Below are 72,089 nucleotides of genomic sequence, written 5' to 3' on the forward strand. Positions count from 1 at the left end.
TATGGTAACATGGCTTGCTCTTTGTAGACCTTTTTTCTTGGCGCGAGTAGGTCCAGGCTATTGCCTAGGCTTTTTGTCCCAAACATTGGTGTTTCCTTGAAGGTAGCCTTGAGCAGTTATTGACTCGTTTGATACTACCCAGCCTATGATCATTGGTTGTTGAGGCTGAACTTATGAATGGTGTATCGAAATTGGATCTTTGACTTTGATGTGCTCTTTGGATACTAACACTTGATTGGTTCTTTTTGGATTCTTTTGGAGACTTTTTGGTGATGGAAACTCTGGTTGATAAACTTTTTGCTTAGGTTTCCACTGCATTGTTGATGGTTTGGATTTTGATGTAGAGGCCGTGTAGGATGTTTGATGGAGGCTCGTTGAATGTAAAGTTGACTTGCAAAGTTGATATGCTTCAGTGTTTGCTTTGTCTTTACCTTTTTCCACGATGGTTGGTTGCTCCTTTTTTCCATGGATTTGAGATGCTTCTGGGAGTATTGCAGTTGTTGTTGTTGTTGAAGCTTTTGTTTATTGTTGAAGGAAGATGTTCATCCAGCTTTTTGTTAAGACTAGACTCTCTTTGATATGATGGGAGTCCATTATGTAGAAGTGTCCTTGAACTACCCAGTACTCAACTTGAATACGACTTCTACCACACCAAAGCGAGGAAGCAGCAGTTTGGAACTTGTGTGCATTGTTTCTTCTACCTCCTTGATTGGTGGCTTTCCCGTCATTATCCAACTGCTATAGGACATTAGATTCCTTGTTGCATAAGGATCTATCATAGTTGAACATGAGATTTTGAGTCATGTTTCTCCACATACACTAAATTTGATCATTGTAGGAGACAATTGATCTTTTTCCGTATTTGTGCTCTTCTCTTGATCTTGAGTTTGTCGAACACTCGACGTGGAACTTGGGAACACTACTTCTTTCTCTGCTTTCGATTGTGCTTTTTCTAAAGTAGACTTCTTTGAACAACTTTTGTTGATTCTTCAAGTATATCGATGAGGACATAGTCTTGTGGTTTCTTTTCTTCCTTTGTTTGTGCTTTTACACCATGCTTTATGACATCATTTGTCTCACCTATTCTCACAAGTTTTATTAGCTTCCTTCAATACCTTTACATAAAATAGGGAGTTATATCAAAGCCATTCACATCACAAAACTTTGTAGACGTTATTCCGTTTACACACACACCTAGAGTAGCCAATATCCAATCCCATTCCAAAAGATTCAATCAAATGTTCTAAAAATGGCTCTCGAACGTAGTCCTTATCCTCTACTGATCTCTCTAGGATGCAAACTTCTTTCATCAAGCTCCCACTTTTAGATACTCCACAAATCCAATATGCACTTTGTCGTGCGATCATGCAGGTATTTTGTTTATGGACCGTAGTTGAGTCAAAGTCTTCCACAAGGGTTCAATTAACATCTCTATAGCTATGATCCTTGATGCTGACCCTCGTGGTAACACCCTTATGCCCCAAGTAGAGGTGGTCATTGCCCCAATCTTGCACCATTTTGAGTTGACACATGAATGGTTGCCCCCAGAATGATATCAAAGTTGTTACTCTTTTGGAAATCCACTACTGCAAAGGTATGCTCTCACTCAATTTTGCATGAGGATACTATGATTTGTTCCAGCTTACGCAAAGGTCTCTCTATAAATACATCTGCAAGTTGCAATTTCATTCTTGTATTTCTGAGAGCTGGTCTCCCCCATTTTTCCCATATTTCTTTGGTGGCAATGGCCACTCCACCCCCACTATCAAGCATAATAATCATTTTCACTCCTTGATATTCTGGTGGCAAGGTGGTGTTTCCTTCTTCACCTTCACAATAATCACCTAACTTCTTCACATGTATTGGTTTTGCCTTAGGTTTCTCTTGTGTTTTTTTTACTCCTGTGTTCATCTAGGGGAATATCTTGAAGATGAGATTTCAATCCCCTCTTTTCTAAGTCTTTGTCCACTTCTCCCCATATATGTGGTCTAGTTTTCAACAACTCTCAAAGAGAAATTGTGCATTGTATAGGAGAAGACGTCTTTTCATGCAAGCTTTTAGTGTCTATCATCTTTGGTGTTGGCTTCCATTGGGATGGTACCACTCTAGCCTCAGATGTTGCTTTGTGTTCTCCTATGAAAGATGGTAGTGTTTGTAGTGAGCGTGGTTTGCTCTCTTCATATGCTGATTCAATAAATGAGCACCCACCTGGCTGAACACTAGCCAATAACCAGATTTTTAAGGTATTTGTGCTCTATTATTTTTCCAAGCTAGTGTAGCTACACTATGTGGGACATGGAAACTAATTCCTTGGAATTTAGCCTTCAACTTGAGGATTGTGACACATGGACAATCGAGTCTGATCGCTGTCATTATATGATACACAAAGATTTCAATTCATTTTCTTGTTTCTCACTCTTTGTCTCTCTCTCTCTCTCTCTCTCTCTCTCTCTCTCTCTCTCTCTCTCTCTCTCTCTCTCTCTCTCTCTCTCTCCAAACTCATGTTTCATTCTCTTTTGTTTACTCTCTGTGTGTGTGTGGTTGTTTTCCTTCGTGGTCACACATAGATGTAACCTTTTGGTGCAATAGGTTATTTTGGCCTTGGAAGACGATCATATGACATTTTAATACCATTCTCTCTCTCTCTCTCTCTCTCTCTCTCTCTCTCTCTCTCTCTCTCTCTCTCTCTCCACCCACATCCAATTGCATGCACCGTGTTCGATGAAAGATTATCCTTGAAAATAGTTGGATTTATTTGAGGAATACAAAATGTTTTGTATGTGAAGATTGCACTATCAAGCAACAAAATATGTGTCGCAAGGCACATGAGGAGACAATTAAGAAAAACATGAGATCTCTCATGAAGAATACGTGTCCAAGGAGGAGACAAGTGTCTTGAGCAAATATGAATGCGTTGCCTATGAGGTTGAGCCACAATTGAAAGTATGCTTTTGGAATTGCAATGGATACCCATGGAATGTGAGGTTTGGCATAGATGAACTAACAAGCAATGTTGATGTTGTAATTCTTATTGAAACTTGGGAGCATTATACACAAAGGATTAACGGGTTGGAGGATTACAATGTACATTCATTGATGTGGTCAAAGAATCTCAAGCAACCAAGATGGCAAGGACGGGTAGCATGTAAGATTAAGAAGGATTGGAAGATTTTGTATCAATTGTGAAAGATGACAAGCACAAACGTTATGTATGGCTGAAAATTATGACGTCAAAAAGAGAACCCATTTTTGTAGTTGGTTGTTACATTCCTCATCACGATTCCCCCTTTAAAGCTTGCATGGATAGAGATGAGCCACTTTTTTATTTAGAGGAGAAAATTTATCATTTTAAAGGCAAAGGCGATGTTATTGTCTTTGGGGAAATGATTGCTTGCACAAAAACATTGCAACATGATACTCAACAATTTGACATGCGTAGAAAAGACACAATGGGGATAGTGTGATCGACTATATGCTACTCTCTAAAGCCATCATGTATTGACCTACATGTGGAGAAATAACTAAGCATGACAATCTCAGCCAAAGGAAAGAGAAGTTATCTCTTTGCATGGATTTCAAACGGGTACCAATGTATATTGAAATGGTTAAGAAAAACTTATGGATGACAAAGCTTCAATATGATGCACCATTGGAAACTAAATGGGAAACATTCAAGAAATTTATTTGTTTTTGTGCCAAAGAATGCTTTATCATAAAGCATGTCCGTGGTATCAACAAAGATAGACCACGCAAAAGGTGGTTTGATAAAGAATGTCAAGATGCTCAAAAGTCTTTGATAAAGCTAGATGCAGTATGGGCAAAGACAACTATTAAACTCATTGGCATACATATAAGGCACTGATTCAATAGAAGAGAAGAACATGGGAAGTCAAACATCAATTTTTTCAAGTCTAAGAAAAGGCACGCACATGTCAAAGATTTTGGAGAAACTTGAAGGACAAGCGGATTAAAAGTTTTGGTAACTTGATTCTTATGGATATGTAAACACATTGTAGGCAACTATATGAGCAACCAAATGCTGAAAAGATGCCATTTTATGTTCATTACCATGTATGCCCTCTCTTTTTACTATTGAGGATGTGTGTGGCGGGCTCAATAAGTTGGTCACTCGCAAATTGTGAGATCTTCAAGGTATCAAGCCGAAAACGATTAAATGGATGAGAGATTTTACACATGATTGGATGTGTGATATGTTCAGACTTGCACTTCGAACATGGTATGCCTTGTGATTGGAGCACTAATTGGGTGAAGCCTTTGCATTACGGAGGGGATGTAAAGAATGTAAATAACTACCGGGCTATAATGATTGGGTCTCTTGTGGAAAAGTGGAGATAAATTTGAGTGATTGGGCTGAAGAGAATGTCAAGTGTGCAAAGGAACAAGCAAGTCTTCTCAATGCCATAGTACTATTGATCATCTTGTCACTCTTCGTTCTTATGGAAGAAAGTCGATTGAAAGACAAACGATTGTATTGTCACTTTGTGGACTTCAAGAAAGCATTTGATATGATTCCATGTAACAATTTGTGGAGAAGGATGGAAGAACTCTAAGTGCCAAGTAAGTTAATGTTTGTTGTTTCTCGAATCTATGAAAAGGTGATGTGTCAATTGTGCATGGGAAGAGGAATTTCAAAACTTTTTGCAAGAACTATTGGGGTTAAACAAGGATGTCCATTGTCACCAACTCTCTTTGGTCTAAGCATGGATCAATTGGAACAAATGTTACTTGAATTTATGCAAGAAGAAGGCATTGCAGAAGTCACTATTTGTAATGCGGTAATCATGTTTTTGTTGTATAAAGATGATGTAGGGCTTCTAGCACACACTTTAGAGGATGCACAAAATCTTATGGTTGTCCTTAAGATGATGTAGGGCTTCTAGCACACAATTTAGAGAATGCACAAAAGCTTATGGTTGTCCTTGAGAACTTTTGCTTGCATAGTGGACTGATCGTGAACTAATCCAAAATAAAGGTTATGCTTGTGAAAACCATCCAAAAGCAGAAGCCATGCATTGTGTACAACAACGAGATACTTGAAGTTGTTGAGAGCTTTAGTACCTTGGCCTTGATGTTCCAAGCAATCACAAGTGGCACGGATGTGCTATGTGTCGTTTGGAAGCCAGAAAGAGAGCGTACTATGCATTTAAAAACATGTGTAATGGAGGAAACATCAAATGTTGGGTTCGGTGACACCAGTTCTTCTTTATGGAGTTGAATTGTAGGGCCGAACCATCTCAAAGTCTGCTTGGAAAGAGTTTAGAATGTCCAAAAGCGTTTTCTTACAAACTTTCTCCAAGTTAAGATACAAACACCATATATGCTCCTACTTCTTGGGTCATGATCTCTTCCTATTGAGGTTATGGACATGAAAAGGGTTGTGGAGTACATGATAAAGATGCATCAAAACCCCTCACATCGACTTCCTAAAATTGCATGGGAAGCAAGCAGAAAAGTTCAAAAGACACATAAAAGCAAGATCTTAAGTACGGGATGGATCCAATACATGAAGAAGTGGTTTGGGAGATGGGATGCATTACACTTGCTACAAAGTGAATGAAGCTTTTCTACAACCCCAATGTATTATGGCTTGCGAGGAATCTGTGGATCACGCTTCATACATTACACCACCCATATTGCCCCCAACTACAAAACCATGTTCTTCGTTGAAAGAGGAAAATGTACTCACCCTTATATGCTTGAGCATATCCCCTTGTCAGCGATATGCACTATCGTAGCCATTTGACTTAGCTCCCACTCCCTTCGATGCAAGTCAAGGCGTTGGGGCAATGGAGAAGAATCAAATCGATTGTGCACATTATGCTCATTGCAGGTTCGAGAGTCTGAGTACCACACACTAGCAGAGTGCTCAACTTTTTGTCACATCCAAACTTGTTTCCCTCACAATTTTAGCCATGACTTAGACCTACACACTTTCCTCTCCCAACCACAGTGTGGGCTCTCCATCGCGACTCTCATCACCACAATTTGGAGCATCGAGAATCACTCATCGTTCACACAAATACTACATCACATTTAACTTTGGTCCCATAGGTCATATTTGACCTCCGAGGACAATAGTAAAATCTCTCTCTCTCTCTCTCTCTCTCTCTCTCTCTCTCTCTCTCTCTCTCTCTCTCTCTCTCTCTCTCTCTCTCTCTCTCTCTCTCTCTTCAATAGATATATAAATTCAATATATGTATATTAATCATATATTCAAATATACGAATTAAATTAAATCACCAATTAATTATATTTTATTTATATAATTATTCAAATATATGAAGTAAACTATGCAATGATATAATGAATTACTTGTGCCGCCACTACACTACTTGCAACATGCAAGCTCACTCACACACACACACACACACACATAACACTGTGTGTGTGTGTGTGTGTGTGTGTGAGAGAGAGAGAGAGAGAGAGAGAGAGAGAGAGCGTGAGGGTGCACGCGCGCGCACGCACACATTGTGCTACTTTAGTACTTTTTGCTTTTATTTTTAATGGGGGGACCACACTTAAACCTAACCCTTGGATTGGGACCTGTTGGGATTGGTGCTTTTTGATAATTACACACACACACACACACACACGCTCTCTTGATATTTTTTTCTCTTATGAAAAGAGAGCTTCAGAATATTTTTAAGCCTCCACTATGAGATTTTTTTTAAAAAAAACCCTTTGATTTAGAAAAAAGCCTGATAAGGCTGTGGCTAGAAAGGACTACACACTCCACCTCACTTGAGGGAGTGCCCGAGCTCACGTACCTCCTAGGTGTTGTTTACCACCTCCTACGGGTAATACTACCGGGCTTAGCCCGTCACAACACGAGTACTTTTTACCTTGGGTGAAACCCTGCCGTGAATACTCTGGCTACCTCCTCATGGCACCGCGCAAGCGGCTTCATTTTCTCTGTTGGAGATCCCCCTAAACACCTAGATATCTGTGCAATTTGGAACTATGGCAACCTCCCTCCCTTGCTCTATTTAAAGGTGAGGGTGCACCTCTACCCCTCACTTATTTTAGGTTGTGCTCTGCGTGATTGCTTGAAACTTGCTACTGCGTTTCTGTTACAAAGTATGGAGCTCTCTAATCAAGTTACTCAGGTCGGTCACTGTTATTTCTTGCTTCACTTATTGCATACTTATGTCTCTTTCCACATGGGTTAACACACTTTGAGAGATGGATGTTTTGTTGATATTATTGGTGGTCTCCTCTTGCAATTTTTATAAACCAGGCATGGGGCTTTTTTAGCGTTGTTTGATTACCAAATATTGCATTGAAATTATTGCTTAGGGTTTTTTCCCACCATATGGCCGGTGGTCATTGCATATGGTTGGTTAAGGGTGCCGTTTTTTGCCCCGATAACCTGTACAATTTGGGTTATTTCCTTGTTTTGCTTACTAATCTCTGTTTTGCAGGATGGTGGGGTTTGGTGCCCTGATTAATTAGCTATTACTCTGTGTCGGGACTGTATTTTTTATGATTGGAAAAAGAGGGGGTGTGTGGTGCTCTACCCTCCGCACAACAACTTATTGATTAGTTCTGCCGAATTGATTATTGTCACGATGTAGATACCTGGCTTATACTAAATGGCCGTAATGGCGCATCTTTAAAAAAGCATGATGCTCTGCTCTAATACTGGGCTATGTTACTCTTTGATGAAAAGCACACATGGCTTATCATGCCATGAGATGGTGGCTATGGTAATGTCGCGGGCACTATTACTGTTAAATATGTTTTTTGGTTGCATAATACATGAGATTTCTGTTCTAGGCTACGATAACTTATTAGTGGTCCCCTTTTTGAAACAGCTTACTGTCTACTAATTGCTCTTGAAAACTTTTGGTTCTCTACCTTATCAATGGCTGCACCACTTGTTTGGCTAGGGCCTTTTTTCTAGTAACTGATACAGACAGGCTGTTTTTTCTATTTGTAGGCTGGCCGGCTAACTTGGGTTGCCTTGATTACATGGGTTGTTTCCTTTCTGACTTGTTACACCATAGTTGGGTTTGGATGTTAAAAAAAGGGGGGGGGGGGGGGGGGGTATTCCACCCGTTGTACAACGATTGTGTGTTTATTTGCATTGTGCCAAGATGTACGTTACGGCTGTTTCTGAGCGAACAAGAAAAAATACTATACTTTATGTTTTAGCCTGCCCACTAATAGCTGGTTATTTTTTTAAAAACTTGATATTATAGGTAATTTCTGTCGGCATTTTGAGACTGATTGTTTTGAACAAAAAAGGGGATATACTACTTTGACATCACTTTGGTAAGGAATGCTGCTAGAAATGCATTCGGTTACGTCTTTTGTAAAGTTCCCTAAACTTTGGCCGATATATTGTTATGGTGCTAACACTTTAAAACATGGTATATCTTTTTTCCACGGTTCAGAGTAAGGCCTGGTTTTTTTAGCAACACTCCTTGTTACTTGGAATGCTTAAGAGAAGTATATGGTAAGTGATGTACAAGTTAAAGAATGATGTAAAGTCCATTCACTATGATGATGAATTTCTAACCTAAATAGCAAGTCTAAACTAGCTTGATATTTTATATACAACTGTAAATAAAACTTCTTTATAAACTTCATTTGGTGGAGCTTTCATAACTGATAAAACTGTTGAAAATATATGGATAGGGGGATTCAGCCACTTGGATTAGAAGGGGTGATGGCCTTCTAATCAAAATGATACTCTTTGACTAAAAACTTTGGGATTCTTTTAAAAAATTAGAGAAAATATATATTTCTTAACTTTGGACTTAGCTTGTTAAGTTTTAGAAAGTTTGTAAGATGGACATGGATAACAACTGGTATAGTCCATTGATACCTGTAAAACACATCCGAGGCTAACTGAATTTTGGTCTTGTTTGGATGGATGCAGGTAAAGACTCTATCTTATCTTGGAAGGTTTTTTTGACTTTGGCAAGCTGTCCTACACCGAATGGAACACTCACTTATGATTTGGGAAGTTCTTTTACTATCTGCATACTAAAAGACGATCTCTTTCCTACAAACATTGTACTTAAATGATTTTAATACTGAATTGTTTTTGTAATTATCTATTATTTGTTCCATTGCCAGCTGTCTTTTGAATGTAAAAGTTCAATTATGTCTTATTATCTAAGATTTAACAGCTACACACACATCCTATACATAAGGTTTTTCTTTCTAGAGAAATCGGGATGCTGGCTTTGGAAATTTTCTTCGAAATTGAGTTCTAAGTTGGACCCACAGTCTGTAATCTCTTGACCAGTTGACTGGTGTTAGGTGGTCCTTCGTAGACTCTATTTCTGGTCCCCTGCTCACGGCTATTATAGTCCTTGACTTTGCCGGTTTAAGGTTTGTAGGCCCAAAAAATTACAGTTACTGTTTTTACTTTCATTTATATTTATACTGTTCCTTTTTTCAGGATTGTTTACCCTATAGAAAGACAACCCGCATGAGCACTAATCACAACCCTGAGAATCATGCAAAGATTCTTGAAAAAATTAAGCTATACCTTAAGGACCGTAAACCAAAGAATGCTTTGGCAGTTAGAACTAGACCCTTCCTCTCTAGGAAGGCCAAAGATTGTATTACTTACTATAGTAAGTGAACCTCATCTCACTTTTTTGAAAAATTGCACACTCTTGCTCTCTCACAAGGATTGGAATTGTCCACGGAGCCCCTCTCAGTAGCCACATCTCTTGTACTCAGATGTATTAGCAGCTTGGATGCTTCTCAACTAATTTATGATTCGGCTCTTACCTCTGACAAGAAGTTATATATCTTACATATGCTGTCTTTTAATGATTGGGTCAAAATTTTAGCTACTTTGGATAAAGACTCCATGGAAGGGGTGAATTTAATCGCCCATTACATAGCCCAGCTTTCCCTTCTCTCCTCACAATACTAGCAAGAGCTTGCCCTTTTCTCCTCCTTTGGTGCTGATCTGTTTAACTTTATAAGGAAGTTATGTGGTCTCAATCCCTCTTTTGTCTGTACACCGGCTACTCCAACTATTCCACAAATTGGTGGAATCTTTTGTCGGGATAGTGCTGCCCTTGAAGCAATAAAGGAATTCCAGAGTAATCTTTGCTCCCTCAATGACTCTAACCTCCTGGAGATGGTGCCTAAATATCCAAAGTTTCCCTGTTTTAACTGTTAGACAAATTGAAATTGAATCCCTTGGGGTTGACCATCAACTTTGGGTCCTACCCAACAAAGCTTTCTTAACACCCATTTTGAGTGAAACTTGGGTCTACCTTGCCAACCTCCCTGCCTCTACTATAGAAGACTGTCATAATAATCAATATCTAATTCTCCTAAATGATTTTCTCATATTAAATTGATCATTTAATGTGGGGAAGTGCCAGGGGAGAAAAAGCTAGAATATTGGTTAAGCTAGCAGACCTGCCACAGCAGGGATCCAAAGGAGGGAAAATAGGGATCCAAAGGGGGGGGGCATCTGCAAAAGAGCCATGTGCAACAATGGGCTAAAAAGACCCTAAGGTTCAGCCCATTAAGACTTCCAAAATGCTAAGGTTCCAAAATTCAAAGGTTGTGTCCAAAGGTCAACCCTAGGGGAATTGGATGCTTTGTGTGTGACCCAAAAAGTCTTTACAAATCCCTACATAGGAGGGGGCGAGCCTTGGGAGTAGGGGATGAGAGAGAAAGTCACACACACACACACAAGCTCCCTTTACACAAAGGGAATGAGGGACACATGTCAGCTCTCTAGCCCAGATGCCCACAAGGTGTGCCCAATTCCTATTGGATGGCCTTGGAGGTGGACCAATGAGAATTAGGCTAGAGTAAATCTAGTTTAATTAATTTAAAAACACTTAATAAAAGAACCAATGAGAATTAAGTCTCCTAGATGACTATTGGACAGTCTCCCAAGGGGTCCAATGAGCATTCAACAGCCCAATGGCTTACCTGATTCCTATTGGTCAGGAGGCAAAGGGGTCCAATGAGAGTTAGTTGAATTATTGAATTACCTAAAGCTCTCACAAAAGGGGAAAGGGGGACACATGTCAGAAGGCTATCACTTATGCTGCTTAATAATCATTGGCTTGACTTGGGGAGGCCCAATGAGGGTAGAGGAAGAGCAAATAGTAAGAGGGCTCGCCCAAGAGATAGAGGGGGCTGAATTTTGCAAGGCATTATCACACACTCACTCACACACAGTCTAGGTGTGAAGAAAAGAAGATTGTCTCTTCCCAAGATTTAATGGAGAGCTCATCACCTACTCCAAGCTTGTGAGATAGAAGCCTACATCGACATACTCTTGGCATGTGAATGCAAATCCAACCAAGAGCCAAGCTTCAATGCATGCTCATCTCCTCTACCAAGCTAATTACTAAGCTAAGCTATGCTAATATGAGTGATAATGTGAGGAGATGTACATCTTTCTCGTAGGATACTCCTTCTTCCTCTCAATCTACTCTCATACCCTGCTAGCTCTCACCATCTTCGAAGGTGTGTGAGGTCTTGGGTCTGAGACCGGGGATAATTTATGTTGTGTTTGCTAAGTGTTTGCTTAGTGCATGAAGCTTTCATCTTCATTGCACTAGCTAGTCTTGAAGGAACACAAAGAATTGTATTGTACAATGTCTCTTTTGATGGGAGAAACCATAATACAAAACCTTTTGGAGGGGGGACCGGCTCCATGCAAATCCGGTCCTCAACTGTTGTCAATAGCTTAATTTCTCTCTCTCTTTTGAAAGTATTGTTCATGCTATCTAACTAGGTGTTATGCTTTTTGTTGCTCTCTCCACCCAAGCACTCTTGTAATTCTCATTAGGAATCTATTCTAATGAAATGCCCACTATGTTCATGCTAATTTCCGCTACACACAAGTTTTTAGGCCATTAAATGTTACATTGGTATCAGAGCACAAGGTTTTTCTCTTCTTGCTCAAGAAGGGAGGTCCTCAAGCTAGCTATAAATGGTTGGTATTATTAATTGCCTGTGAGTAAGTAGAATAGGGATTTTTCAGCCTTGTAGTGCGCCTGCCTTCGTGCAGTTAACGGGGCATCACCGTCAAGAGCTATGGTCTTAATAGTGGAGCCCTATGGGGCTTGCCTACGGCTTAACCACTATTGAGCTATTAGAAGCTTGACAGGAGCCGGTGCTGTTTTGGTGTTGAAAGACCCTCTCTTCTATTCCTTGCAATTAATGGCATTCGAGCCGCGGGTACAATAGCTTGAGTGCTTTTTCTAAAGGGGTAAAGAGGAGTAGCAACTAGGGCTTGAAGTGCCAAAGTACACCTAAAAAGTTTACACCTAAAAGTTGTTAGAGTGGCTGACAATAGTAAAGAGAGTGAAATTAATGTTGATAACTTTGATTTTGCTAATGAGCAAGCTACTAATGATGCTCTGATGCTTGTTAACTATCTTGTTTCTAGGCTTCAACAATCCATGGGCAATCCATCTCTCCAAAGTGAAGTGCAACGGCAACTCCGTGCTGACGGGATTCTCCAAGCTCATCACCATGACGAGAGAACACCTAGGAAGCCTCCTTGTGAGACTTCCAAAAGAGGTCTCTCTCCGATTCGGGAAGAAGAAGAGAATCCATATGAAGGGCTCAAGAATTTACTTCTTGATGATGCATCTCCTTCCCAAAGGAGAACTCAAGAGCCTCCACCGAAGGAACGAGAAAGAAGTGAGTCTCCCGCCACCTCGGCGGAGATGGATCCACGAAGACGGCGGGCTAAACACTCTCCATCACCACCAAAGCGGAGAAGACCATCTCACCCTTCTCCACATCATAATTCAAAGAAGGATGATAAAAAGCAAGAGAAGAAAAAGGCGAGAAAGAGGACACCCTCTTCTCCATCTTCTTCATCCTCTTCCTCTTATGAAAGTGATGGTGAAGACAACGAAGATCAAGACAAGAAAAAGGCGAGAAAGAGGTCACCCTCTTCTCCACCTTCTTCAAATTCTTCACCTTCTGAAGAAAGTGATGGTGCAACCTTTCAACCATCAAAAAGAAGAGGCCATAGGAAATCCTATGCCGCATGGAAGAGGTCATCCAAGCTAAAGAAGTTCAAAGAGGGAGGGAAGAGCATCTCTTTCCTTACCTATGATGGTACCTTTGGTGCTACGGACAAAGTCTTGGCCTTTATCCAACAGTTCGATGCGGCGTTTGGAGATGAGGGCTTCACGGAGTCCTCTAAGCTACACCATGTAGCTATGCACTTTCAAAAGTCCGCCAGGCAATGGTGGTCTAGCCTACGGGCCAACGGTGAAGCTCCACAAACATGGCAAGCTTTAAGAGCTTCCATTATGATGCAGTTTTTGGCCACCGATGCCAAAGACAAAGTACTCACCGAATGGAGAAGCTTAAAGCTCTCTCCCTATGAATCCATCCACAAATATGTAGACAAGTTTTGGGACCTACAACTCAAAGCCACTGTCTTCAAAAAGTTGGATTTTGGAGAGAAAAAGCAACAATTTTGTGCGGGCTTAACCGAAGAAATGGCGGAGTATGTCAACTCCCAAAGGCCACGTACCATATCGGTGGCAACACACCATACTATGGTGGCCTCTCAAATCAATTTCCAAACGGGGGCTAAAAGAAATAATAAGCCCACAAAAAACAAGGGTTCCAACGAGCCTAAGGGGAAGGACAATGTCCAAAAGTCTCCTAAGGGCAACTCCAACAAAGCTAAAGAGAAGGGAGTTTACAAAGGTAAAAACAAACTCTCTCCTGAAGAGCTTGAGCGCTATCGCAAGGATAACCGGTGTTTCAAGTGCGGCGAACAAGGGCATGCGTACCGTGCTTGTCCCCAAAAGAACAACCGCCAAGATCCTCCTAGAGCTTCTTTGGTTGAAATCCAAGAGGAGGAGACTCACCAAACTCACCACAAAGAATCTCCTCTATGCCATGCTTGGGGAAAGGTAAGAGAACATGATGCTTTTATTCTCTTTGACCCTGGTTCTACTCACAATTTTATATCTATAGAGTTGGCCACAAAGCTAGGCATACAAGCCTACGAGATGGGAGATGTCCTACCCGAAGACAGTGCTTTCAAGCAACAAGAAGCTTTAGTCACTCCCTTAATCGGGAAATTGAGGCTTCATGTTCAAGGCTATGTGGACAAAGAGGACTTCTTTATCTCTCCTCTCAAGCATGAGGATGTAATCCTAGGGGCACCATGGTTTGAAATGCTTGAGCCGCTTGCTCCAATGTTAAATTATTGTCCGAAAGGAGAATCTCCTTTAAGTTCAGGGAAAAAGACATGAATATAGATCAAAGGAAATGGGTAACACTATCCCCATTGTACATACACCAAACGAGGTAATGATGACCATGCAATTGAACTTCTTCCAGGAAGTTCACCACCTAACAAACCTCCTTATAGAGTTTCTCAAGCTCAACAAGAGGAGATTATGCGGCAAGTGCATGAGTTAGTTGAGAAGGGCATGGTTAGGCCTAGCTCATCTCCATTTTGCTCACCTGTGCTATTAGTGCAAAAGAAAGACGGCACATATCGTATGTGTGTCGACTATAGAGCACTAAATAGGATCACTATCAAGAATAGGTTTCCCGTTCCACGGGTAGAAGACCTATTTGATCAGCTACAAGGATCGACCTACTTCAGTAGGATTGACCTAAAAAGTGGTTATCATCAAATAAGGATAGTTGATCAAGACATTGTAAAGACCGCATTTCGCACCACATTTGGTCTTTACGAATACATTGTCATGCCTTTTGGCTTGACCACTGCACCAGCCACATTCAACTGCTTGATGGAGAAGCTGTTCAGGCCTCATTGAACCTTCACTGGAGTGTTCTTTGATGATATTATCATCTACTCTAATTCATTAGACGAACATAAGAAACACCTCCAGCTAATATTTCAAGATTTGAGAGAGAATAAACTTTATGTTAATCGAAAGAAAAGTGAATTTTTCTTGCAAGAGATTCAGTATCTAGGTCACATTATCTCTCAAGATGGCATCCAAATGGATCCATCAAAGTTAGAGGTAATAAAAGGATGGCCTAAACCAAGGAATCTTCATGAACTAAGAAGCTTTATAGGTATGTGTGCATACTATAGACGCTTCATAGAAAATTTCTCACAAATTGCAGGACCATTACATGACCTAACAAAGAAAAGCGTTAGGTATACATGGTCTGCTAAGGAGAACAATGCTTTCGAAAAGCTTATCTCTCAACCTGTGCTTACACTACCGGATCTCTCAAAACCATTTGAGGTCCAATGTGATGCTTGTGGTGATTGCCTTGGAGCTGTTTTGCTCCAAGAAGGGCACGCCATAGGCTATGAGAGTCGAAGGCATATATGAAAAGGAACTCCTTGCAGTTCTACATGCCTTAGACTCATGGAAGCACTATTTATTGGGGACTCCTTTCATTTTGCGAACGGATCACCAAAGTCTTAAGTACTTCATGACACAGACCAAGCTCTCCGACAAACAAATGAGGTGGGCAAATTTCCTTTCGCAATTTCATTTTCATATTGCTCACATTGCTGGCAAGCATAATCAAGTAGCTGATGCACTCTCAAGACGACCGAGAGTGAATGCGGTTTCCATAGCAACTCACAATGATCTATCTTCAATGATAGATGAGTATGCTATTGATCCCGATTTTAGAGATGTGATTTCAGCCCTTGCATTAGGGAAGAAAGAAGAACCATTTACTTTACAAGATGGTTATCTTCTCTATGGCAATAGACTATGCGTTACTAACTCACTACGTGAGAAAGTAATGTATGAATCTCATGCTCCACCTTATGCGGGGCATAGAGGGATTCAGTCTACCTTAAAGGGAATTGAAACATATTTCTATTGGCCTACCGTGAAAGTGAACATACAAGAGTATGTTTCCAAATGTGTGGTATGCCAAAAGACAAAATTTGATAGAGGGAAGCAACTTGGATTGCTTCAACCCTTGCCAATCCCTAATTCACCATGGGAGAGCATATCCATGGATTTTATCTTTGGATTGCCTAAGTCTATCCATGGGAATACGAGAATATGGACGATAGTAGACAGGTTCAGTAAACAAGCTCATTTTATACCTATCAAAAAGACTATCAAAGCCCATCAAATGGCAACCCTCTTCGTTTCCCAAATTTTCAAGTACCATGGCTTGCCAATGTCCATAGTGTCGGATAGAGATCCTAGAATGACCAGTAATTTCTGGAAGGGTCTCTTTGAGAATTTAGGGACAAGGCTAAACTTCTCTTCGGCCTATCATCCACAAACGGATGGCCAAAGTGAAATAGCTAACCTAACCATTCTCGATCTACTAAAAGCCTATGTAACGGAAGTAAATCAAAGATCCCAATGGGAGAAGTACTTACCCTTAGTGGAGTATGCTTACAATAACACTGTACATACTTCCACGGGAAAAGCACCTTTCGAGGTAATTGAGGGAGATCAAAAAGTCCCTTGCTACTTAAGGTACATGGGAGATCTTCGCTGCAGATGAGTATAGCCGAGACCTACAAGAATCTTTTCAAAAGATTAAGGATGCTATCTCTATCTCACAGCAAAGGCAAAAGGCTGCTGCTGACAAGCACAGAAGAGCCAAGCCTTTAAAGAAAATGATTGGGTCTTATTAAAGTTTCCCAAGGCTCGATTAAGGCACACGACGGCAAGAATCCTACGGGACACCAAAAGTAGTATGCTAAGCTAGCAAAAAGGTACTATGGTCCCTTCCAGATTCTTAGGCCAATCAATGAGATGGCCTATCAACTCAAGTTGCCCAATCATTGGCTCATACACAATGCTTTCCATGTGAGCCTATTAAAGCCTTACAAAGGAGAGCCACCTCAAGAACCAACTATTGAAGACCCACCGGAGATTTGAAGACAAGAGGAGGTGCTGCAGCCCGAGTCCATTCTCCGACATGAAGACAAGGTATTAAGAGGCGGTAAGACTATCCGACGATATCTTATTAAGTTTAAGAATTATCCTTTTGAAGATGCTAGATGGATGCAAGGCATACAATTAAAGGATAACCTAAACCTTGTCAATGCTTACAATGCTTCCCAAGAGTAAGCAAATGTACAAAATGTTAAAAATGAACAAAGTTTTTTTTGTCTTATAAGACTCTATCTTTTCTTTATTGTGCACAAAAATGAAGTAATATGCATGCTTAGATCAAGTTTGCGGAGACGACGTCTCCCAAACACCAAGTAGAGCTTGTCACTCTGCTATGGAAGACTGATAGGACTAATGTACAGACATGCTTGCGGCAGCCTCAGGCTCTCAAGCGCCAAATGGACTAGTCATCCATTGTGGAATGATGTCGTAGGGTAACATAGGGATCCTCTCCCGCTAAGAAAAGGACTCATGAATATGCTTTATCTTCTCTACACCATAGTCGAGGACGACTATGATTTTAAGAGAGAGGTAATGTCATAATAATCAATATCTAATTCTCCTAAATGATTTTCTCATATTAAACTGATTATTTAATGTGGGGAAGTGCCAGGGGAGAAAAAGCTAGAATATTGGTTAAGCTAGCAGACTGGCCACAACAGGGATCCAAAGGAGGAAAAATAGGGATCCAAAGGGGGGGCCATCTGCAAAAGAGCCATGTGCAACAATGGGCTAAAAAGACCCTAAGGTTCAGCCCATTAAGACTTCTAAAATGCTAAGGTTCCAAAATTCAAAGGTTGTGTCCAAAGGTCAACCCTAGGGGAATTGGATGCTTTGTGTGTGACCCAAAAAGTCTTTACAAATCCCTACATAGGAGGGGGTGAGCCTTGGGAGTAGGGGATGAGAGAGAAAGTCACATACACACACACAAGCTCCCTTTACACAAAGGGAATGAGGGACACATGTCAGCTCCCTAGCCCAGATGCCCACAAGGTGTGCCCAATTCCTATTGGATGGCCTTGGAGGTGGACCAATGAGAATTAGGCTAGAGTAAATCTAGTTTAATTAATTTAAAAACACTTAATAAAAGAACCAATGAGAATTAAGTCTCCTAGATGACTATTGGACAGTCTCCCAAGGGGTCCAATGAGCATTCAACAGCCCAATGGCTTACCTGATTCCTATTGGCCAGGAGGCAAAGGGGTCCAATGAGAGTTTAGTTGAATTATTAAATTACCTAAAGCTCTCACAAAAGGGGAAAGGGGGACACATGTCAGAAGGCTATCACTTATGTTGCTTAATAATCATTGGCTTGACTTGGGGAGGCCCAATGAGGGTAGAGGAAGAGCAAATAGCAAGAGGGCTCGCTCAAGAGAGAGAGGGGGCTGAATTTTGCAAGGCATTATCACACACTCACTCACACACAGTCTAGGTGTGAAGAAAAGAAGATTGTCTCTTCCCAAGATTTAATGGAGAGCTCATCACCTACTCCAAGCTTGTGAGATAGAAGCCTACATCGACATACTCTTGGCATGTGAATGCAAATCCAACCAAGAGCCAAGCTTCAATGCATGCTCATCTCCTCTACCAAGCTAATTACTAAGCTAAGCTATGCTAATATGAGTGATAATGTGAGGAGATGTACATCTTTCTCGTAGGATACTCCTTCTTCCTCTCAATCTACTCTCATACCCTGCTAGCTCTCACCATCTTCGAAGGTGTGTGAGGTCTTGGGTCTGAGACCGGGGATAATTTATGTTGTGTTTGCTAAGTGTTTTGCTTATTGCATGAAGCTTTCATCTTCATTGCACTAGCTAGTCTTGAAGGAACACAAAGAATTGTATTGTACAATGTCTCTTTTGATGGGAGAAACCATAATACAAAACCTTTTGGAGGGGGGACCGGCTCCATGCAAATCCGGTCCTCAACTGTTGTCAATAGCTTAATTTCTCTCTCTCTTTTGAAAGTATTGTTCATGCTATCTAACTAGGTGTTATGCTTTTTGTTGCTCTCTCCACCCAAGCACTCTTGTAATTCTCATTAGGAATCTATTCTAATGAAATGCCCACTATGTTCATGCTAATTTCCGCTACACACAAGTTTTTAGGCCATTAAATGTTACAGAAGACTGCAGACTTAAGATTCTAAAAGAAGGACAATTTCTGGACAAAGGGGAGCTTATCCAAATACCCTTCAATCTCAATCTCATCGACCACTCCAAGTGCCCCTCCAATACTGGCCTCTACATCTGTACCAAAGGAAACATGGAATTTGCCAAGAGTAATCCAAATTTTTACACTGAATCCATCTAGAATGTCTTTCGACCTTATGTAAAATGTACCTGCAGATTTCTTGATCTTAAAGCCTCTTGTGAATCCAGCATCAAGTGGTTCGATCACACCATTTGGTTTATTCTCAACCATCTGGACTTACTCTTCCCAGAAAATCCTGTGGATTTTCACCTCTCCCTCATTTGCTCTTGGTTAGGAGGCCAAGCTAAGCAAATTGTTATTGCGCAGATTGCCTTTAACATCTTCCGTGGTTTAATGCTGGATATCTTGAAGGAGTTAAAATCTGATGAGCCCGGAATTTACTTAACTACATATGCTAACTTTAAAGGTGTTAAGATCATCACTAGCTTACTTAAACCTTGTATTGATGAGGATGACTCCCCTGCTCTCAAAAGATCCAACTCTTTGATTACCCCCAACTCCCTCACTTCCTTTCTAACACCTAGTAGCTATACAACAGGAAGAGGCAGGTCTCCCCCCATCACAAATTTCCCTGAGTTTTAAAACTTGGTAATACTGCAAGTTACTACAAGCCCTTGCGGAAGAAGAACTCTCAACAGAGAGGAGCCGGACAAGGGATTCATCTACATACACTGTCTCTTTCACAATGTACTCCTCGATTGGATTCAACCAAAAAATATTTTTTGTGAGTGCTTTGATCTGTTTTTTGGCAATCACAAATTACTTGACAAAATTCTCACAGGATGGAAATATCAGCATCCCACTAAGAAGTTAATTTATAGTAACGACTTACTTCGGCAAGAATATGTTCCCCATTGTACATGCTTTCAGTTTAGCACCTTTTGCAGGAATTTTGAGGCTTATGGTAACCATGTGTGCACCTGTGATCTTAGCAATATTGAAAATACTAAAGTACGTACAGTTTTAGCCAAAGGGCTCAATCATATACCTAACTTTCCCAAAAACCCCTACCTTGCTCTATCAGCTATACTAAGCTGCTTGACTGACCTTGTTACTGCTCTCCAACTGGAGATGACAGTCCTACCGTACTTAAAGAAAGTTTTGAAGGAATGCTTCCTTCAAAAAGTATCACAACTACCTAAAAAATGGCTATCTTCTGATGACTCCTGGCTTACAGCTCAGCTAACTTTTGATTTTCAAAAAATCTTTGATAAAGGGTTTGTTGTCGGGCTTGACAAAAGCTCTAACTGTCCCACTATTATATGCAAAAACCTTGCTTGGATGGCCACTCGTAATCGAGTATCTGGTAAGGAATTCTGTAATGTTAAATCTCCACTACAAACTGTTCACCAATAAAATTGCTAAACACTTAGGGAATCTAGGCTACTTTGTTGTGAACACTAAGTTACCGGTCTTATTTTCCACTTATAAATTTCATAAGCATAAGTTCAGATGGATATCTGAATGCCTCCAATAGTATTTTCATTGATATCACCAAGGATATTACTTTATGCCTTGACCTTATATTATCCAAATTTGAGCTTATTCGTGCCACTAAACAGAAAATATGCCAGGAGTTCTTACATATTCAATACAATCCCTTTTGGCTTATAAAAAACTCTACGGAATTCTCGCTTAATCTTCCTCGGCAAATCTTCCATATTTTTACTGCTGACATCACACAATGTTATGAGAACGTTCCCCTGGAAGGGGATCTTGGCCTTAAGACTATTGTTGCCAAGGTGATTAAAATGGCTTTCTCCAATGCTAGAAATAAGAAACTTTTCTACATCTCTCTTTCCAATAAACCCAGGTGGATTAAATTATCTCACTCCTTACACTTTAATGAAGCTAATCTTTGCTGTTACATCTCCTAGCTACTGAGTAACTGCACTATTGTTTCAGGCGGTCTTTGCTTTAACTAATGCCTAGGCATTCCCATGGGATTCTCATGCTCTCCACTTATGTGTAATATTTACCTTGTTTTTTTGAATACAAGTGGTATCTCAAAACCATTGAGTCTTATAAAAACAAGCTTTCACAGTTCAGACATACCTATAGATATATGGATGACTTACTTAGTGTCAACAATAGAGATTTCCTCAAAGAAATTTATCTAATTTATCCTCACTGCCTTCAAATTGAACCCACTTCTCTCCATGAGATCATCACACCTAATGGGGCTGTTTGCACATCTGTCCAATTCCTTAACCTTTCTATTTCCCTTCATATCCCATCTGTTGGTGGGTATGACCTAAGGTTTGTTTGGAAAAGGGAGCTCTTGAAACTACCACTTGTAGAATTCATAGAAAAGAATAGCAATAGGCCTCACAAGGCTGCTATTAGCCCATGCATCAGCCTGCTACACTTAATCTGCTATTCTTCCTCTAACTCTTTTCTTGCCTGGAAGAAGGTTTATCAACTAATCAATAAGTATTGCCTTAACGCGTTTAATAGAAACCAGATCCGTAACACTATTACACAGCCTCTCACCCAACATAGTTGCCCTAGGTTACACTTTTATCTAGAGAATCTCATTTCTCTTATTAGGTAGTAGGCCCATACACAATGGGCCTACTACCAACCCATTGTGTATGGCGCCTGGGATAGGGCGGGTACACACACACACACACACACACACACACACACACACACACACACACACACACACACAATGCTACTTTAGTACTCTTTGATTTAAAGAAAAAAAGGGGGGACCACACTTAAACCTAACCCTTGGATTGGGACCTGTTGGGATTGGTGTTTTTTGATAATCACACACACACACACACACACACACACACACTGGGCTGCTTTACTGGTTCTTGATATTTTTTCTCTTATAAAAAGAGAGCTTCATAATATTTTTAAGCCTCCACTATGAGATTTAAAAAAAAAAAACCTTTGGTTTAGAAAAAAGCATGATAAGGCTGTGGCTAGAAAGGACTACACACTCCACCTCACTCAAGGGAGTGTCCGAGCTCACTTACCTCCTAGGTTTTGTTTACCACCTCCTACGGGTAATACTCGTCGCAACACTTGAGTACTTTTTACCTTGGGTGAAACCCTGCCGTGAATACTCTGGCTACCTCCTCATGGCACCGCACAGGCGGCTTCATTTGCTCTACTGGAGGTCCCCCTAAACGCCTGGATATCTGCGCTGTTTGGAGTTATGGAAACCTCCCTCCTCTGCTCTATTTAAAGGTAAGGGTGCATCTCTGCCCCTCACTTAGTTTTGGTTGTGCTCTGCGTGATTGCTTATAACATGCTACTACGTTTTGTTACAAAGTATGGAGCTCTCTACTCAAGGTACTCATGTCGGTCACTGTTATTTCTTGCTTCACTTATTGCATACTTAGGTCTCTTTCCGCATGGGTTAACACTCTGAGAGGAGGATGTTTTGTTGATATTATTGGTGGTCTCCTCCTGCAATTTTTATGAAACCAAGCATGGGGCTTTTTCAACGTTGTTGATTACCAAATATTGCATTGAAATTACCGCTTAGGGTTTTTTCCCACCCTATGGCTGGTGGTCATTGCATATGGTTGGTTAAGGGTGCCGTTTTTTGCCTTGATAACCAGTACAATTTGGGTTATTTCCTTGTTTTGCTTACTAATCTCTGTTACAGGATGGTGGGGTTTGGTGCCCTGATTACTTAACTATTACTCTGTGCCGAGACTGTATTTTTTATGATTGGAAAACGAGGGGGTGTGTGGTGCTCTACCCTCCGTAAAACAGCTTATTGATTAGTTCTGCCGAATTTTTATTGTCACGATGTAGATACCTGGCTTATACTAAATGGCCGTAGCGCATCTTAAAAAAAGCATGATGCTCTTGCTCTAATATTGGGCTATGTTACTCTTTGATGAAAAGCACACATGGCTTATCATGCCATGACATGGTGGCTATGGTAATGTCGCGGGCACTATTACTGTTAAATATGCTTTTTGGTTGCATAATACATGAGATTTTTGTTCTAGGCTGCAATAGCTTATTGGTGGTCCTCTTTTTGAAACAGCTTACTGTTTACTGATTGCTCTTGAAAACTTTTGGTTCTCTACCTTATCAATGGCTACACCACTTGTTTGGCTAGGGCCTTTTTTCTAGTAATTGGTACAGAGAGACTGTTTTTTCTATTTGCACACTGGCCGGCTAACTGGTGTTGCCTTGATTACATGGGCAGCTGCCTTTTTGACTGGTTAAACCATAGTTGGGTTTGGATGGTAAAAAAGGGGGGGGGGGGGGGGGTTTGGTATTCCACCCTCTGTATGCCGATTGTGTGTTTATTTGCATTCTGCCAAGCTGTACGTTACGGCCGTTTCTGAGCGAACCAGAAAAAATAATATACTTTATGTTTTAGCCTGCCCACTAATAGTTGGTCCTTTTTATTTATTTTTTTGATATTATGGGTAATTGCTGTCGGCATTTTGAGACTGATTGTTTTGAACAAAAAAGGGGATATACTACTTTGACATCACTTTGGTAAGGAATGCTGCTAGAAATGCATTCGGTTACGTCTTTTGTAAAGTTCCCTAAACTTTGGCCGATATATTGTTATGGTGCTAACACTTTAAAACATGGTATATCTTTTTTCCACGGTTCAGAGTAAGGCCTGGTTTTTTAGCAACACTCCTTGTTACTTGGAATGCTTAAGAGAAGTATATGGTAAATGATGTACAAGTTAAAGAATGATGTAAAGTCCATTCACTATGATGAATTTCTAACCTAATTAGCAAGTCTAAACTAGCTTGGTATTTTATACAACTGTAAATAAAACTTCTTTATAAACTTCATTTGGTGGAGCTTTCATAACTGATAAAACTGTTGAAAATATATGGATAGGGGGATTCAACCACCTGGATTAGAAGGGGTGATGGCCTTCTAATCAAAATGATACTCTTTGACTAAAGACTTTGGGATTCTTTTAAAAAATTAGAGAAAATATATATTTCTTAACTTTGGACTTAGCTTGTTAAGTTTTAAAAAGTTTGTAAAATGGACATGGATAACAACTGGTATAGTCCATTGATGCCTATAAAACACATCCAATGCTAACTGAATTGTGGTTTTGTTTGGATGGATGCAAGTAAGGACTCTATTTTATCTTGGAAGGTTTTTTTGACTTTGACAAGCTGTCCTACACTGGATGGAACACTCACTTATGATTTGGGAAGTTCTTTTACTATCTGCATACTGAAAGAGGATCTCTTTCCTACAAACATTGTACTTAACATATATATATATATATATATATATATATATATATATATATATATATATATATATATATATATATATATATATAGAGAGAGAGAGAGAGAGAGAGAGAGAGAGAGAGAGAGAGAGAGAGAGAGAGAGAGAGGACTCTTGAATGCTGCGGTAGACTGAAGGCTGCAGTTGAGGGGAGGGAAGGAAAGAGAGCGAGAGAGAGAGGGGGAGGAAAGAGGGAAAGAACTGTTGCAACTTGCAAAGGCAGGCTTGCCGCCTAGAATTTTCGAGCTCACTTCTTAAAAGCTCTCTCCCTCTCTCTCTCTCTCTCTCTCTCTCTCTTCTAAGTCGTGCACTAAATACAACACGATGACAGGTCCATCAGTGAAAGGCAATGAAAGCCTTCTTTTTGCCGCCGAAGTCTCCACCCGGGACCTATCAAAAGCAACCGTAAGTGCATTTTGAACTTGCATCTCTCTCTCTCTCTCTCTCTCTATGCTCAACTTTTGGTCACATCTGAACTTGCTTCCCTCACATTTTTAGCCATGACTTAGACCTACACACTTTCCTCTCCCAACCACAATGTGGGCTCTCCATTGCGACTCTCATTACCACAATTTTGGAGCATTGAGAGTCACTCATCAGCCACACATACTACATCACATGTCCCATAGATCATATTTGACCTCCGAGGACGATAATAAAATCTATCTATCTCTCTCTCTCCCACCTCTCTCAAGTTCCAACCCCAAGCCAGGAAATATTGGACTTTAGCCTTCATCTCCCCCATCGCCGCTATATGATAGATAGATAAATAGTAAAGAAATCCTTGGCCATCAACATTGAATGCATAGGCCTAAGTTCTCGCAAGCCATGGGAGGACTAGCGGCTCTTAGTTCGAGCTCTACATACTCCCCGCTTGCTCATTTCCTCTTACAGCGAAGCCGTAGACCTGACTGTCACAGCAGCAGGCTCTCCATCAAAGCGTACTCGGAGGCAGAATCAGAAGCGCAGACATTAACCTCGTCATCGCCAGCATCGAAATCACCAGCTACGGAAGAAGTCGCTGAAAGAAAGGCAGCAGGAAGCGACGGAGGAGGTGCACCATTATCGTCATCCCTAAACAAAGAAATTTCTCAAGTTTGTACTTTCTGGACATTTTTCTGTAGAAGCGTTTCCATCTGTCGTTTCTTTTTTTCTGTTGTTTAGAGCCATGAAGCAACCGTGGACACATACCTTTGTATGGATAGTTCCCCTTTTAGTGTGCAATTCGGAGTATATTTTGGTGCCCAGTTCTAAACACACGGAGTTCCTGTGTGATATTGTATGTGTGAGTGTTTGCGGGAATGTCATAGTATTCAGCGAATACCATCTGTGGGGGACAGCTGTTGGTTTTGTTGTCTTTCGGATGATTACAACTTGCTATCTACTTCGTGTCTAAGCTGGATTTGCGTATGTAGCATGTGTTGTTTCAACTTTCTCTGCTTTTCAGTAAGTAATGCAATACATTTCAAAGATGAAGATTGCAAACCTGTGTCGTGAACAGGCTGTTAGAAAGACAGCGGCAACTTTTGCTCCACGGTCATCAACAAAATCAAAAAACCCAGCCGTTCCTGGAAGTACTCTTTACACAGTTTTTGAAGTGCAAGGGTATGTTTCGATGGCATTTGGAGGCTTGCTTTCCTACAATCTAATTTTTCCTTCATCGGACCCCGATATCTGGAGGCTCATGGGCATGTGGTCTGTGTGGATGTTCAGTAAGTGCTTGATCCTATCTGCTAAATACTTGAATTTACGCTTGAGCAATCGCAACGTCCACTGTGCACATTATAAACAACTTGCCTTTTGTTTGCATGCACATACTAACATCCATCGATATACATAAGCACCATAACACATGCTCCAGAAAAAAAAAGGTCTCAAAGTCTCTTGTAGATAATGCTCTTGTTGCAATTTTTGCACAAGCCTACGCATGCAAAACTTCGAAGTCATATATAATGCGCGCGCGCACACACACACACACACACACACACACACACACACACACACACACATACACATACACATACACATGTGTGTCTACGTAGATAGGACTTTTTGTAAGTCTGCAATATTACTTACCCTAGCTATGCACGTACAAAGCTACCTTACACCAACATGTACAAAGAAGTTTATTTTCTATATGTATTATTCAAATTAAGCACACAACCTTGCTTTTAAAACACCTAGTGTCACAACTCACATGTTTAATCTCTTTTCTTCAAGTCTTTATCTTCTTACAGAAGCCTTTGGGTTTTTTTGTCTTGTACAGCTATTCCTTCCTTGCGAGCTCGAGATTGCTCTAGCAAAGAAAAAGATGCCCTGAATTATTTATTTTTGGGTATCCCGCTTATCAATGTGTTGCTGCCATTATTCTGGAAGTCGTTTGCTGCTGTATGGACAGCGGATGTTGTGGCATTTTTTGTTACCTACGCTTGGAAGGTAATCTTGCATGAGAGAGAGAATCATGTAGACCACCTTGACGTTTACATAGCCTACACTTATTTATCTCGCTTTTTAACTTCCTCTAGGTAATAGGCCATTGAGCATCTCTAGAGGTCTCTTTTGTACAAGAATAGAACCCCTTTTCTCGCAAGAGAGAGAGAGAGAGAGAGAGAGAGAGAGAGAGAGAGAGAGAGAGAGAGAGAGAGAGAGAGAGAGAGAGAGAGAGAGAGATCTGTGTGACAGGGATGTCCTTTGGCTCCTTAACTTTTCTTGTTCTTGGCGGAGGCTATGTCTTTATACTTGCGTGACAGGACTACTTCGCTACACGGTCTTCACATGCTAGTGCAAGGGGAACCAGATTTATTGGATCAGGAGTACGCAGATGATACCTTGGTTTGCTCTGAGTATGCATCTCATTTGTTGGATAGATTGCAGGATGCTCTTACTGTTTTTTGCATTGTGAGCGGAGCTCTTATCAATTGGAATAAATCGTTTGGTTTTCTAATTGGTGTTGATGAAACTCCACAATGCGGTGTGCAGGATGGGTTTACTTGGTTGGCTACTGGACAATCATGTTGTTACTTGGGCTTTCAAGTTGGCATTGATGTATCACCGGAACAGTAATTTGAGCCAGTTCTACAGTCAATTAGAAGGAAGCTTTGTCATTGGTCGTCTATGCATCTCTCTCTTGCAAGCAGAGCCTTGATTGTGAACTAGGTTCTCCTGGCAACTGTTTGGTACACTGCTTCTTGCTGGACTATGCATTCTGGGATATTCATTCGGCTTCGGCGTTTGGTGCGCAACTATTTGTGGGGAGGTTCGGATGGCATGCACGACACCCGTCCCAGAGTTAGCTGGGGTACCATTATATTGCTTCGTGAAGAGAGAGGGTTGGGCATCATGGATCCAGAGATGTAGAGTGGTGCTCTACTGTCCAAACCAATAGTTAGAGGCTTATTTCTTGGGGCCAAGCCTTGGAAACAATTTTTGTATCATGCTTTGTCCTGTGCAATGCCACGTTTTGGATCATTAGATGCAGAGAGGCCTTGGCGCACAACTGTCCGTTTCATCTTCAGTGATGCTCCTTTGGATTCTACTCAGTTACTTCTTTTATGAGATCACTTTTATGGATTTGGTTGACTGTACGTCAGGGTATGATTCGCCAAAGACCGCGATGCATTGAGGACAACCCTTGATTTGGAATGCATATGTTAGTGATCATGAGGGATGTCTGTCAGGGGAGTGGACTCATATTGACTTGGCCAGATCGGATGATGGGCCAACAGCTTTTGTACGGATCTGGCTAGTGGCAGATTTGCTTGATGCGGATTTCATTAGCATTTTGAGTTCGGTACACGTAGGGGAGTTGCCACCCGAATGCTAGAGTTTGAGGATGCTCTTCCTCCGGATTGGCAGCAGGCTATCTTGGGTGTCTAAGATCTGCCCATGCATGAGGATTGGTGGGCTTTTTTTGATGATGACAGGCATCCACGCTTGGTGCGCAGAGGCACTCTTGTCTTCTCGCTTGTAGATCACGGGCATAGTAGAGGGCACATGCGCCTGGCATTTTAGGGCTCTTCTCCTTTAGATGAGCAGCGTGATTCGCATTATGAGCCAGTCCGAGTGGTAGGTGCATTTGGCAAGCGCTTATGTGTAGACCTTGTGTTTTCTTTAGAGGAGGTAGCGTTATGGAGGTTGTGGGTTTAGAAAGGTTTACCACCGGCACAGCTTGTCTAGGATCTGGGAGAGTGGATGTGGCCGGGACATATTGCAGAGGAGATGGTGTCATTTTTTGAGTACAGCGCGCGCATTGGTAGAGATCATTTTTCGCCACCAAACTGTCTGTCATCAGCCACGCCAGCTACAACATTGGTTGGAGCAGAAGCTCTCTCATGCCTATATGGCATATGTATCAGTATTGGTCATGCATTTGGAACCTTCATGTCAGCTGTCGTATTTCGTATGTCCTCTGGATGCTAGCGCGTGCAGGTCTCCCGGTTGGGACGTAGGCTGCTATGGCAGGACATGATCCTGCTTGTCAGTGTTGTTTGACACAGGTAGAGGAGACGCTCCACCATTGTTTTTGGATGTGCCCACATGCACATTATGTATGGCGTGCTATTTGCTGCCTTTTTTGTAGACTTGGGATTTAGGAGGGTTTTTGTGACGTGGGGGGGGGCCGTCACCTGGCTTTGGCGACATGCGGGCTCACATACCATGTATGAGCAATCTTCCATAGATCCAGTATTTTTGCTAACAGCCTTGGGATATAGACGGGCCACACTGGACATGGTGCCTACTTTAGTATATGAGTTTGACATACAGCCTCGTGATATTCTATTTGCTACGATATGTGTCACAAAGTGATGACGTGGTGGACAGCAGAAACCCTAATTGCTGCCAGAAATGCAAACCCTAATTTTTGCCAGAAACCCTAATTTCCGGAAATCGCGGAGGTTGAAATTTAAAAAAAAAAAGTTTTTTTTTTTTTGGAAAATGATGAGCGACGCAAATTTTGCTTTTTCTCTACTTAAATGAGAAAGAGAGAGAGAATGCTTTTGCTTTCATGTTTTGACTCTCTGTGAGAGAGAGAGAGAGCAATTGCTTTTGATTTGAAGCTTTTGGGGCTCTGCTTTTGGGCATCCCTTGTAACCTTTAAATTAGTGGTGAGGGCCTCACTTCTCAGAGCATCTGGACGCAGAGTCTGAGAGTGAAACCCTAACCGCTCTCTTGTACTTTGATGATTGATTAATACAAAAAGAAATACCGAAAGGGGCGCCAGTCTTTGGGGCCAATATCTCTAGGCGCGGAACTCCGCCGGGCCAGTGCAAATCTATTGTGATCTGTGAATTGTTTTGACGTGGTTATTTGGTGCTGTCGCAATTGATTTTTGACTTGGAGTGTCCAAGTCTGTTACAGTGGTATCAGAGCACGGCCGATTTCTCTTCTATGGGAAATCCGATCCCCGATTTTTTTTTTCCGCGGCACCTATGGCTTCAGGCAATGATCAATCGACTCCCTCTGCATTTGGAGATGCGGGCAGGGATCACAAGGAAGATTCCGACAAAGAGTACGGCCCGCCTTGGCCTACTTAGGCGGAGCGGCGAGAGATGGAGTGTCGCCAGTTGATCGGCGATGCAACAAAGATGATGCTCAATTTTGCCAAGGACCCGAAGATGACAAAATATATGAACCAGACCTCTTTAGAAGAGGTACAGATGGAGTGGCAGAGAACCACACCACCACTCCCGAAACCCGCTCTCAAGAAACCTTTTGCCTCCAAGAAATATACGGAGAAGGAACTGGAGAACGTGGTTGATGCACGGATTGCTCAACTTTTCGACGTGCAAAAGAAAGACAAAAAGCACGGCAAAAAGCAGAAGAAAGGTACTGACTTCCCGGGATATTTGGGTCGTCGGTCGACATTTGACAAGGCAAAGAAACAGAAGAAGCGTGTTCGATTTGAAGGAGTACCCAGTTCTTCTTCTTCTTCTTCTTCTGACAGTTCTTCTAGCTCTTCAGATTCGAGCGAAGAAGACAGAAAAGGTAAAAAGCAAAGCAAGAAACAAAGCTTCGGAAAGGGCAAGAAGAAGGCTACATCTCGCCCAGAGACTGACAGTTCTTCTGAGGACTCCTCTACAGACAGCTCAGATTCCGATGACGGAAAGTTTTATGCGAACAAGAAGAATTTTTACAAAGCCAACCAGTATGACTTTCTCGAAGAAAAAAACAAGAAAGTCCGAGAGTTTAAGGAAGGTGGCCACTCGATCAAGTTTGATACTTTTCAGGATACTCAGATGCTTCGAAGGCTTTGTCTTTTATTCAGCAGTTTGACATCGCTTTCGCGGAAGGACGCTATTCAGAGCACTTCAAGATTCAGAGAGCTACCTCTTACCTTAAGGGGAATGCTCGTACTTGGTGGTCCACGCTTCTTTTAACACGAGTGCGCCAGTTAAATGGCTGAAATTTAAGAAGATTTTTATTTCTTCTTGGTTGACGCAAGAATATGAACGAGATGTACGAGCTGCTTGGAACCATCTTCGGATGACCAAGAAAGATACAATCAATGCTTATTGTGAAAGATTCTGGAACTCTTTTCTACCCGCCTCTTCATTCAAGAAGATCTCGTTCAGAGAACAGATTGAGCGGTTTACCTTGGGTCTACCTACAGAGATCCGAGATCACTGCTTGGAACAGAAGTTAGCTTCTATTCAGGAGTTGATGAGTCATGCGAAGCGGGGCTTTGCCATTCACTCTGGCAGTCTGACCTACCCCACAAATGAGGCCATGACACAACGAGCCGAACAGACTTCTGGGAATGAAAGAAGAATGAAAAAGAGCAACCCAGAGAAAAAAAAGGATGCACGACCCAAGCTTACTCTTGAGGAGAGAGCTCGCTTCATCAGAGAGGGGAAGTGCTTTGGATGCGGGGAACATGGACATATTTCCGCAAAGTGCCCTGATAAGGCACAGAAAGAACAGAATAATAAAGACGACGACAGGTCTGAGAGTTTGAGAGCAGCTGAGGAATGTGGCAGAAAAGGCAGATAGAAAAGCAGAACTGGTACCACATGGCGTGGGACCTGCACCGAATCTAATGAATGAAAGTACAAACTTTGCCGCTTTCGGGGCAAAGTGAAGGATAAGGAAGCTCTTTTGAAGGATCCAAGGCCAACTTCTTTTCACTTGGAATTGGCGGCTCGATTTGGAACTACGCCCGACAGACTGACGCCACAGGCGGAGGTAGTTCGACTGGCACCCGGATGGGATGTTGCCATTACACCGAGCATTGGCAAACTTCGTTTGCAATGACAGGGGTGTTCAGGGCACGCGAGTGACGTTCTACTCGGGATCCCTTGGTACCACAAGAACTACGCCGTGGTTGACTACCGGGCCGAGAAAGCGACTTTGATAAATGAAGGGCTTAGAGATTGTACTTGATGAACTTCAGTTTCTTACTCATTCTTTTAGAAGAGAACTGAACGATGGATAAAGGTTGAATATGTTTTGACCTGATCAAAAGAACGCCAAGATTTTTCTCCACACTCATGCCGATTGCTTTTCAGAGGGCCTGAAGATCAAACCATTGATTTGATACCTAGAAGCACGCCACCGAATCGGCCACCTTATTGTGTGAGCCGAGTATAGAATGAAAAGATTATGAACTCAGTGAAAGACCTCTTGGAAAAGGGTCTTGTCCAGCCTAGTACTTCACCGTATTGCTCTCCAGTGTTGTTGGTTTTGAAGAAAGATGGATCTTGGAGAATGTGCATCGATTATAGCACTCTCAACGAAATCACCATCAAGAAGAGATTTCCAATTCCTAGGATCGATGATATACTCGACAGGTTACAGGGATCCTCGTGCTTTAGCAGGATTGACTTGAAGAGTGGATATCATCAGATCAGGATAGCGCCAGGAGATGTCTACAAGACAGCTTTTCGGACGACTTTTGGGTTATTTGAGTTTTTGGTGATGCCTTTTGGCTTAACCAATGCTCCTGCGACATTTAACCGGATGATGGACAGGATTTTTCGAGAGTACATGCTATTTTTTGGCACTTTCTTTGACGACATCATTGTTTCCTCCAAGAATGAGGCAGAACACAGAGATCATCTGCTTCAAGTCTTTCAGGCAGTACGAGATCACACGTTAGTGATTAATGCAAAGAAAAGTGAATTTTTCCTACCAGAGATACACTTTTTGGGACACATTGTGTCAGCAGCAGCAATAGTGCAAATGGACCCGGCCAAGATAGAGACTATCCATGATTGGCTCGATTTGAGGAATGTCCATGAAGTTAGAAGCTTCTTGGGACTGTGTTCGTACTACAGGCGGTTTATACGAAAGTTTGCAGAGGTTGCTTCCCCTTTGCATACCTTGACACAGAAAGGAGTACCTTTTTTCGTGGGGACCCACAGAGGTGACTGCCTTTCGGACATTGAAAGAGAAATTGACTACGGGACCTATTTTGACTTTGCCGGACTTGCAGAAGTCATTTGAAGTATATTGTGATGCTTGTGGTCGTAGTCTGGGTGCAGTCTTGATGCAAGAAGGCCATGTCATAGCTTACGAGATCCGTTTGTTCTCTAGGCCGGAGATGACAACACAAATCTATGGGAAAGAGCTTTTGGCGGTTATCTACGCTCTTACTCAGTGGCGGCATTACCTACTCGGAGCGGATTTTACTGTCTTTACAGACCATCAGAGTTTGCGCTACTTCTTGTCACAGAAGCAGCTTTCGGAAAAGCAGATGCGGTGGGTGAACATCTTGTCACAGTTCCACTTCCAGATTGTCCATGTGCAGGGACAGAAGAATGTGGTGGCAGATGCTTTGTTTCGAAAACCGTTGGTTCTGGCTATTTCCGCGATACATCATAGGAGCTTCGAGGATATGGTCGATCAATGTGCCACAGATACAGATTTTGCAGATATTTTCACACGGATACGGGATGGGGAGACAGTAGCTGGATACTCCCTTCGGGAAGGCTACTTGATGAAAAAGATTATGTTGTGCATTACACAGCCGTTGAGGGAAAAGGTTATGACTGATTGCCACTGTCCACCTTTTACGGGTCACCGCGGCATTTGCTACCACCATGAAAGGGGTAGAGAGATATTTCTTTTGGCGGAGACTGAAGAAGGATGTGGAAGAGTTTGTGCGCAGTTGCTTGGTATGCCAGAAGGTCAAGTTTGACAGGCATAAGGCACAGGGATTGTTACAGCCTTTACCCATACCCACCCGCCCCTGGGAAAATATTGAAATGGATTTCATTTTTTTTAATCTCCCGAGAATATAGAATGATCACGATGATTTTCCGATTACATGGCACGCCTGAGACGATTGTCTCCGACAGAGACCCCAGATTTATGAGTTTGTTTTGGAAGGCAATTTGGGAGAACATTGGCACGCGGATGCAGTTCTCGTCATCGTTCCACTTGCAAACTGACGGGCAATTTGAGATTGCCAATTCAGTGATTTTAGATTTATTGAAGTCTTGTATCTCGGATCAGAAGACTCAATGGGAAAAGAACCTATCTTCGGTGGAATTTGCCTACAGTAACACGATACACTCTTCGACGAGGAAGACGCCATGTGAGATTGTTGAAAGTGCTGCGAAGGTTCCATCCTTCCTGAGCACGAAAGATTAGATATTAGAAGCGGATGAATATTCGCGAGATTTGGATACGGCTTTTGCCAAGGTTCGCGAGACTTTGCAGAAGTCTCAAGAACGACAGAAAAAGGCAGCGGATCGCCATCGTCGCGACTTGAAATTGAAGGAGGATGATTGGGTGCTCTTACTTTTGAGAAGGCACGCCTAAGAAAGAAAAAGGGAAAGGAGAGGCTTTTTCCAAAGCTTAGTATGTGATACTACGGACCTTTCTAGATTACTGAAAAGATAAATGATGTCTCCTTCCGATTGAAACTGCCAGATACTTGGAGGATTCACAATGCATTGCATGTGAGTCTCTTGAAACCTGTTAAGGGTGATGTGCCTGATGATGGGGAGCCTGATGAGCAACCCAAAGTGGAAGAAAACGAGGAGATCCTTGTTCCTGAACAGATTTTGGTACATAATGATATGAAGAAAGGTAAAGTTCGAAGGCGGTTATTGGTTAAGTTCAAGAACTTTCCTGCATTTGATGCGAAGTGGATGGAGGAGGAGGACCTAGCAGATACTCCTCGGATTGTGAAACTTTACCTCGATGTTTTGGTTTAGCATAGTCTACTCCAAACGGAACCCAGAATTCAGCTTGGCCGGAGATCTGGTGCAGTGGGATGCACAAGAGGGGAGTCACTTCACTCCTTTGTCAACAGATGCCTCGATTTTGATACTAAAGTCACTGATGTCTCTTTGAGCTTCAGGGATACTGAGAGCTGACAGTATTCTGCTGGATGACTTTATAAAATGGAATTCCTGATTATGATACTGATTTGTTCTTGACTTCTTGTGAGTGCAGGAACTGATAGCCGAAATGACTGCAGCATTTTGGTATGATTGATCTCGAATAGACATGGTTGCAATAGGGGTTAGTTAATCGGACATCGTTGAGGTCCCGATTGGACCTAGATGTGATTGCTAGCTACATTGCCGATAAATCATGGTCTAAGATCCGAATGAATGTTGAATGTCATGTGATGTCCTGTGATGTCTGGTGATGTCCTGTGATGTCGTGTGATGTGACTGTCGATTTTGTACATGTGCTAGATGTGTGTTCCTAGTACGTAGGTACTAACAATCACTGTCTGCTAAGACGGTTTATGGCTTTTGTCGGTTTTGCAGGCGTAATCGCGGTCGATTACAATGCTTTCAAGAGAGGGGTATGTCACAAAGTGATGACGTGGTGGACAGCAGAAACCCTAATTTCTGCCAGAAATGCAAACCCTAATTTTTGCCAAAAACCCTAATTTCCGGAAATCGCGGAGGTCGAAATTTTTAAAAAAAAAGTTTTTTTTTTTTGGAAAATGATGAGCGACGCAAATTTCGCTTTTTCTCTACTTAAATGAGAAAGAGAGAGAGAATGCTTTTGCTTTCATGTTTTGACTCTCTGTGAGAGAGAGAGAGAGCAATTGCTTTTGATTTGAAGCTTTTGGGGCTCTGCTTTTGGGCATCCCTTGTAACCTTTAAATTAGTGGTGAGGGCCTCGCTTCTCAGAGCATCTGGACGCAGAGTCTGAGAGTGAAACCCTAACCGCTCTCTTGTACTTTGATGATTGATTAATACAAAAAGAAATGCCGAAAGGGGCGCCAAGTCTTTGGGGCCAATATCTCTAGGTGCGGAACTCCGCCGGGCCAGTGCAAATCTATTGTGATCTGTGAATTGTTTTGACGTGGTTATTTGGTGCTGTCGCAATTGATTTTTGACTTGGAGTGTCCAAGTCTGTTACAATATGCAGCTTAGTATTGTGGATTATATGGAAGGCTCGCTGTGCTTAGGTTCTGGGTGGTCGTCCTTCCCATGTGACCACTACTTTGGTTGTAGTTTGGTCTGAGCTTTTGCATACCTTGCGTAATCAATGGGATTCTTCAGCAGGCCTCTCTAGGGCAACAGAGAGGAAACGACATCAGTTTCTTCGACTATGGGCGCATACTACAGTTCTTTTCAGTATGGATAGAGGCACGATCACGTGGCATTATGCCCCTCCACGGTCGTTTATTCATCGTTCTTCTCAGTTTCCACTTTATGTACATATAGCCCTGCCACTGATCATCCAAAGTTTGTACTTCTTCTAGAAGATAGGCTCTCTAGAGCATCGCTAGAAGTCTCTGTACTCAAGATATAGCAATTGTTCTTTTGAGAGAGAGAGAGAGAGAGAGAGAGAGAGAGAGAGAGAGAGAGAGAGAGAGAGAGAGAGAGAGAGAGAGAGAGAGAGAGAGAGAGAAGGGGAAGGGGGGGTGGCAATTGAGTGGGCTCGTCAGACAGACCAGCCTAAAGCGTTCGTGCTTCCTGATTTTGAGAAGGCTTATGATAGAGTCGATTGGGGTTTCTTGGAGGGTACTATTCAGAGGATGGGTTTTCTCTTGCAGTGGATCAGACTTATACATTGTATCTGCATTATAATGTACTACTTCCAGGGTTGTCTGTCACAAAATGATGACGTGGCAGTATTGCCCGCACACACAATTGTTGACGTGGCAGAAATTGGACAGATGACGTTGCAGATTGTACGACAGAACCTGCAATATGCGTTGATAGGTGCCACGTGGCAGCAAGATGGATTTCCGCAATATGCATTGGCATGCTCTCTGGGGGGGACAATGAGCAAGGGCTTTTGACAAGTATCGGGCAGTTTCATCCACCTGGATAGGCTCCTTGTTAAACAAGAAGCCTAAGAACCAACTGTTCAAGAAGTGGACTTGGACGACCAGAACCGAGAACTAGATGAATAAGTATATCCGAGTGGCTGACTTTAGCTCAATCCGCTACCACGCATGGGACAAGTGGGCCAAGAGGCATTCGTGCCTGGCGTTGGAGCCCTATAAAACGATCGGCTTTGAACAAACATGTGGATACCTACTGTGCAGCTCATTAGGAGGACTGTCGTGAATAGGAAGGAAGAGAGAGTGCTGGCTCTCGCGAGAGTAGGCGGACTCAAACTGGCGGATACTTGGAGGCGTGGACACAGTATTTGCTTGCTGTGCTCCTAGTTAGAGGGTCATTCGCTTTCGCACTTGCTGGTGTCTTGCTCTGCGATTGATGATTCTAGGGGGCGTTGGCTAAATTGATTCAACTCCACTTAAACGATATCGACCCGCTATTGGACGCTGAAGAAAGGACCGTTATCCTCCTTGGTGGGGAGGCTCGCTGGAAGTAGCTGCCCTTCTGGGTACGCCGTGATCCACATTCAAGGAACGGAACTACAAGGCACGTCGCTATGGCGAAGTTCCTCGGTGAGGTTGTATCCCGGTACTTGGGTGCTTTGCATAGGCGGATGGAGGGTTAATGCACTCCGCACTCCTCCTATTCTTTTATTCTATAATCCGATCCCTCCCGAGGAAAATAAAGTCATTTTCCCCAAGCAAAGCCAAATGAGCTACAAGAGCGCCCAAGTGCCTTGCCCCTGCGGGGGTGTCAACCTCGCCAAAAAGGGGTTGGAATGTGCAAGGGGAGACACCACCAACCTCAACGGACGCAACCTGTGAGCCGACGCCCTTCCAAGTGGGTATGGCATTTCTTAGGGGAAAACCGTCGGGTTACAAGGGCAGTTTAGCATGGTGAGCGATAAGTTACCTGGAGGAGGAAACTTCGAAGGGAAGACCGAAGCAGGTCCCGCAGTACCTGGGCCTCTAAATAGAGGTACTTGGTGTCACGTGACACATCCCAATCCTATGTGTCCGTGGACAAGCTACACCATAGCAGGGTTCCCGTCAGTTTAGATTAGAAGTGAACTGGCACTTTTTGTGAGTCTATTCGTAGACCGTGCATGCCTAGTCACTTAGCATAGATGCATATCCTCCGGTTGCACACAGCAAAAGCATAAGCATTTCCATCAGATTCCATCAGAGTCAGTTTGGGAATTTTTCAAGTGACTTTATCCCATTTTCCCTATTTTTGACATTTTTCACTTATTTATTAAGTGACTTTTGTTGGGTAGTCAGTAGGGCAAATTGGGTAAGTTAATATATAAGCAAACCCAAGTTAGCATAATTTGGCAGATGAACAGAGAACACAACAGGCTTCCCCAAGCAGCAGGTGTTCCCTCCTTCTCTCAGTCTCATTCACTTGCACGCACAATATCCACTCACTTTGTTCGTGATCATAGCATTCTCCATAAGACGGAAAGCTCTCTTTTTCCCTAAGAACTAAAAGGAACCTTGAGCAATAAAGATCACTAATCTTGAGAAAATACAACATTCATTCCGTTGCACCTAACACTTGGTCGCTGTCACGCCCATAACTAATGAGTGAGATGGGTCTCTCAAGGGCACTGCCCTAAGAGTATAGATAATTCTGGCCTCCTGGGGAAGCAAAGCCTCACGTAGTCTAGAGGAAACTAGTGACAAAAGCGTCTGCCCTAGGAGCCTGGGTGCATAGTCTCGGTCGTTCTTCTTGTGCACTTCTTTTGGTGTATGAGGGGAACGGCCGGGAGTGCCCAATCCGACTCCTAAAACAAACAAACAAAAAACTAAACTACGATCTGAACTTGACTTTTCAACCTAAAACTATCGACTCTGGCAAGCCACAAAGGGAATACTAATTCTTGATGGACAATTGTGCAAATGCTTGTGTTGTGATTGTGTCTTGCCAAGGAACGAGCATGCTAAACATATTTACATGATCTACAATGGTGAAACATTGTGTATTCCTTGAATGCAATCTTTCTACCTTTTCTAAAGCGATCTTCATGCTTCTGTTCTCATCCATGAGTGAAGTATGTGCATTGTGCAATATGGCTTTCCTATGAGAAGGTAACACACAAAGACGGTGACAAAAATACAAGAGATTATCACAAACGAGAGACTCGAAAAATGCATATTGACTTTCCATGCGAACAAAAGATACCTTGCTGAATGGGTACTATGGACCTTGATTTGAGAGCCAACATCTTTCCTTTGCAGTTGAATGCATTTGCAATCACATCGTATATATTGCTAGAATCAAACAAGGTCACAACGCGCTGACCATTCACATGACCATAAGACTTAATATGAGACTCATCTGGATGATCTTTAAAACCTAAGGGTGCACTATGTGGCTCATTTATGAAGATGTGGATTTTGTGGGTGCTGTGACAATCACTTTTCATGTGACCATTAGTGCGACACTTAAACTTCATTTTTATACTCGGTTCATTCTTCAAGATTGAGATAGAGAAACCTAGTGTTGCAACACGAGACGAGGTGAGGAGTATACCCCCCCCCCCCCCCCCCCCCCCCCCCCCCCCCCCCCCCCCCTTTCGTCTATAAGTGACACGGGGTCGGAGTAAGGGGATCTACGGCGGGGCGCTCTTTCGGCGGGGCGGGGGGGCCTTTGGGCTGTTGGATCAACGCAACAGGGGAGGCAAGGTTTTATAGTACAAGTGTCACCATCATTTCAACGTGTCGCGATAGGCGGGTTGGATACGGAGTGTGAGTCCTGAGTGGGAGGTCGGGAGTTTGAGTTGCGTTGCGACGGCGGGGAGCCTAAAACTTTTTGTCCGTTGGAGATGGGATCAACGGTGGATTGAATCTCTGCCGTAGATCCCTCAACTCTCACCCGTGGCCTTCATAGACGAGCCCCCCTCCCCCTCCCCCCCCCAAAAAAAAAAACCTCTCCCTCCCCTTTTGAGGAGGAATACTCGGACCAAAAGGAGAGAAAGCTACGAAGGTGAGGAACCTGCAACAAATCCAAGGCAAGGAGTCTCTAATATTTGAGAGAGGAAGCCGTCTTGAAGAAATATAAGCAGTAAAATGATCTGCCCGTCCAAGACACACACACAATATGATTTATGTCTGGTTTTGCAAGAACATTTTTTGCAAGGAACAGCATGTGTGGCATGAAAATTGAATTGAGTATGTCAATTAGATCTATTTGGAAATTGTCAAAGGTGGCAGCGGAAGATGCAATGAAGACAAGAATTGGCTCGTGGTCTGGTGGGTACCTCGACTCCGATCTAGAACACCTGCAATGCCAAACACATGAACAAGGCACACCTGTGGAGAAGAGAGATCACTGAGGTAGAAAGAGATAGGACATTTGCAAATGAGAGAGAGAGAGAGAGAGAGAGAGAGAGAGAGAGAGGCTCTCCATGCTGATAACAATCTGCTTATACAAGTGACCCAAGGTGGTCCGGCATAGAATTGACATGCCCATGGATAGATCCGAGGCACACACACCTGCGACTGCTACTGACACTGCCAACCGCTCTTGCACATGAGACCACTGACACGGCCTCGACATGTGCATCTCCTCTAACATGCTCTGAGAGCATAGATCTGGTGCATCTCCTCCTGGCTAGATCTAGATGTGGATCTAGATCTTGGTCAAGGAAACCTGCTACTGCATGGGCACAAGGCCTGTGAAGGGCTGCCTTGAGGAAGTACTGCACCGTGGAGAGGATCTACAAGCACTGCATCTGCTGCCCACCAAAAACTCTAGGGCTGAGTGCTGCCCTCTGGCAAAGGGAGAAAACGCTGGGCTGCATGGGTAAAAACGCTAGGGCTGCATACCCCATCTGCCCTCTGCACCTCCTAGGGTTGCCCCCTAGGGGCGCCCTGTGCTCCCAAAGCCTGCAACCACACTGCCTCCCTCTAGCGCTCCTGCCCTGCCTATATACCTGACAGAGACCAGGCCGGCCAGCCAGCAGCCAGCACTCACGACCAGGACAGCAGATGCTCTGTGGGCTGCAGGGAAAAATACCGGCAGATGTGTACTCTCACCATGTAGGAGCCTAATGGCCATGGAACTGAGCCAAAACCCAAGGCAAAACATGGCTAGACACAGCCCGACATGAGAAACCTACCTCACACTAGCCGGGCACAGCCACAAAACAGCCCTCGCTCCCTAACACCTGTCCCTGGGAGAAACTGGGACCGACTAGACGAATCCGGAGAGATGCCTGAACTCTAACTGGAATAACAGTTAGTGAAATGGAGGTCTATCTATATGTACAGACATACATGCAAGTTGGATCATTGAAGGAGTGTGCCATTTTGGGGCGTCACTTTTTTTAAATCAAATGTACAGGCATTGCATGCAACTTTTTCATGTAGTGAACTCATTTATGCAAGACAAAGACCTCTTGTATCGAGTGGCTCTTTCTTAGGTCACACGTGAAACAAAATTATGCTCATTCTTGCCGCTTTGAAAATATGATGGCAAGGATGAAAGACATGGTGTTCAACTCTCTGACTCCAGTTTTATAACTCCATAATGCTGAAGGCCATATGTTCTAAATGTCTATCTTGTATATAGAGGTGTGTGTTTGGTACTCTAACCTTAAAAATGTATTCACAGCTCAACTGGTTGTCACCGGATCAAACGACAACGAAAAATTAGTCACTTTGACGAACATTGCAGCATGGACATCCGGTGAAGTGATAATCCACAATTCTGGTAATGCTCATTGAGATTAGCTAGCTGCCTTTATTTTGTAAGTTCAATGGAAAAACTGAGTCAGTATTTTTTCTCAACCTTGTATCTATACATTGGTGTTTTAATCAATATCAAAGATTGACTTGTATAGGGTTAAACTATCTTACAGCTTCAAAAGAGGACTTGTGTCATCTTTGTGAGTCACATTTTCTTTGTTTTAGTCTACTCAAGCCACTTTGTTATGCAAGGGCCTTGACCGGAGCTGCTTTAAGTTTTATTAGGGTTTTGGTAACGGTCGTTATGTGGGAATGTGGATTATTTATTTGGTAATAATGCTTGCTATATGGGAATCTGGATGATAAATAATCCAAAAGCAAGATTGCAGGTGTTAACTTTTATGATTGCATCTTTTGCATATATGGTAGCTGATTTAATTTGTATGGGTGATAAAAATCCAGGTTCTAGACAAAATAACGCACAGTGTCTTTTTCATCCTTTAGTGCTGCTCATTGGATTAGTGGTACACTCCGGTGCAAGACTGCAAGCAGACCTAAAAATATAAATAGGACCCATGTTAAGGGGACAAGAAGGAAAAAAATAATGTTTTGGCTCACTTAAAGTTGTATCCACTTTGAGCTTAGATAATTCTTCTCAAAACACCTAAGCATATGACAAGACACATGGAGAATCTTAAGATTGTTTCAGGCTGGGCGACTATTCTTGTCATGCGACAAGTAAGCAACGAGGAAAGGATAATTGCAGCAAGGGATTGGAAGTGATGGCAATGGATGTCTTGAGGAGACTAGGCTCTAACCTGGTGGACCATGAGATTCCTTGCTTAGGATGCGGTCATGTGTGCACCGGTCATATGTTATTGGTGCAACTATGCTAAAATCATCATAGGTGCATATAAGACAAATAACTGGTGCACGTGTGACCATGCTCGAGGCACACTTATTTTGAAAAGAAATTGATAACTGTGCATTGCTTACCTTTGCCTAATTTAATGCAATATATGAAGGGTAGGGTGAAGCTGATTTTGCTTTTGTATGATTAGCATCAACTTGAATTTCATGAGAAACAATGTTCTTGTGCTGTTGCAGGAGCCCATCAGCTTGTGCACTGAAAATTTTGCATGAGAGAAAATATCTAAAATGTCCTACTTTTTCGCATAGTAATAGTTGAGTGGTAAGAGCTACAATTTTTTTGCAAGGTTTGTATTTGACAAGAATAGAGTAGCCAAATGTCCTTCCATTAATTAAATGAAATTTTCAGAACAAGGGAAGGAGATTTTGTGGAAGTAGTTGAAAAGATCAAGAATGGGCTCACTATGCTACTATATCATCCCTCATTGGTAATTTAGGAGTAGATCTTGTTTTGGCTTTACTTCGCAAACCTATATGACATTGGGGCCTTTCTATCATGGCTTAGACAAGACCATGGAGTATGTAGTGGATATGTTTTTACATGGACTATTAAGAGTCTTTTCATGAAAGGACTTTCCTAATGCCTTGTCTCACATCAAAGGAAGTGAGTTATTCTCGATTGGATACACCCCAAAACACTTTTTTGTGAGTGCTTTGACCTACTTTTTGGCAACCACAAACTACTAGACAATGTACTTATTAACTGAAAGTATCAACAACCCATTAAAACTTTGGTCTATAGTAATGAATTTCTTCAACATGACTCAGTTCTCGAATGTATCTGCAATCGGTTTCACATTTTGCAAAGACTTTGATATATATGGTATGCATGTTTGTACTTGTGATCTTAGCATCATTGAAAATATCAAAGTCCGAAGAATCTTGGCTAATGGGTTTAATCACATATCTAACTTTCTTAAAAGCCCATATCTCGCTTTATCAGCTTTACTTAGTTGCTTAACTGATGGTTAGTTCTCTTTGACTAGAGAAGATAGTCTTACTGGACTTAACCAAAGTGGTGGAAGAATGTTTTTTCCAAAAAATCTCACAAGTATCTAGAAAATGGTTATCTACAGATAACTCTTGGATGACACCACAACTTGCTTAAGAATTTCAAAGATTATCAAAGAATTGGTCCATAGTCATTTTGGATAAAAGCTCTAATTGTCTCACTCTTATTTGCAAAAACTTAGCTTGGAATGTTGCTCATTCTCGGGTATCCGAGAAAGAATTCACAAGAATTAACACATCCCTACAAACAATTACCAATAACGTCTCGAGACACTTAAGAGAGTTTGGGTTATTCTCTTTAGGACACTAAACTACCAGTACTTTTTTTCACCTATAAGATTCATAAACATAAATTCAAATAGATATCAGATGCTTCGAATGACATCTTTACAGATATCACCAAAGATATCACTCTTTGTCTTGACCTTATATTAGTAGAGTTTAAACTATTTGTGCCTCTAGACAAAAAAACTGCCATAACTTTCTACAAATACAATACAACCCCTTTTGGATAAAAAGAAACTCTATTGAGGTTTCTCTTAACCTTCCTAAACAAATTTTCTATCTTTTTACAGCAGATATTACTCAGTGCTATGAGAATATTCTCATAAAAGGTGATCTTGGGTTTAAAGATGTACTATCATAGGTTATCAAACTAGCTTTTATTAATGCTAGGAAGAAGAGTTTTTTCTACATATCTCTTTCCAAAAAACCGAGATGGTTAAAAAAGACACTCATTACACCCCTTGCACTTCAATGAAGAAAAGCTATGTATTTATGTATCATGGTTACTTGATAACTGTACCATTTTGTTTGGAGGACACTGTTTTAACCAAAGCCTAAGCATCCCTACGGGGTTCTCCTGCTCCCCGCTTATGTGTTATATATACCTTGCGTTCTTCAAGTGCAAAAGGTTTCTCAGAGCCATGGGAAATAAAAGTGATAAACTTTCACTGTTTGGACACACTTACAAATATATGGATGACATACTAAGCATCAACAATAAGGCTTTTTAAAAAGAGATCAGTCATATATATCCTAACTGCTTAAAAATTGAACCAAGTTCTTTACAAGGGTTCACAACATCTAATGGATTTTTCTGCACTTCAGGACAATTCTTTAACTTTTCTATCTCTCTTTATATACCATGTGTCGGAGAGTATGACCAAAAATTTGTATGGAAGAGAGATCTTCTAAACCTTTCACCTTTTGTGACCATAAAAAAGAATAGTAATAGGCCCCACAAAGCGGCTCTTAGCACTTGTATAAGCCTGCTTTACTTAATTATCTACTCTTCCTCCAACTACCTCCTTGCTTGGGAAGATATTAAGGTACTTATAAAAAAGTATTTTCTTAATGGCTTTAATAAATATGACATAATTGATAAAATTCTACTATCTCTTACTCAACATGATTGGCCTAGGTTACACTTTAAACATGATATTATCATCTCTCTAATAAGGTTGTAGGCCCATTCACAATGGGCCTACCATCGACCCATTGTGTTTGGTGCCTGGGACAGGGTAGGTACACACACACACACACACACACACACACACACACACATACACACACACACACACACACATACACACACAATGGTACTTGTCTGCAGGTTTTTAGCATATAAAAAAAAAGCTTTACTAAACCAGAAAATGTTGACATTCTGGATTTATATAGTTCAACACTCTTCCTAGTTTCACTAAATGGGTATCCACTGTGGGATAGAACCCTTATAATGTTATGATGGTTGCAAGACCCTTCGTTGGCAAAAGAACGTGGTTAAAATTTACTTACTGTCCTCACTAACCCTGTCGTGAAGGTGCTATGGTGGTTTTGCTGTGCTGGACTGCATCACAGGCGGCTACTCAGTCTCTGGTCCCCAAGAGAAGCTCGCTCCACTCGTACTCTCTGCATGCTACACGCCATGAGTGATGGCAACCTTCCTTCTTCTATTTAAGAGGTGAGGGCGCACTCTGCCCCTCACTTAGCCTTGTGTGTGTTCTACTTGCGTAAAGTGTGAGGACTGTGTGATTATTCTCTGCTGCACCAAACATGGAGCTTGCAACACAAACGACACAGGTTGGCCACTAAGCTTGGTATTAAGGGTTCCGTTTCTTTCTTGTTTTGCTTGGATAATGTAAGCATGTCGCTTAAAGCCTGGTAAGGCTCAATGTTTGGGTTGGATCTACTTGGCAGTACATAATAAATGGTGGATGGTTAGTAAGGACCACTATGTGGTTAAGCTTTGCTTGACAGTTAGAGACACTACTGAGGAGTGTTGTTTCTCGTTGCTTAAGCCTGGTAAGGCCCACTATGTGGGTTGGCTATGCATGACATTATATGATAAATGGTTGAGTGATTTAAACACTCTTTGGGCATGGCTATAATCCTGCTACTATTTTTTCCGCTACTCTGTGTAAACTATTCATTGGTTTGGTTAATTTTTTTTTTGGGGAAACTTTATAAGGGGTTATTGCTGCTTGGCTTGTCCGTACAATACTGCATTAAATCTATGTATGATCATATGATGAATTGCAGGTGCATACTGTTCAAGAAAATCTTGTGGAAAAAGGGGGGGTCTACCCCGGTGTTTACTGGTTTTTTTTGTTAATGATGACAGTACATAACACATGGTTGGCAAACTAGTTGGGTGGCATAACATTCCGCTTAGCCTGGTAAGAACCACTGTGTGGTTGGGTTTGCTTAACAAATTGAGGCACTACTATGGATTATTGTTCCTTGTCGCTTAGCCGGGTAAGGCCCACTATGTGGGTTGGATAGGCTTGATAGTATGTGGTAATGGTTGAGTGAGTCAACACTCTTGTGCTAAGATATGATCTTGCTACTGTTTTCGGTTGCGCTACATATAACTGAACATTGGTTTGTTTGAGGTTATTGGGGAAGCATTATAAGGATTTACTGCCGCTTGGATTGTCAGTGCTATACTCCGGTATTTCTTTGACGAATTGCTGGTACATACTGGTAAACTTTTATTTCTTATTTTAAAAGGGGAGGATTTACCCCGATGCTTACTGGTTTTGGACTTGATAATGGTACTAGTTTTTTTTCCTTAACTTGACACATAGCGCATGAATTATTGGCTAAATGAAAATGTGCGGTTTGGCCCGACTGCATACTGTCTTTTTTGTATAATAGTTGTTCGGGGATGTGTTTGGGGGGGATCCCCCGGCTGCATACTGTTGCTAGAGTTGGTGGATTACTGGTTGTTTTTTGATGGGGTGATGCTATAAATTTTTAGCATTCACATGATCAAACTTAGTTGGTTTTAAAAAAGAGTCCATAAAGGCATCTACTTCTTTTACTTCATGGTTGAGCATTCGGTCTGGCTAGATATCGCATCTACATTAAGGGTTCTCTGCCACTTGGTTTACTCAAGAGATGTATAATGAAGGTAAGTGATATACAAACTTGGGAAGGTGGGTTCCATAAACCCTAATTGGGGTATACTTCGTTTGTCTTAAATAATCAAAAAACTAGTTTAATATTCTTGAAATACTAAATATAAATTTTCTTTAGGCTCCTTTACTTTATGGTAAGTGGAAATGAAGCATCACCAAAAAAAAGGTTTGATATAAATGTGGGGATGATTCACTTGGATTAGAAGGAGTTATGGCCTTCTAAACAGAATAATATTTTAAATTTTGGGAAAATAAAACATTTTTTATAAATACTTTGGACTAGGCTTAAAAGTTTTAATTTTTTGATGGACATGGATAACAATTGGTATAGTCCATTGATACCTGTAAAACACATCCAAGGCTAACATATATGTTGTCTTGTTTGGATGGATGCAGGTAAGGACTCTATTTTATCTTGGAAGGTTTTTTTGGCTTTAAGCAGTTGTCCACACATGATTACACATACACCTACTGCAAGGGAAGTACTTCTGATATCTGTATACTGGAATGAGGCTTCATTCATATAAACATTGTACAAAGATAATTCTAAGACTGAGTTGTTTTTGTACTTATCATTCCCTTTCTTTGGAGCCAACTGTCTTTTGAATGTAAAAGTTCAATTATGTCTTATTATTTATGTTAAAACAACTACACACTCTCTCTCTCTCTCTCTCTCACACACACACACACACACACACACACACACACACACACACACACACTTTTATCTTCTTTTTTCATATGATAAACACAACCTTTGATTTTCTCCTATGCACAAGAACTCTACCAGAAGCCTCAAATATATTGTAAGTTGCTCTAGTCTTGGTTTTGCGAAATCAAACACAAATTGCCTCGTCATTCACTTGTTTTGTCAACGCAAGATTAGCAAGAAATGATTCGCTACAACCCTACAGAAGCACCCTTTCCAATCTGCCTTTTTGGGGCTTATTTAAACGTACGCCTTCACACGAATTAAAACAAGTATGCAACTGCCTACATTACCCTCTCCTTTCTCTCTCTCTCTCTCTCTCTCTCTCTCTCTCTCTCTCTCTCTCTCTCTTTGCAGCCATGTGTGTGTGTGTGTGGCTCTCATGGCCTACTCCCTAAACTTCTACATGGTATCAACGCTAGAACAGTCTTGCCACTGCGCTCATAAATAGCCACTGCCTCTCTCCTTCATCATTACTCGCGCCATCCCCATGCTCCAAGTCGAATAAGAAAATGCCGCTCCATGTACTTCGACAAACGTGTCATTCTATCGCAGCGTAATCAAAGAATGGTGCATGGAATGCTTCAACGACAATCACAACGCAGAGTTCGTGCATGAAAGTTTGCGGAAAGGTGGAAAGCACCACAAAAGCGCAAAGAAAGATGTCGAGCCCGTGATAATGCTGTTGTCGAAGCCACACATGAAGAAAAGGCGGGCTAAACAAAGAGCCGCAATGAAGATATCGAAGTGAAAGTTCAAGATTGATCCAAGATAACCTCGCCATTAACTTGTATCACTTATCTATGGACCACACGGTTGCAAAACCCCAAAAAAAGAACACACGGGATTTCTTAGTCGCACATAAGCACTAATTCAATAAAATCCACATGCTCCTCTCTCAGCAATTGTGTTTGAGGGGGCGTGTTGGAAATCACACACAAATTGCCTCGTCATTCACTTGCTTCGTTAGCGCCAGATCAACGAGAAATACATCACTACACCTCTACATACACACCCTTTCCAATTTGCCCTTTTGGGCTTATTTAAGTGTATGCCTTCACATTAAATAAAACAAGTCTACACTTGCCTACAACTGGTCTCTCTCTCTCTCTCTCTCTCTCTCTCTCTCTCTCTCTCTCTATATATATATATATATATATATATATACGCAATCACGTGTGTGTGTGGGGCCACCATAGCCCACTCCTTTAAAAGCTATGGATGCACTATATCAAGAGTGTGCTTGTAGCTTGGGAGCATTTTTTCTATCTAGGAGTCAAAAACGCACTTTGTGGTAAAAGCAAATTCCTCTTTAACTAAAAAACCATAGCCTTTGCAAATAGATAGTAGATGATCTTTCTTTAGTTCATTTATACTAGTACATCAACCCATCTTCCAGACGGGAGAGAAGAAGCAGAGAATCAAAAAAAGGGGCCTGAAGATCCACACACACACACACACACACACACACACACACACACACACACAGAGAGAGAGAGAGAGAGAGAGAGAGAGAGAGAGAGAGAGAGAGAAATCATGGGAATACTTCGAGAGGAGTCAAAATTGCTTTATGCTATATCCTCCATTCAATGCATTCTTGGAGACTATGCTCTTAAGAGGGACAGGTAGGCCTACCAATCGACTACCTTCCTTGCTACTAAGGCAGTGCCACAGGTAGTGCTTGCTTGGTTGCAAGGATTTCAAAATACCTTTTCCTTGCCGCTCAGACGGACAATTAATTTCATTTCGTCCACTACCTAAAACAGCCCATTGCTTCACTATCTTAGCCCTTCAATATGTCTTGAATTTATGAATATATATGGGACCACACCCTCTCTCCAAAGTCTCGAGAAATAATCTAGTGATTCCTTGAAATGCTAGAGATACACCCTTTCTTTGCATTCAAAACAAAACATAACCTCTTGGTCCTTCCCTTGATGGGTATAGCTTGCAACAAATGCATTCCAACATTAAACACCCTAGACAAGAAGGTCATAAAGCATTTTTTTCTTTCAAAAGCGAACCACAATTGACATACACAATAGGCCAAAGGTCTACAAAGAAAAGCAATTTTCCCAACACTCCTTGATTGACAATATTAGCTTGAATTTTCGGCATATATTTTCTCATGTAATACCACCTGCTACTAGGATGCAAGCATATAAGACGATTGCATCTCAAGAGGAGCCCTCAATTTCTTCCCATTCAGTATTAACAGCCTACAACTTCCTCACCCTTGTCTTGATGTACATGACCTTTAATCAACATAATCTAACAAGGAAAAGAAGAATGTCCTAGCATCTTGAGTGTAGAAAGTGATGGAAACAAACCGTGTGCATACAAGAAGAGGAGAGAGAGAGAGAGAGAGAGAGGGAGAGATGGAGAGAGATGGAAACTGGAACCTCACTCCTATCTTATTGCAGACATAGCAAGAACCACGAATATAATTGTCAATCCATGGGACGAAGCTGACTCGACTAGTGCATAGAGGCTACAAGAGGTTGTCAATCTCTTGGAAAACAACAAACAACTCGTATCAAACTCAAGCTACACTCAAATGACTGAAATCACCAAAAGCCAATCGCTCATTGGCAAACAATTCACATCCGTTACAGCATCAGACGACATCCAAACGTTACGAAACTTCTAGGACATGTTTACAAGACCTAAGCACACATGCTTATGGTCTCAAATCTCACTTTAGGTCAAGTGCAAAAATCGTAGCAATGAGTTTTTAACCTAGTCGTTTTTGACCCAGAATGCATCTAAATGCTTAGCAATGATGTCCCAATATCCCGCCTAAACTTAGTTTATGATTTTAAAGCTTAAATTCCTACTTATGATGAAATTAGGCCGTGGGTCGGCGACGCCAAAAGCTATGGAATACTATGAAATTCTTACATCAATGCATAGAGCTCTTACCTGCGGTTGCAAGGCAACAGACGACACTACAGTGTGACAACTGAGAAGGGAATATGAAGCGCGAGAAGGAGAGAAGTGAGTGTTGTTAGCTCCGCTGTGTTTCATTATCCAAAACTTAATCAAAACTTTACAAAGTTGGCTTTTATACCTTAGCCAAGGTCTAAAATGTGTAATGTCCGGTGCCCAAGACCTTTGAGGCTCCACGCTTATTGGCCATGCAATCTAGGTACACTAAGTGACCTATGCTTTACATCTTGGAACTCTTATTGAACCCGTAACACGTTACAATTATCACAATGGCTAAATAAATCGAGAAAGTACAATACATGGCCATTTTGGAAAAATGTGAAAAGTGTGTAACTCCAATCTTCACTGCTTCTTCATATTCATCTTCGATGTGCATTCATAAGGCTTCGATCTTTAGCAGCTTCTGTTAACTGACATTGACTCAGTTAACATTCCCCCCTTTCGATTTTAGTGCGCATCCTCGGGCACTGTTGAAAAGTGTCCGTGGAGGTTGTGGAAGGTTTTTGATTGGGTGTTGATGGGCTGATTGTCTTCATTTGTCGTTGAATTTGTTGATTAGGTTCAATTTGCTGCAGCATCTTCATCGGTCAAAATATGTCGGTTGTGAGTGATGATGTTGTATTGTCCGTTGGAATAGTATACTGATGAGGCTGCTGTTTATTTATGAAAATTATGTACAAGGGAAGTAGAATGATGAGTTTCTAAATTAGGGTTTAATACTTCGATGACCAAAGGGAAAAAACCCAATGGAAAAAAAGTGCCTTTGGGATACGCGCATTATTGGAGTACTTATTAGCATGGAATATACTAATAAAGTGCTCAAAGGATTATTTGCTGATAGATATGGAAATAAAAGGCAGCAAATATGAGAGGGTAGTATGATGGAACATTGATTTGCTTGTTGTAGTCCACTCAAGGTGCATAGGTGGAAGCCAAAAAGAGTGTCTAATGCATATGTCCAATGGTGGACATCCTATTTATGTTTAACGAAATGCATGGAAAACAATATGCTGTGCAAGAAGGATTTTGAGGGGTTCTTTAGAAAGATGGTGTAGCTATAAAAGCATATGACATGGTTTTGCAAGCTGGCACCTCTTTAAGAATGGTTTTTGTTGACGAGGATATGTGCTCTCATGTTACTGTGCACTGTGCGTGAGTGTTGGACTCTACGACATTCCACCATGATTAAGTTAATAGATTTTGACTTTTATGCTCATCTCATCCAACATGAGTGACATGCCTTAGATATGTTCAACTCTTCCAGCTTGAGTGTAAGCTTAATAACTACGACTCTTAGCACAAAGTTTATTATGACTTGAAGCTTTGGGACTAATGCTTTGCTCATTTTATGGCTCAACGGCCGGACTCTTACTATGCCAAAGAGTGTTTTTTGCACCCTGGTGACTTGACTTTTTACATTCTTGTGCTTACTACGAACATTTCTTCAGGTAAAAGTAAGCTTGAATTCTCAAAAAGAGGATTAGTGAAGGACCAAGTTGGCATTGAAGACTTCTTTTGCCATACCTGTTTTATCATCTTTGAATCAACATTCTTGTTGGTTGGGTTGTCCTTCTTTGACTGTTAAGACTCCATTATCTGTTTGATTCTCCAATTGGGCCTGTTGATAGGATTCTTTGATGTTGTTGTAGGCCTTTGTTGACTATCCACATTTAGCTTTTGACCAGGAGCATTGGAAGACTTAGGAATCCAAATCTCTTGATGACCTTTGTATCTCATTTGTTGACTTTGCTTCGCTCTAGGTCTTGTTGAGTTCTTGAGATCTTCATGCAGGTCTGGTGTAGTTGCAGTTGGCTTGTGGTTGACTGGAAGCCAAAATTTTGTATAACCTGTGTAGAATCCTTGTCTAAGAGGAAGATTCTTTGAGATCTGTCTTTGTTCTGTATCCTCTTGTGAGTTGTGGTAGACTTTAGCATCTTTCAATGTTGTTCTGTTGTATACCTGCTTCTTAGGTATCCGAGGATATTGTCGAGGTTGATACCTTGCGGGCCTTCTTTCTTGGGAGGGACTTGATGTTACTTCATATGTCCTAACCTGCGGTTTTGGTACCCATATCTGTCTATTCCCTCTATAGTACTCTTGCTCCTTTAAGATCCATTGTGATGCTATCCATCCCATGTGTTTGTTTTTTTGTGTTGATTTCTTGTCTTTAATCCAAATCGGATCATTGACTTTGACTAAACTGCTCGAAACAAACACTTGCTTGATTATCTTTTTCTTTCTTGAGTACTTTAGCTGAAATATCTTTGCTTTTCTGGGTGTCTCCTTAGAGGTTTCAGTTGGGTCAGCAATTGACTTGAAGTTTTGAAAGCCTGACTTGCTAGAAGTATCTGATCCACTGAGTTTCTTTGATGTAGAGACACATACTGTCACACCTTCTTTGCTAATCGGTGGAGGGTCCCATTTAGCTTTACCTTTGTCTGCAAGATTTGTCTTTGATTCTTGTGACTTTTGCAACTCTGAATTTAGCATTAATGATATCGGTAATTGCTGTTGGCTACCTCTTGGAAAAGAGAGTATTAACATTGTATCTTCTTTGTAGGCCTTGCGTTGGTCTAACCATTGATGTCCAAGGATGACATCTGCAAGCATTTCCTTTGAAGGCTTCACTTGAAACTTTACTTGCTCTTCATGATTTTGGATGCGAAGGGTAGCGACCATTTATTTTTAACTTGTAGCCTTACCCATGATTTCCCTGTTATCTGGCTTGCCTTGAGTAATCTCTAGAATACTCTGGATGTTGTCTGCCCGGGGGATTCACTCTATATACAAAACGAGACGCCACCTGCGAGCGGACAACTTTGATAAAACCCTTATATACGACTCATATTATAAAATATGACCCCCCTTTATACGCTTATACAAAAGTCAATGCAAAAAACTATCATACCCCTATCTTACATATAAAATTTAGATCTAGCTGGGTAAAACTAGTTTAAGAGCGTGTAGCATAGTGACTAGCAATGTACTAAGGAACCACTTTTGTTGATAACTAGATGTACCCTCAATGTGTCTTAATTTGACTTTCAAACTATATGCCCTTTCAGCCTGCACTCTAGCTACTCGTCCAATTCTGACCCATCTAAATTACTCAAAAAACATGGTTATAAAGTTGTGTTAGGTTCTCTGTGTAAATTTGCATCTATAAAAACTCTTTATAGCTTTCATCCCTCAACAAATGAACTATAATAACAAAACAAGCAATTGATACAAAGCAATTGATGCAAAGCATTGTTGGTTCTTGCATGTATCTTGGTAGCTATTGACTCACAAGTTTGAGGGAAAACTCTTTTGGGAAGCTGCCATGATTTTGAAACACAAAAACTTCCTTTCATTTTTCACTTTTCTCACTTCCCCCCGTCCCCCTAAATATGATACCCCCTCCCTTATTTTTAAGCTTAGGAGATAAATTATTGAGTGCCTACCCCTAACTTATACGCTTATGTAACTTGTGAAAAAAGCCCCTCCTATGCACTTACGTGGTGCAGTAAGTTTTCCATGGTGAATCCCCCGGGGTTGTCTGCAACCATATTGCAATTTGCATCTTTATCTAGTAGAGCATTGCATCTGACACTGGCTCTTGCTTGATTTGCTTTAAGCTCTTCTGAAGTTCTAATTGATGGAGTGAATCATCTTCAATAAGATCTGCTTTGATATAAGTCTCCATTTTAACTGTGCTTGAGGACCTTGTGTTGTCGTCCGCGGGTGACCAGTCTTGGTCTTCATTCCTAGTTGTCTCTAAAGAATGCATCTTCATTGAACTCTGTATTTCTAGGACCTTTTGGGCCATTGGAATTCCCATTATGATGTCGTTTGGCATATTCTTTGCTGTGATCACGTGGAATTGAGCTATGATGATATGTGAACTTACTTCAATGGTGGTGGAAATGATTCCCTAGCATTCTGCTCGTTTGTTTCCAGATATGCTCACAAATTCAAGAGCATCTTCCAACTGTGGTTGGCCACAATTTTTCCAAGTGCGAAAAGACATGAGGTTCTTGTCTAGTTGAAAATTTAGCTTTACTTCTCTTGACAGCTTTTCTTTGTTTTCACTGGTGATGTTGCACTTTATCTTCTTAGGATTTCTTTCTGTATTGATTGATTCTGTTGTGGCAGTGTCCTTGGGTTGAGCTTTTTCTACATTGGCTTTGTCTTGATCACTTGCTTCTGTTGATGTTGGCTCGTTTTCTTGTAATATAACACCTTTTTCTTGCAACTGTTGAGGTTGTGTACCTACATTTGAGTAACCTTTGAACTTAGAAGATCCACCGTACTTTCTGGCAGAATCTGTCTCTTCGGAGGAGATTTTGGTGGTGATCTTCGTGTAGCCTTCTGGACTTTAGCTTTCATTTATTTTGCCTTTTCTACCACCTGTTCTGGCAGCTTGAGGCTTTGCATCATCTTCAAATAATCCTTGACTTCAGGTTTAGCATCCATAAGGGCTTGTACAAGGTCATGAACCTACTGAGAATCATCTCCATTTGCATCTCGATATGCATATACGAGCTTGGTCTCATGAAATTTCTTGGGCACTATTGGATTTATTGATTTTTGACTCTGACTTGTGGAGATCAACTGAAACTTTTGTCCCCGATGATCTTCGTAGAAGAGCTTTTTTGTAGTTTTGATGGTTTCTGGGTGAATGGAAAACTTCCAACAACCATATGATCTTCCAATGGTTTTTGCTTTGAAGGGGTCTGCTGGCTAGAAGTTCTTGGGCTTCTATATGGTGTAGCATTTCCTGGTACTAGAGCTGAGCTTGATGAATTTGTAGCTTCCCCCTTCCTAGGGTGATCACTATAGCCTGCTTCATTATGAGAGCTCAAAACTGTTTGGCTCTGGTTTAGTCTTGCCTTTTGGGACTGTGAAGGCACACTTTGGGTAGCACTGTTGATGTTTGACATCTGTAAACCATTTGTATAGTTTCCTATGTATATCTGTGAAACATGACAAATTATTTCCCAAGTCAAGCTGTAAATACCATTATCTTTGCCTTGATATTGTCTATCCCATGGGTCTCCTATGATATGATCTTCTATGGTTTTAGGATCCAAGGCATCATAGATGCTAGATTCTCGTCTATATCTACGATGATTTTGGTCAAAGTATATGCTGGTGGGTTACAACATCAAAGCTTGATTTCCAATGGAGGAGAGTTTGGCTCTGAACAGATTTTTGGGTTCACTCAAGTAGTATCCTTGAGCTCTAGAGAGGATGGGATATAATAGATTCTTTCCTCTGAAATGAACCATCCTTTCTGATCTATGACTGGACGCACTTCTATGAGCTGGTATGTGGGCCGTTCAAACATTGGTTAATCTTTTTTGTATAGTTTTCCTTTTTGGTCTACATAGTGTGCATATGAATTATGGGTACCATACAATGCTAACATCATTCTGTTTGATGAGTCACTTAGACTCGTGAATGATTGCACACTTGTGGTAGTGGATGCAAAATCATTTGCAAACCTAATAGTCTTTTCAACCTTTGGTGATATCTGGACACCTTGACCAAATTCATGTAGGAATTTGTTGCTTAAAGAATCAATTTTAAGCTTTTCAAGTGTCTGTGCATCTTTATGCTGATTTTGAACTTGTAGTGTTTTCACTAGTGCTTCTAATGGTAATGCAGAATCATTCGATTGCATTAAAAGTGACAAGTTAGATGCACTTACATCGAGATTTGCATTTCCAATGTGCTCTGTGCCTTGCTTGTTGGCAGTTGATGCGTCCCTGTTGTCTGGATTTCTTGGACAATCTTCAAAAACATCTCCACCTTTTCCTCCACAATCTGAGCAATACACCATGACTGGTGGTATTTCATTTGGTTCTATCATGTCAAGCTCTAGATGAGAAGTTTCTGCTTCTATGCTGGCCAAGTTGTCGGCATCTTCTTTTAAAACACTAAGCATCAAGCTGTAGATTCCTTTGTCTTGACCTTTGTACCGTCGTTGACTTGGTTCTCCAATTAGACAGGCTTCTATTGGTTGATCTGTTGGATCTTGCAATTCTGGTTCTTGACTATAGATCTGACCACTGTAGTCCATATACATTGATCCTGATTGCATATGCACTAAATGTATGTTTTGCTGGCTTGTGTAGATTTCTAGATAAACACTTGGGTTGACTTTTGAACTTCTATCTGCACTTCATCTTTAAGCTTGCAATACCTGGCTCCACTGAAGTCTGTGAATATCTGGGAGTTTTCTGAATCTGGCTTCACTCTGATCAATAGGATCTTAGCTCCTATGCTGCTTTTGCTGCTCATCAAGTATCTATGGCCTTTTGAATCTCCATACAAAACCTTATCTCCATTATAGCCATATAGCTGTAAAATCTGCTATGTTGCATTTGTGCATGTGTTGCCACTGCTACTAGCTTGCTCAATTATAGTTGAATTCTCGGTTTGATTTGAGTCCATGTTGATTGGTTCTGTAAAAATTGTCTCCTAGCAGTTTTAGGTGTTGATTAGCAGAATTTTTGATGCTTCGGTTGGATAAAACTGCTTGTATCAAAGCTATTTTGCAAATGACTGCTCTTAAGACTCATAAGAGTTGATTAACTCTAGCTCAAAAGTGTCAAAATTGAATGCAACTTTTGAAATGATGAAAATTTGGGCCTTGAATAACCTAACCGGCGGATTAGATTGTTATTCGTTTTTCCACTTGACGTGATTTCAACTCCTGTCAAGCTCCCAAATTTTTGCCTGCATGGTGGTTTCTTCAATCTGAGCTAAGTGAGTCAGCAAATGAGATTTTCAATTTCTATCCTTGCAAGGAGCTAAAGATCTGATAAAAACCCAAACTTGACCAGTGACCTTGTATTACATTGCTCTAACACTGTACAAGCTCAAAAGTCCAAAATCTTGTTTCTGGGACTCAAAAGTAAATAATCGCGATTATTTACTTTTCTTAGTTTCTACACTTTTTAGGCTTGTTTTGCCAAGTAATCACCTTGTTGTGGTCTCTGGACAAGCTTGGTTGAGTTTGAACAAGATTTGTCCAAGTTATCAATCGTTTACTGTTCGTCGCAAACTCTAATTCCAAGGATCTGGCTTAAGTCTCAATTTTGTGATCCAAATTTCACCAAATTTGATTTGTGGAGTCTACTTGATATGCTTGACCTTGTGGTATACTCACTTGTGCAAAATTTCTCAATTCTGGAGCAGATATAAATAATCGTCATTATTTACTTCTGGCATTTTTTAACAACTTTTTGTCAAAATGTTGATACCAACTGGTTAAGAAACTCAACTAACTGGTTAAGCAACTCAACTTAATCTCCCTAGCAAAGTTTCACCAAGTTTGGATAATCCCTGTTCAAATGGTCAACAAATTTGTGTCTGTAGACCGACTTTACAAATTTGGCCATAATTTTCACTCCAATGATCCAAATCTTACCAAATCTGATTTGTGGGCTTAATATAATATGGTAAAACTTGTGGTATGCTTAGTTGGTCAAAAAAGTTGAAAAATGAATAATCGTGATTATTTACTTCTAGTAAATTTTTGCATATTTTTGATCATCTGAGCATATACACTTGTTTAACACTTCAATCTAAGCCTCTGAGTCAAGTTTCACTAAATTTGAGCAAGATTTACTAAGTCACACTCAAGTTCTCGACAATCAATAAAGATTTTAGTTTTGACAAAGTTTTTGGCATGTTTTGTGAACCAAATTCTATGAGCCTTTACAAAAGATGTTTGCAATCATGCATAGACTCTATGGTATCAACCTTGATCCATTTTGAGCCAAATACAAAAAATGCGATTATTTACTTTTGACCTAAAATGAATACTTTTTGCAATTTTTACACCGGACAGTCTTTTTATGACCTGTTTTAAGCCTCTGAGTCAAGTCTCATAGAATTTGAACAAGATTCATCAAGTCAAACACAAGTTGTTGACATTCAGTACGGATTTCAATTTTCATCAAGGTTTTGATCTGCTTTATGATCCAAACTCTATGAGCCTTCACAAAAGATGTTTGTAATCATGCATAGAGTCTGTGGTATCAACCTTGATCCATTTCGAGCCAAATGCAAAAATTAATTATTTACTTTTGACCTAAAATGAATACTTTTTGCAATTTTTTCACAAGACAATCTCTTTATGACTTGTTTTAAGCATGTGAGTCAAAACTTAATTTGGACAAGATTTATCGTCAAACTCAAGTTCTCGACATTCAATACATCGTTCAGTTTTTACCAAGTTTTTGGTCTGTTTTGTGATCCAAACTCTATGAGCCTTCACAAAAGATGTTTGTAATCATGCATAGAGTCTGTGGTATCAACCTTGATCCCCGTTTTGAGCCAAATGCAAAAAATGCGATTATTTACTTTTGGTCCAAAATGAAAACTTTTTTCATAATAACTAATATCTAATTCTCCTAAACGATTTTCTCATGTTAAACTGAGCATTTAATATAGGGAAGTGTCAGGGGAGAAAAAGCTAGAATATTGGTTAAGCTGGCAAACCGACCACTGTAGGCATCCAAAGGAGGGAAAATATGGATTCAAAGTGGGGGCCATCTACAAAAGAGCAATATGCAACAATGGGCTTTAAAGAACCTAAGGTTCATCCCATTAAGACTTCCAAAATGCTAAGGTTCCAAAATTCAAAGGTTGTGTCCAAAGGCCAAAAGCTTAGGAATATTGGATGCTTTTTGTGTGTACCAAAAGTCTTCACAACTCCTACAACGGAGGGGGGAGCCTTGCAAGTAGGGGATGAGAGAGAAACACACACACACACACACACACACACACACACACACACACACACACACACACACACACACACACACACACACACTCACAAGCCTCCTTTACACAAAGGGAATGAGGGACACATGTCAGCTCCCTAGGCCAGATGCCCACAAGGTGTACTCAAATCCTATTGGATGAGCATGGAGGTGGACCAATGAGAATTAGACTAGAGTAAATCTAGTATAATTAATTTAAAAACACTTAATAAAATAACCAATAAGAATTAAGCTCTCTAGAAAACTATTGGACAGTCTCCCAAAGGATCCAATGAGCATTCAGCAGCCCAATGGCTTGCCTGATTCCTATTGTCCAGGATACAAAGGGTCCAATGAGAGTTTAGTTGCATTAATTAATTACCTAAAGCTCTCACAAAAGGGGAAAGAGGTACACATGTCAAAAGGCTATCACTTATGCTCCTCAAATCCTATTGGCTAAGCCTAGAAAGGTCCAAAGGGGTGGTAGCATGAGCAAATAGCAAGAGGGTTGACCAAGAGAGAGAGAGAGGGGGGCTGATTTTTCAAAGGCATAATTGCATACACACTCACACTAACTCATGTGTGAAGCAAAAAGACACACTCTCTCTCTCTCTCTCTCTCTCTCCTTCTCAAGCTTTAATGAAAAGCTGATCACCTACTCCAAGCTTGTGAGAAGGGAGGCCTACACCAACAACTCTTGGCTTTGTGATGCAAATCCAACCAAGAGTCAAGCTTCAATGCATGCTCATCTCCTCTACCATGCTAATTACTAAGCTATGCTATGCTAATATGAGTGATTATGTGAGGAGATGTACATCTTTCTCTTAAGACTACTCCTTCTTCCTCTCAATCTACTCTCATACCTCACTAGCTCTCACCATCTTTGAAGGTGTGTGAGGTCTTGAGTCTGAGACCATGAAGGAATTGATGTTGTGTTTTATAAGTGTTTTCCTTAGTGCTTGAAGCTTCCATCTTCATTGCACTAGCTAGTATTGAAGGAACACAAAGAGTTGTATTGTATAATGTCTCTCTTGATGGGAGAAACCATAATGCAAAGCCTTTTAGAGGGGGGACCGGCTCCATGTAAATCCGGTCCTCAACTGTTGTCAATAGCTTAATTTCTATCTCTTTTGAAGTATTGTTCATGCTATTTAACTAGGGGTTATGCTTTTTGTTGCTCTCTCCACCCAAGCACTCTTGTTATTCTCATTAGAAATCTGTTCCAATGAAATGCTCACTATGTTCATGCTATTTTCTGCTACACACAAGTTACTAGGCCATTAGAAGTTATAACTTTTTTCAACTTTTTCAGTGGATAGTCTTTTTATAATTTATTTTAAGCCTCTGAGTTAAGTCAAAAATTAATTTGGCCTAAAACTTCAAGAAAAAGTAAATAATTTGAGTTTTTATAAACTCTTGAAAATTTACCTCAAATGCGTCCTTAAGCTTACCCACTGGTTCATACAACTTTTAAAGCATAATCTCCAGCCGGATTCACTGGTTGACAGTCTTTTGGTGCTGTTTCAAGCCGTAGACCTAAAATTTTGCAACTTCACATAAACAACTTTTCTTTTGAAGTGAGCAATGATTTGAGATCTCACCTCGGATTCTACTTATCCTACTCCTAGGTTCTATTGCAATGGGGTTGTGGAAAGTGTCCACAAACACTCGTTTTCTTGTTTTTTATGGTTTTTTGAGCCTTGATCTTAAGACTTGTCTCGTCCATCAATCATTCTCAAAATCCTACTCTAATCCTACAGTCCTACAATCCTAAAAGGTACTTAGCAAGTACAACCTACTTCCAAGATACCTCTACACAGCAAAAGATGACACTCTTAAGCTATGCGGTTTTAAAGAGAAAGTTTAAGTTTAGGTGAACTTAGATGAAGTTAATGGACAACTACACAAGAAGCTCATGTTTTCCCTAGTTTAGGTCTCTTCGATCCCTGGCAACGGCGCCAAATGTGGGACGGGTGTCTAACCTCACTCCTGTCTTATTGCAGACATAGCGAGAACCACGAATATAATTATCAATCCATGGGACGAAGCTAATTCGACTAGTGCATAGAGGCTACAAGAGGTTGTCACTCTCTTGGAAAAAAACAAACAACGCGCATCTAACTCAAGCTACACTCAAATGACTGAAATCACCAAAAGCCAATCGCTCATTGACAAATAATTCACATCCGTTACAGCATCAGATGACATCCAAACGGTAGGAAACTTCTAGGACATGTTTACAAGACCTAAGCACACATACTTATGGTCTCAAATTTCACTTTAGGTCAAGTATAAAAATCGCAATTATTAACAGCAGTGAGTTTTTGACCTAGTCGTTTTTGACCCAGAATGCATCTAAATGCTTAGCAATGATGCCCCAACACCCCGACTAAACTTATTTTATGATTTTAAAGCTTAAATTCCTACTTATAATGAAATTAGGCTGTGGGTAGGCGACGCCAAAAGCTACGGAATACTATGAAATGCTTACGTCAATGCGTAGAGCTCCTACCTGCGATTGCAATGCAACAGAAGGCACTGCAATGTGACAACCGCGAAGGGAGTAGGAAGTGCGAGAAGGAGATAAGTGAGCGTCGTTAGCTCCACCGTGTTTTATTATCCAAAATTTAATCAAAACTTTACAAAGTTGGCTTTTATACCTTAGTCAACGTCTAAAATGTGTAATGTTCGGTGCCCAAGACCTTTGAGGCTCCACACTTATTGTATCTGCAACCTAGGTACACTAAGTGACCTATGCTTTACATCTTGGACCTCTTATTGAGCCCTTAACACGTTACAATTATCACAATGGCTAAATAAATCGGGAAATTATAATACATGACCATTTTGGGAAAATGTGGAAAATGTGTAACTCCAATATTTACTGCTTCTTCATGTTGATCTTTGATGTGCATTCGCACGTCTTCGGTCTTTAGTAGCTTCGTTTAACTGACATTGACTCAGTTAACACAGAACCATGCAATCATTAAGATGGGCAAGCAAATTTTGAAGGGCATCAAAGCAAGCAGGAGGCAAGATCATGGACCGAATGCAATCGTTTCCCAAAAATTGCGATGACAGGAATGAAGGTGATGAGGAGGCAGTTTTCCAAGGTGGCGGCAAAGGCAATTCACGAAGGTGAAAGTGAATGAGAAGAGAGAGAAACGTCTGCCTGCAATAGTCTCTTGTGTTTGTGTGCATTGGATTTTTCCATTTCTGGGTCACAATTTTGGACATCGATTTGGAAAGATTAAATAATGTGTATAATACGTTACCTTGAGGTATTTACTCAAAGATGAGAAGTATTCATCAAGGAACTTGCAATTTCCATGAGATCAACTAAGAGTAGAAAAAAAAACATCAAATTAAATCCCATGGGTTCTTACATCTTAAGAGATCAAGAAAAGAAACATATTACCATTATAATGAGTATCATTAGCAAGCAATGAGATGACCTCAGCAAAAAACTTATAGAAACCGGCATTGAACGCATGTAGCACAAAATGCAAGGACAACCATCAAACACCATCATGATCATACTTTAAAGCCTGCACGTAGATTTAATTCTAATCAATTATGGAACAGACGAAAGGGAAATTGCAAACATGCCACAAAGAGAACCATAAAAAAGCTATGTCATGTAAAATGAATTTGTTTGCTTTGTTTTGAGGATGTGTTTGTGTTCTTGGCCCCTTTCAATGGCTCTACTGTGAAAATTTGAACCCTTTTGGGTGTTGCTTTTCATCTACACTTGCCCCACGTCTACTTTAGTAGCATTTGTAGCAAGGCTCAATAGAGACAATTTATATCACGATGACCCTAATTACGAGGTTTCCATTAAACCTTAAACCTAAAAATGCAAGGTAGTCACTAAAGCTTACATCTAAGTGCAAAGTTATCATTAAAGCTTAGCTTACGAGTGCAAATCTAACTTTTGAAGCTTAACTTAATGATGCATAACGACCATTAATACTTAACCCTAATTCCAAGGTTATTATTAAAGCTTAAACCTAAAATGATTGACCCCTTTATTTTATGTAAGTTTCTTTTAATAACCCAATTATTTTCCCTAGTCTATCTTTAATGGGGTGTTGTCATTGCCCTTCGGCATGGAAGGTGAAGAGTTGCACACACACACACACACACACACACACACACACACACACACACACACACACACACACACACACACACACACACGGCTAGTTATACGAAGTACAAACTCCTTCCAGTATATAGGAGTGGCGTATTGCTATTTCCTTGGTATAATTAGCTGGGGACTATTGGCCTAGGAAAACTTTGGTGAATAAAAGGCTTGAATTCAATAGGTGAATTTCTAAAATGATATTAGTTGGTGGAATCTTAATGGTACATAACCCTTAGAAGTTAAATGGGGTAATGAGGTTTTGGGTGAGCTGCCTGGCTCTGTAAACTTTGAAAACATCTGCTTAATGTTACAGTGGCTCCCCCTTGGCGGATCTGTGCTACAACGTTCTCTAAGCTCTCTCTCTTTGTGTGTGTGTGTACGAGACGACGTTGTTGTGCCATCTCCCTCATGAAGCTAGGCCCGCCATATTGCTATGAAGGAATGTGGCTATTGGCTCCAAACCCTATAGAAGGTGAGCTTCCATGCTCTCTTAGCATTTGTACTATGTGCTTCTGTGGTGTGTGTACTTGTGAGTACTTGTGTGTACTATGAATGGGAATTATACCACCTTTTCATTGACATAGTTTCTAGTGTCTTTTGTAATTTGAAAGGATTCTATTGTTACTGGAACACACACACACACACACACACACACACACACACACACATAAGACTGTGTATAAAGACTGTTCTGTACTATGAATGGGAATTATACTACCTTTTCATTGACATAGTTTCTAGTGTCTTTTGTAATTTGAAGGGATTCTTTGGTGTTTATGTTATATTGTTACTGGAACACGCGCACACGCGTGCGCGCGCGCGCACACACACACACACAATAGACTGTGTATAAAGACTATTCTGTACTATGAATGAGAATTATACCACCTTTTCATTGACATAGTTTCTAGTGTCTTTTGTAATTTGAAAAGATTCTTTGGTGTTTACGTTATATTGTTACTGGAACACACACACACACACACACACACACACACACAGAAGAAGAAGAAGAAGAAGAAGAAGAAGAAGGAGAGAGTTTTAACATCGTAAGAAACTATCCCAAGAGACCAATGGGGTGCAACCGAGGAGCAAGCACCGAGCCTCGTTCAGACGCAGACTCGATGTTTTGTATCTCTAGTTTCAATACTTTTGAAGAAAATAACTTATAAAAACTTGCATTGAAAGCATGTAACACAAAATGCAAGGACAATTATTAAACATCATCATGATCATATTTTAAAGTGCGCACATAGATTTGATTCTAATCAATTAGAAAACAGACGATAGGGAAACTGCAAACATGCCATAAAGAGAACCATAAAAAGAGTCTTTAACTACCTTAACATGACAACATCACTATGCTTTATTGTTTTGTACAAGTTTCTTCTAATTGCCCAATTATTTTTCCCGACACTTTGTAATGAAATTGCAATTTACAACGATATATTTGACTATGTGGAATGCCCAAGTACGTACTTGTAAGGCAATCTACAGTAGTTACTTGGGTACACATATATAAAAGAATGCACATGCCAAATGAGGGTGCATCATGCCATATATATGCGCATATGAATTTTGTATATAAAGGACGTTGGTTATATATGCATGTGTGCATGTAGTACTCGCATACATAATTGTTGATCAAAGACCAAGTTTTACTTGATCTAAGATTTTCCTTTTCATGGTCAAACTGCATCAATTCATCTTCTGGCAGTTTGAAACCTGAACTTTTTTTGAAGATATTCAATTAAAATATTTCAGGATTGGGTTGTCTACCTCCGATTATAAATGAACAGGATACGGTCAAAAATCTGATGTTCTTGATTGAATTAGAACTTTCAATCAAGTATTCATGTGTGACTTGGAACAAACATGAGTTGGCGTAAAATTGTCTCTACAGACTCTTGAGAGTAAGCCAACCGCAAGCTGGCAGGCCTTAGCTTTAAGTACCACGGGGTCTCGGCCGTCGATGCACGTAAAAACTAAACTCAACATCCCGAGTTTAGTTTTTATGGTGGGATCCGCAAAAATTAAACTCGTGATCCCGAGATTAGTTTTAATGTCGAGATCCTGAATTTATCATCAAATAGATGTGAAACCACATCTATTTCAACTAGGCGCACGCGGATATGTTGGTCAAGGCCTGTGCTCCTTAAGCTGATGGTGAGGGTTCAAAACTTGATTGGGGAAGCGAGGGCTCCCGAGATTAGATCTCCATGGGTCCACATGGCTGATCTCCGAGATTAGTTTTTTGAAATCTAAACTTGGGATCGCAACTTTAGATTTTATCGATCAATAGTCCAGATCGGTCGCCATCCCGCCTCTCAATTGGACCATTGATCCCATGCTTTGGGACGCCATGGCACTTAAAGGGGAGGGGCTGGAAGTCGATGGCTGCTCTCTCTCTCTCTCTCTCTCTCTCTCAGATTGTGTGTGTGTGTGTGTGTGTTTTATAAACACACAGGCAAATTGGAAATATCACACGGACTCTTGAGAGTGTGTGTGTGTTATATAAACACAAGGAAATATCTCACACTGAGAGAAGCACGCTGTGCAGAGAGAGAGAGAGAGAGAGAGAGAGAGAGAGAGAGAGAGAGAGAGAGAGAGAGAGATCCTTACTTGATGAAGGTTGGAAGATGATGGCATTGTGGGCACTGCAAAGGGCGACGCGCGACAATGGGAAGTCTACAATGGTTACCTAGAATTCGATTCAAAGTCACGACGGTTGCTCGCATCTTTTTTTTAATAAATTAATGTTATGGTTTTACCTACAACACCCACATGGCACTTTCTGACGAACCCTCTCCATTATATAAGTTAGATGAAAATACATGCTCTCTATGAATGTGCAAAGTCTCATCTTAAAGTGCAACATACAACAACAACATGAAAGAAATTCTTTAGCTCTCTCATTAGCGATTGATTTTTGTAACAAGTACGTTGTGAAGACAGATTATCCTGCAACTTTGTGTTATAGCCTTAGAAAAAACTTGACACTCCATTGTCTGACCGATTTATTTTTAGATTTGTGTTAAGAGGCAGGAAATTGGTCCCTTAGGGACCATTCCGATCGTCAAGGGTCTGGAATAGGGGGATCAACACTATTTGTTGAGGGAGGAGAGATGAATGTGAAGCTTGGACACCAAATCCTTAAGAGTGTGTTGTGTTATGAGATTTTTTGGGGACATTGGAGGAGATTTGGCAAACAACAATGAGCAAGGCTAGGAATGTATGTTAGAAGGCATCGATAGGGTTTGCAGAGCTGGTCGATGCTCGACACGAAAAGCGCCGTTAGCATGGTGGATATAAGGGTTTGTGTTCTATGGTTTGAGCACAATAGGGGGAGGTGGGATTTGAGAATCTTATTAATAAATAGATTTTATTTTCGAGTGAGCCAGCAACAGCATCTAGTAGTAGGTGGCGTAAATACAAAATCGAGGAGAATCTAGGGAGATGCTCTATTTGTCAACATTAAAATCTCTATGTCTCGTTGCCAATTGCATGCTATCTTCTTGTTCTCGGCGGCCACTTGCATGAGGGCGGCGGGAGATACCGGAGCGAGGAGATGAGCCCTGGCTATGGATGAAGGCTCTGGTTGCACTGCTGAGGGTCCCCTTCTCCATCTGCTGCACTACAGCCCTGAGAAGAGCCAGATCTGGCCCTATTCTCGAGCTCCTTAGCTCAAGAGCCACAAGAGACCAATGAGTTTGGCATAGCCTTTTGCAATAAACTCTTGTTAGTAGAGAAGCCTTCGGTGAGCATGGATACTTATAGAGTACGAGTTTGGGCTCTTATCTTGATTGTGTAACACTAATGTTTGCAATGGAGGAAGGGGAGGCATGCCACTTGGCATCGATTGCTTTGAGAGAAAAAAGTCAAAATTTCAAATGCGATGATTTGCCAAATTTAGAGGCCGCTAAAAAGGATGGGACGAGTTGTACACAAAGGCAAGGCTAATCAGCTACATTTGGAGAACCCTTGCTAAGCTTACACACACACGCGTGCGTGCACGCGCATGCGCACGCGCACGCGCGTGCACACACACATATTTTATTATCGACCTCAAAGGTCAAATATGACCTATGGGACCAAGGTTACATGTGATGTAGTATGCGTGTGGTTGGTGAGTGATTCTTGATGCTCCAAAATTGTGGTGATGAGATTTGCAATGGAGAGCGCACACTGTGGATGGGAGAGGAAAGTATGTAGGTCTAAGTCATGGCTAAAAATGTGAGGAAAACAAGTTCAAATGTGACCAAAAGTTGAGCACTCTAGTAATGTGTGTTAAATCATTGAGCTTGTAGTGAGCATAATGTGCACAATCGATTTGACTCTTCTCCTTTTCCCCAACGCCTTCTCTCACATCAAAGGGAGTGGGAGCTAAGCTGAATGGCTGCGATAGTGTGTATCACTGACAAGAGGATAGGCTCAAGCATGTAAGGTGAGTACGGTTTTCTCTTTTAGCGAAGAACTTAATTTTGTAGTTGGGGACAATGTGGGTGGTGTAATGTATGAAGCGTGACCCACTAGATTCCTCCCAAGCCTCAATACATTGGCATTATAGAAAAGCTTCATTTACTTGGGAGTTTATTGAGGCATCAAGTAGCAAGTGTAATGCATTCCATCTCCCAAACCACTTCTTTATGTCTTGCATCCATATCCTGCTCAAGATCTTGCTTTTATGAGTCTTTTGAACTTTTTTGCTTGCTTCCCATGCAATTGTAGGAAGTCGGTGTGAGGGGTTTTGACGCATCTTTATCATGTACTCCACAACCCTTTCCATGTTTATAACTTCAATTGAAAGAGATCCCGACTCAGAAGTAGGAGCATATATGATTTTTGTGTCTTAAATTGGATTGGTAAGAAAATGCTTTTGGACATTCTCAAACTCTTTCCAAGTAGACTTTTAGATGCTCCCGTCCCACACTTCAACTCCATAAAGAAGAGCCGGTGTCACCAATGTGTCAAAAAAGTACTTCTTCTCAACAATTGATATTTCTTGCATCGACAAGTTCTCAAATGCATAGTACCCTCTCTTTCCGACTTCCAAATGAAGCATAGCACATTCATGCCACTTGTGCTTGGTCGGAACCTCAAGGCAAAGGTACTTAAAATTCTTAAACTTCAAGTGTCTCATTGTTGTACACAATGCCTGGCTTCTCCTCTTGGTTGGTTTTCACAATCATAACCTTGGATTCATTCACAATCAGCCCACTAAGCAAGCAAAATTTCTCAAGGATAACCATAAGCTTTTGTGCATCTTTTAAAGAGTTTGCTAGAAGCACTACATCATCCACATACAACAAAAGCATGATTACCACATTGCAAATAGTGTGCTCTTCAATGCTTTCTTTTTGCACAAAGTCAAGTATCATTTGTTCCAATTGATCAATGCATAAACCAAAGAGAGTTGGTGACAATGGACGTCATTGTTTAACCCCAATAGTGATTGAATTTTATTTTGAAATTCCTCTTTCCATGCGCAATTGATATATTACCCTTTCATAGATTCAAGAAAACGCAAGCATAAACTCACTTGGCGCTTGGAGTTCTTCAATATTTTTCCAAAAATTGTTACATGGAATCATATCAAAGGCTTTTTTAAAGTCCACACATCAACAATACAATCGCTTGCCTTTCAACTGACTTTCCTCCATGAGAACATGAAGAGGACAATATGATCAATGGTGCTATGGCGTCGACAAAAATCTCCTTGTCCTTTTGTACGTTTGCCATTGCCTTCGGCCCAATCACTCAATTTATCTCCATTATGCACCCAAAAAACTTTGCCATAAGAGACCCAATCATCATAGTTATTTACATTCTTTACATCCCCTCTTTCATGCAAAGGCTTGATCCAATTAGTGCTCCAATCACAAGGCATACCATGTTAAAGTACAAGGTTAAACATATCACACATCCACTCATGTGTAAAATCTCTCTTCCACTTAAATCATTTTTGGCTTGACACCTTGAAAATCTCCCGCTTTGCGAGTGGTCAACTTTTTGAGTCCATCGCACACATTCTCAATAGTAAAAAAAGAGGGCATACATGGGAGTGAACCATAAAATATCACATTTTCAGCATTTGGTTACTCACATAGTTGCCTACAATGTGTGTACATATCCACAAAATTCAAGATACCAAAACTCTCAACCCGCCTTTCCCTCAAGTTTCTCCAAAACCTTCCACACGCATGTGCCTTTTCTTGGACTTGAAAAAATTGATACTTGACTTCCCATCTTCTTCTATTCTTTTGAATCAATGCCTTGTATGTGTGCAAATGACTTTGATAGTTGTCTTTGTCCATAGTTGTCCATAGTTGCATCGAGCTTTATCAAGGACTTTCGAGCATCTTGACATTCTTTATCAAACCACTTCTTGCGTGATCTATCTTTGTTGATACCATGGACATGCTTTATGGCAATGTACAAGAATAAATAACTTTCATAAAAGCTTCCCATTTAGTTTCCAATCGTGTGTCATAATGAAGCTTTGTCATCCATAGCTTTTGCTCAACCATTTTGATATAGATTGGTGTCCGTTTAAAATCCATACCAAGCGATAACTTCTCTTTCTGCTAGTTCTCTCTCTCTCTCTCTCTCTCTCTCTCTCTCTCACTCACACACACACACACACACACACACACACACACACACACACACACACACACACACACACACACACACACACACACTGACATCATCATCATCATCATGCTCTGACACTCAAATCAAGAATGCATTCAATATTTGCAAAATCCACCTTGGAGAATGAGGAGGCTACACACAATACAAGGACACCATAGAAGATCTAGGATAAAATAGTCGGCCTCATTAATTACGCTAATAATGGGCTTATATACTTGAGAGAACTCAAGTCAAACTTGATGAGGATCAATGTCGCCAAGTAAACTGTTTGAGGGTGGATGCATCACCAATTCAGTGAGGAGCAAAATTTTGAACTTGGTGATGGCAATATACCTTTTCATACTTTTGGCCAAGATTTGTGATCTTGGCAACCATGGACGTGAAACTTGTCAATTGTTAAGGCACTAAACCAAATGAGCTTCAACCACTTGTAGCACACTATCTTTGAATCATTTATGTTGTAATCTTGAAATAGATAAGTTTGTAATGGTTTCTTCTTGGTTTTAACACGCAAAATCTTTGTTATAATGTTGGTGAGCAATGACATTAAGCATCCAAAAGAACCCCCTCAGTTAATGAATTTTTTTTTAAAAAAAATAATCTATTTGTATTTTAAAAATTATTAAATAATATTAATATATATTATGATTAATGTAAAATACCCTTAACACTAGAATGGTAACAGGACACTTTTATGTCCTTGGACACTTTTGTGTCCTGTTAAGTGACCATTTTACTTGAATTATTTGAAGATTATGAGAATGAATTTCTAGGTGCTATATATCCACAAAGTTGCCTTATGAGCTGAAAAAAACTTAGCAATTTTTTGGAGTATCGATCTCACCATTAACCTTACTCTTGTACAACATTTTTGAACCTAAACTATGTGAAAAAACCGGGTCCTCTTTTTGGCTTTTTTTCCAATTTTTGGCAACTATACCACTCTAAACTTCATGTTTGTGAGGTTTAGATGGCTAGAGGTTAGGCCTTCATAGTTCTCAACATGTTTTGATGCTTGTAGGGAGAGCTAAGTGTTCAAATTGAAAGTTATGACCAATTTACAAGAATTGCATAATCATGTTTTTTGGCCAAAATTAGCACTTTTATGATTTTTTTGGTGGCTTTCTTGATATCCAAATTCAATTTTGATTGTGTAAGTGTAATGTATAACATAAATCTAATCTTCCTTGAGTTTTGGGGGACCTAATATGCTATATAGCATAGTATATGATGATGGTTGAGTTTTTTGATTGCTGAAGAATACGATACATTTTAGAGTAGCAAGTATAACTTTCTCAATATTGCTAGTTTCTTAGGCCAATTGTGTGTATTTTGTAGGTAGTAACCATATCTAATCATAGACTACAAACTTGGCTAGATATTGAGTAGTTTCGATGGGTTTCTAGAGGTCATAATGCTAAACCTAGTTTTTTCATGTTTGTTGTATTTAGCACTTTATCATTGCCCCCAAGGTTCCAATTGTAAGAGATCTATTATCTTTTTGACATGCTCCATCGCTCCTTTTGAATCCAAAGTCCCAAAGGGAACTAAGAAAACATGTATATAGTATCTGTATTGAGCGTGACTATAGAAACTTTGATGATAGGTCCGCAGAATGGCAAAAATGCAACTTTTTTGTACCTATTTTTTTGCCGAAAAAAAAATAGTGAGGTAAAAGCAACCATATGTTTTGGTCACCAACCCATTGAAGTTAACGGGACATTTTATCTCATGTCCTACAAAAATCCCCACTCTTATTTATATGCAGTCAACCGTAAGAAATTGCTGTTTCGGGCAAAATGTACTGGTCCATCAACTTTGGAGGCTTGTAGTGACCAAGGGATGAGACAAATTACAAGTTTTCTCATTTTTTTCATATGTAGTAGTTATTGAACTATAAGCTCATGAAAGGATTTTTCAAAATGCGTGGAGCTACTATGTTTTGGAATTTTTTCTCAAAACCCTGAAAGGACACTTTTATGTCCTGTTAGGTTACCATTCTAGTGTTAACTCTTCTAAATACAATTAGACCCTTCCACTCTTATTTTTTTAATCTATTGCTTATTTTTTCAACTATGTTATCATGTCGTGCACTATAGTCTTCCCTTCTTTTGAAAGAGCTTTTCCTTTTACTAACGGGAAGATTATTTTTGGGGTTAGATATCTGCAGGAGCATGTTGCATCGCAAACATTTAGTGCTCTACATGCCATTGTCATGGTTGGGAGTGAAGAGTT

The 72,089-nt window shown here is 40.8% G+C and overlaps 1 protein-coding gene across 2 annotated transcripts; it reads left to right on the forward strand.

The window, feature by feature from the left end:
* Nucleotides 1-25,110: 25,110 nt before the first annotated feature.
* RPH1 (resistance to phytophthora 1) lies at nucleotides 25,111-41,441 on the forward strand. Of its 2 annotated transcripts, none has more exons than XM_086482890.1 (4): nucleotides 25,111-25,423; nucleotides 25,830-26,040; nucleotides 26,595-26,764; nucleotides 27,011-33,497. In XM_086482890.1, exons 1-4 carry the CDS (start codon nucleotides 25,130-25,132, stop codon nucleotides 27,029-27,031), a joined length of 696 nt encoding a protein of 231 aa, XP_086339016.1. In that variant the 5' UTR covers nucleotides 25,111-25,129; the 3' UTR covers nucleotides 27,032-33,497. The 2 variants fall into 2 exon arrangements, with proteins under 2 accessions (XP_086339016.1, XP_086339015.1); XM_086482889.1 differs by lacking the exon at nucleotides 27,011-33,497 and adding an exon at nucleotides 41,206-41,441 and having other exon boundaries at nucleotides 25,114-25,423.
* The last annotated feature ends 30,648 nt before the right edge of the window (nucleotides 41,442-72,089 follow it).

The sequence above is a fragment of the Adiantum capillus-veneris genome, chromosome 15, assembly GCF_014529385.1.
Source record: "Adiantum capillus-veneris isolate H3 chromosome 15, ASM1452938v2, whole genome shotgun sequence".
Lineage (NCBI taxonomy): Eukaryota > Viridiplantae > Streptophyta > Polypodiopsida > Polypodiales > Pteridaceae > Adiantum > Adiantum capillus-veneris.

Bases quoted from the DNA above. Each gene is read 5' to 3' on its own strand.
- RPH1 (XM_086482889.1), top strand. From the start codon at position 25,130: ATGCATAGGCCTAAGTTCTCGCAAGCCATGGGAGGACTAGCGGCTCTT. The intron at 25,424-25,829 runs GTTTGTACTTTC...TGTCGTGAACAG, and splicing joins TAAACAAAGAAATTTCTCAA to GCTGTTAGAAAGACAGCGGC. The intron at 26,041-26,594 runs GTAAGTGCTTGA...TGTCTTGTACAG, and splicing joins GTGGTCTGTGTGGATGTTCA to CTATTCCTTCCTTGCGAGCT.